The 72089-nt window shown below is 33.1% G+C and overlaps 7 protein-coding genes across 8 annotated transcripts in view; 3 read left to right on the forward strand and 4 right to left on the reverse strand.

Annotated features, from left to right (window-relative positions):
* Positions 1-6658: 6658 nt before the first annotated feature.
* LOC112793383 (protein NARROW LEAF 1) lies at positions 6659-11564 on the forward strand. 2 transcript variants are annotated; one of them, XM_025836227.3, is made up of 7 exons: positions 6690-6922; positions 8270-8312; positions 8857-9349; positions 9458-9601; positions 10021-10261; positions 10356-10856; positions 10973-11564. In XM_025836227.3, the coding sequence occupies exons 3-7, from the start codon at positions 8861-8863 to the stop codon at positions 11404-11406; spliced, it is 1809 nt and encodes a 602-aa protein (XP_025692012.1). In that variant the 5' UTR covers positions 6690-6922; positions 8270-8312; positions 8857-8860; the 3' UTR covers positions 11407-11564. The 2 variants fall into 2 exon arrangements, with proteins under 2 accessions (XP_025692013.1, XP_025692012.1); XM_025836228.3 differs by lacking the exon at positions 8270-8312 and having other exon boundaries at positions 6659-6922.
* A 1989-nt stretch (positions 11565-13553) lies between these two features.
* LOC112793426 (uncharacterized) lies at positions 13554-16054 on the forward strand. Its single transcript, XM_025836230.3, has 2 exons — positions 13554-13729; positions 15562-16054. The coding sequence occupies exon 2, from the start codon at positions 15602-15604 to the stop codon at positions 15887-15889; it is 288 nt and encodes a 95-aa protein (XP_025692015.1). The 5' UTR covers positions 13554-13729; positions 15562-15601; the 3' UTR covers positions 15890-16054.
* A 903-nt stretch (positions 16055-16957) lies between these two features.
* On the reverse strand, positions 16958-18851 carry LOC112793410 (tetrahydroanabasine acetyltransferase-like). The gene has a single exon (XM_025836229.2). The coding sequence runs from the start codon at positions 18679-18681 to the stop codon at positions 17257-17259; it is 1425 nt and encodes a 474-aa protein (XP_025692014.1). The 5' UTR covers positions 18682-18851; the 3' UTR covers positions 16958-17256.
* Positions 18852-34063: 15212 nt separating this feature from the next.
* On the reverse strand, positions 34064-36698 carry LOC112793442 (uncharacterized). Its single transcript, XM_025836231.3, has 7 exons — positions 36134-36698; positions 35895-36060; positions 35653-35809; positions 35302-35385; positions 35053-35160; positions 34636-34905; positions 34064-34364 (listed from the first exon to the last, which is right to left on the reverse strand). Exons 1-7 carry the CDS (start codon positions 36429-36431, stop codon positions 34266-34268), a joined length of 1182 nt encoding a protein of 393 aa, XP_025692016.1. The 5' UTR covers positions 36432-36698; the 3' UTR covers positions 34064-34265.
* Positions 36699-45908: 9210 nt separating this feature from the next.
* On the forward strand, positions 45909-47651 carry LOC112796252 (uncharacterized). Its single transcript, XM_025838664.3, has one exon. The coding sequence runs from the start codon at positions 45909-45911 to the stop codon at positions 47649-47651; it is 1743 nt and encodes a 580-aa protein (XP_025694449.3).
* Positions 47652-48851: 1200 nt separating this feature from the next.
* Positions 48852-50393, reverse strand: LOC112695118 (tetrahydroanabasine acetyltransferase-like). The gene has a single exon (XM_025747714.3). It carries the CDS (start codon positions 50348-50350, stop codon positions 48935-48937), a length of 1416 nt encoding a protein of 471 aa, XP_025603499.1. The 5' UTR covers positions 50351-50393; the 3' UTR covers positions 48852-48934.
* Positions 50394-71998: 21605 nt separating this feature from the next.
* LOC112796337 (tetrahydroanabasine acetyltransferase-like) overlaps positions 71999-72089 on the reverse strand; it is a 1646-nt gene continuing 1555 nt past the window's right edge. The window contains exon 1 of the mRNA XM_025838762.3: positions 71999-72089. This exon is cut by the window's right edge and continues 1555 nt beyond it. The gene's annotated coding sequence lies outside the window, so the exon portion shown is untranslated.

Genomic DNA, 72089 nt, shown 5'->3' on the forward strand with positions numbered 1-72089 from the left:
AATGTGGCATTAGATATCATACATGAAAGTAAGGATCTTGAGCCAAGATCAGTTGAAGAATGTCGACAAAGAAATGATTGGCCAAAATGGGAAGCAGCCATGAAGGCTGAATTAGACTCACTTGCAAAACGTGAAGTCTTTGGACCGGTAGTCCGTACACCTGAAGATGTAAAACCTGTTGGATATAAGTGGGTATTTGTGAGAAAACGAAATGAGAAAAATAAAGTTGTGCGCTATAAAGCCCGACTTGTGGCACAAGGTTTTTCACAAAGGTCCGGTATAGATTATGAAGAAACGTATTCTCCTGTAGTGGATGCGATAACATTGCGTTATTTGGTCAGTTTATCTGCATATCATAAACTGCATATGCATTTAATGGATGTGGTAACAGCCTATTTGTACGGCTCATTAGATCGGGATATCTATATGAAAGTCCCTGAAGGACTAAAGATATCTAAACCATCCAATGAATATTCGCAAGGGTTATACTCAGTCAAATTGCAAAGATCTTTATATGGTCTAAAGCAATCTGGACGAATGTGGTATAATCGTCTTACTGAGTATCTGGCCAAAAACGGATTCAAGAATGATGATATCTGCCCATGTGTTTTCATAAAGAAATCTGCATCTGGATTCGTTATAATTGCTGTGTACGTTGATGATTTAAATATCATTGGGACTCTTGAAGAGATTCCAACAATTATAAAAACTCTAAAAGAAGAGTTTGAGATGAAAGATCTTGGAAAGACTAAGTTTTGTCTCGGCCTGCAGATCGAGCATATAAAAAGTGGGATCTTTATTCATCAAACAACATACACAGAAAAGATCTTGAAAAGATTTTATATGGATAAGTCACATCCATTAAGTACACCAATGATCGTAAGATCTTTGGATGTGAAAAAGGATCAATTCCGTCCTAAAGAAGAAAATGAAGATATCCTTGGTCCTGAAGTACCATATCTTAGTGCCATTGGAGCGCTAATGTATCTTGCTAATAATACGCGACCTGACATATCATTTGCTGTGAATTTACTAGCAAGATATAGTTCCTCTCCAACCAGAAGACATTGGAGTGGAATCAAACAAATTTTTCGATATCTTCATGGAACGGTTGATATGGGATTGTTTTATCCCTATGGATCCAAGTCACAACTAGTTGGCTATGCAGATGCCGGATACTTGTCTGATCCACATAAAGGGAGATCTCAAACAGGATACCTATTCACATATGGTGGTACAGCTATATCTTGGAGGTCCACGAAACAGACGATTGCTGCAACATCCTCTAATCATGCTGAAATACTGGCGATTCATGAAGCTAGTCGCGAGTGTTTTTGGCTGAGGAGTCTGATTCAATATATTCTATCATCACGTGGACTGATTGATCATAAGATAGCTCCAACTGTCCTGTTTGAAGATAATACAGCATGCATTGCTCAACTTAAGGGTGGATACATCAAAGGTGATAGAACAAAGCATATTTCTCCCAAATTCTTCTTCACTCATGACCTTCAAAATCAAGGGACAATTGATGTCCAACAGATCCGTTCAAGTGACAATCTGGCAGATTTATTTACAAAGTCACTCCCAAAATCCTCCTTTGAAAGATTGGTACATGAGATTGGAATGTGCCGATTTCGAGACATTAAATGATGTCGGCAAGAGGGGGAGACTGTACTCTTTTTCCCTTGGTCAGGTTTTTTTTCCCATTGGGTTTTTCTTGACAAGGTTTTTAATGAGGCAGTCCCCATCACTAAAGGATATTGTACTCTTTTTCCTTAACTAAGGTTTTTTTCCCACTGGGTTTTTCTTTAGTAAGGTTTTAACGAGGCAATAATCCTAAATGGACATCCAAGGGGGAGTGTTGAGATAAGATTTGTTACGTGGATGCCCATTTATGAAGGGCGGTGTAGTATTCTCAAGGAAGAATGCTTTTAATAAGCATTTGAAAATCTATCCTATGTACATTTATAAATAGAGGTCCAAGCCTCTGAAAGTTACATAACAACAGAACAAAATACTATTCTCCCTTCCTTTTCATACAAATAAATCAATCCTCTTTTATGCTGCAATCAAATACTCTTCTCCTTGTATTTCTACTACAATTCTTTCTCTTCTTTTATTTTATAAGTATTTTAAATTCTATTTTCTATTACTCTTTACATATAATATTAATAGCAATATTAATCATCTTTATTATATTGAGATTGTAACAATAAACAAATGCGACTCTCCCTCTCTTTATTTTTAATACTTCTTTCTATCTTTGTATATATATACACAATACAACATTTAATTTTATCATATATATATAAATTATTATTGAGCTAATTATTTTAATACTAGAGTCTTCTATTTATACAACTTTATATATATATATATATATATCTTTTATTTTATAACATAAGTCACTATTATTGACTACTTTAATATGTAGTCAAACTTTACAATTTATATTTGACTTTATATCTAAAACACGTTTAGCATGTTATAAATAATTTGTAGCATTCTTGAATCTTTTAGAGTTTTATAGAAAATATCATATGAGTTATAAATTCTCAAACCTTTGGTAATATGTGGAATCTTCTAGTTTCTTTTGTAATTTTATCCAATTTGACAATTTGCTTATCTAATGATCATTGATTCTAATACGGAGGTGGATACAAATTAATTTATTTTATACAACAATGGCTCCCTTAAATCAAATTTGTAGAATTTATTATTTCAAGCATCTTCTTCAACTTGTAAAATAACTCTGTGTTCAATGAATTTTTAAATATATCCACAACTTGTTCTTTAGTATCACAGAATTCGATCACAACTTCTTTCTTATTCACCAATCCTCCAATTTTATGAAACCGTATATCAATATGCTTTGATCTCTCTTCTATTGGACAATATCAGCTCCTTATTGCAAATCTGGTTCAATAAAATTTCACAGGTTTTGATCCTTCAAATGGGTAGACATCAAAGTCTTCCAGTAACTATAGTCGAATTTTCCATCTAATTTGGAACTGGATGACACAACATTGAAAGTGTTTGCCATACTAACTTTATGAACAAACAATTATGTGAGAACCCTCTCACACCTCACCAACTCTCATATACCAGGCGCTGGATTAACCAGTTTTGATACTAAATGTAAGTATAATACCTAATACACCATGGCTCTTGGATGCTGTTAACCAACTCCTCCAAATGGTTCCAAAGCCTCCTTCTATTAGCTAAGTGTGGACTTTCATATACAGTTATAAACTACCTCCTTCTTATTATCTGAATTTATAATTCTCATGTGTATAAGCTAATCTTGAATAGAAATAGGTTCAATATTCCAAAAATCTTTATTCCAAAGACACCAAATGCTGCCAGCAAACCGACTGACAGCTTCACTGATACACCAAAAGTCAAAGCCTAATCTTTTAATAATATTTTTAGCCTTGTTTCCTGATACATGAGATTTCAAAAGCATATAGAAATTAGCATTGTATCTATAAGCAATATATTTAATAATAATGGGGAACCCTCTAGAGAGAGTTCTTCTATAATTCCAAATAATAAAATTCATTAAAACAAACAAAGAAAAAGAGTTCAAAATTCTCTTGATGGTACAGGTAATCATGCTTCTATAGGCTTTGGACTTGAGGGAGATTCTTTCATATCCTCATACCGATATTTGATGACCATATCTTCCAACCCAGAACTCTGTTGTTTGTCTCCTGGATCGATTGGGTTATTAGCTGCATTGCTGCCTCTGTGTTCTGTATCTTGTTCTCCCATGAACCTTGATATGATTACACGGTGGCATAGTCCATGATACTAGAGAAAGAGATGCGTCTTCCATTGTTGTGTTCTTTGGCTAATTTCTTTTGGAGTAAACTAAAGCTTCTCCAGTAATCGTGGTGGCTATTTTTCTATTTCTCTTTATTATGTGTATACTCCATGATATTTACTTGGTTCTGATTATTTGGCTTCTCATGATTTTGAGTGATGCTTGATTTGTTTTGGTGTTAATTTTGGTTTGGAATTTTTTTTTCCTACGTCCAAGACTTTCTCCTTTAAGCTTTAGGTGGATGCCTTACTTTTTGGATGACTCATTTAGGCTTGCAGTTTATGATTATGCTTGTAAGCATTGTTGCCATATTTTCCTTGATCTTGCATTTTTGCCTTGATTGGATTCTGATTGTACCCATTTCTGCCCGTAATATTTTCTTACATGCTCTCATTATTGTCATCAAGAGTTTTCTCTGATAAGACTTGGAATTTGAAACCATAAATTTTTTTTTTGCTCTTGCAGATTCCTCCATTCTAATTTTACTCCTTCTAGGATTGTGTTTGACCAGCCTCCACGATTCAAGAGGATTCTCATTATTGGTGAGTTTATTATTTTTTTTCCTCCTCGTTAATAGTAGGATTATTCCTTTTCTCTATTGCTGACTCTTGTGTCTCAACCTATAATCCCTGATATTGCGCCATAATAACCTCACTCCCATTAGGGGTTTCCTTTTCTAGTGATCCCATCAAGTTACTGTTATTTTCGTCTTCTCTTTTCTGTTTCGGTGTTTGATCACCGTCTATGGCTGCCTAAAACACTTGTTTGAGCATTTCTCTCACAAATTTTGGGTAATTTTTCATCCTATGTTCGTATGGCCCACACTTAAAACATATTTAATGGAGCCCTTCGTTTTCGAGTTTGAATTCTTTTTCCAGAGCCGTGAAAAAGAGTACAATTTTCTTCCTTAAATCAATTTCCATACATATGCAAGCAAATTTTTTTTCTAGAATGTATCGATGTAAGCTCATCAATCTTTAGCATTGTTCTTAAGGTTTTTCCTACCCTCCAAAAAAAGTATTTATTGTAGAATTTTGCTGGAAGATTTGAAATTTTGATCCAGACAGCTACCTTGCGTATATCTATATTTTGTGGCATTAAGAGAGGTCTCCACATTATACTAGGAGGTAGTGATCCACTATCATCCAAAGTCCCTCAAAGAGGGCGTACGAGTAGTCTTCTTGATTAGAGAAACGAATCAAGAAGAAGTTCTCCTCAAGATCTATGACTCGAACTCTATCTTTTCTAGCCTATTTTTGAGAACCCATCTCTCCACAGCTTGGAGATTGAGGTTTTCACCAAGGGGTTTCACTATCAGTGATAGCTTCCATGGCTTGCACCAATCTTTATACTCCTTCAAAGTGACTTTAATGCTTAGTTTGGGATTGAAGAGAGTCTCCAAATCTTTTCTAGCCTCCAAAAATTTTTGATTCGACATGTATTCCTCTGCAACCAGTTCAGCTATTTTTTTTGGGTCGAGATTGTCAAAACCATTGCCAACCACCATATCCAAGTAGGGTATCTTCTGGTTCATGTTTTTTCTATCAATAATTCCTTCCTAAGCCTCCATCGGACTAGGGAGAGGATAAGTTGTGTCCATATTTCAATTCTTTATAGACTTATAAATTTAATATTTTAATTTTGGTTAAACTATTCTGTTAATTTTTATAATTTTACTAAATTTGTAATTAAATTTTTATATTTTAAAAAATTTTAATTGGGTCTTTACATTAGTTTTAAATTTATAATCACATCTCTACCCTTCAAAAAATATTTAACTTAGTAAAATATACTGATATATATTTATTAGTGGTATGAGATAAATAAAAATATTTTTGATTTAAAATTAATATAAAAGTTTAACAATTTTTTTTAAAATATAAAAAATTAATTATAAATTAAAAAAATATATAAATTAACAAATAATTTATAATGACTTATTTGATATTTTTTCATTTAGAAACTTATAAGTCAATCATAGAATTTTTTCAAAATTTTATTTGGTACTTTATTTTCCTCAAGTGTATAAGTTTATTATAAAATTTACTAAAATATTATTTGTACACTAAAATTAGTCACTAAAATTAGCTATCAATATATTTATGTAAATATATATGGTTTAGTTTATTTTTAATATATATTTATATTTTAATATATATTTTATATTAATAACTGATTTTAATAACTGATTTTAGTATATACGTAGCATTACTCTAAAAAATTATTAAGGACGGACTTCACTTATTCTTCTATTAAAATTTTAGTAAATTATTGTTTAATATATTTATCAAAAATTAATCTATTCTAAAATGGAGAAACGGGAGTGAATAAAGTCAATATACATTGGTATTTAGAGAATATCTTAAAAGTATAATAATGTGCATTAAATAAGGCTATTAATAAAAAGAGACAAGACATTAATAAATGAGAGAGAAAATGTTAAAATATAATTAGTGTGAATGATAGTAAACGACATATTTATCCTTAATTTTAAACTAACATTGAAAACTAAAAAGTGAAAGAGTTTATTAGGATATTATTATTTATAAAACTATTTAACTTTTTATTTTAACAAATGTATGATAAATATATTAATAATTAAATTTTGTATTTTACATTTTTAGTTCATAATTGTCAGTGTTATAAAGACACATGTTTAAGTTATTATCTTAAAAAAAATTTTAAAAATATTTTTAATAAAAAATAAGAATTGTTCTTTTTATAATAGAAAGAAAAAAGATACATAATCTACAATGCATATTTTTCTTAAAAATTTAATAAAATAGAAAATGATTTGTACTTTATTAGAAAAAAATTAAAATAATAATAATAAAAAAAAAGAAAAACAGAGCTTTTCCCCAAATAAAGAAGAGTCCACTCGAGTGAACCACCCCACGCGACTCAGCACTCAACACTCACAACACTCAGCACTCAGCAGTGTTGATGAGCAACAAAGTTCGTATCTTTCCTCAGCTTCATGCCCCGTGATCGCTTATGCACTTCTCTATTACCTCACCTACTCATCATGCAATTCAAGGTTTCAAGTATGATTTGAATATGCTCCAGACCGAGTTGTCTTTCACTCAATTCAAGGTTTGAACTTTGATACTTTTTTCATGCCCCAAAGATGTTTGTGTTAATGCTTTTGAGTGTAACAGTGTTTGGTTTGAGTTAACTGCTCTGCAATTCTTTTGATTAGTAAAGTGTGAATACGCGTTATTAATTTTAGAAGTACTGTTTCCGATTAAGTGGGGTGCTTGTGTATATGGCTGTTTAGTATTGATGTTACTGTATAATTGTATATATCTAGGCTTTGATTCATGAGTAGGTAGATTAGAAGAAGTTTGAGGTATGGAGATTTTGAACTTCTTTAGCCATATTTGGCGTTAGGCCTATAAATAATAGTATGCTTAGTTTATAGTAGTCCAATTAGTAGTATGAGGGCTAGTTATAATATGAATTACTATAACCACGAGGACCAGCACTAGTAGTAGTTGCTTGGTTTGTTTGAGTGTCATGCCCTTCGATTCGATCCTCAAGGACAGTGTATATGCATCAGGTATCGGGTCTCCCACCCAATTTAAGGTGAACTCTGAGGAGGCTAGGGATTAGTCGTTAGCTACCAACCGATAGATACCCGAGGATTAAAATCCATCAAAATAATAATATTAAAATCCATTAAGTGAAAAGTTAACCATTCTTTGAATTTCCTCGTTTGGAAATCGGAATATTCTCCATGTTTGGCCTTCTCAAAATTAGTTTTGGCTTCCAATTTTGTATCCATTTTTTCCCCTTCTAGTTATTTGGTTGTGCTTAAATCTTAAACAAAGATCAATTTCTGTGATTGAATGCCTGAAATCCTGACAAACCTGCTTTGATTGAGAGGATGGGTTGGATTAGGAGCGGTCCAAAATTTTATTTTTCACCTTCCTTACTGGTTTCTATGATGGTTTTGTGTGTCCCTAAATGGTAAACTCAAGAGTATAAGTTAAGATTTTAGAAAACCAAGTTATGAATACATAACGATAAGTTAGGTCCTTAACTTGGTCTACTGGACCTCTTTTTTTTCTTTTTTCTTTTTTTTTTTCTTTTTTCCCTTTGATTGAATGATTAAAATCCTCAACATGAATGATGTTTTGTGGATGTCTATTGCCTTACTATTGTTATTGGTTTATTGCTGAATTTGAAATATTGTATTTCCTTAAACTGAGTATTGCAAAGAATGGATTAATAGTTGTCAGGTTCTGTTCCTAATACCATTATATGAATGACTTCTATTGCCCTTATGCATGGGGCATTTTCATTAAACAAATATGTATTGTTTTCAGTTTTTCATGCCTCTGCTGGTTCTTAATGTGTTTTCATATATGTTGAGTGGAAAGAATCCTAATTATATTTATACTGTTCTTAATGTGATTTGTTCCTGTGCTGGTGTAATAGGTTGCTTCTGGAACGTCCTTGTATGCATTTGCTGTTCATTCATGTTAGTCTCTATCACTCTTCTATAGCAGTATGCTGTTTAGTTCTTACTTTTGCAGCTCTTTGAATTGCATACCCATTGAATATTAATGTCATGTATAATATATTGGAATAGCAGTTTGAATTGTAATAGTTTGTAGTTGTAGGAATGTAGGTGCTAGTTGTCCTCACTATCTTTTACAATATTTGTCTTCCCTTAATCTTCCTTATTGCTTGTTGCTTTCTTTGCTGCTCCATTTGATGTTTGTGAGTAATTTAGGGTTGATCTATTACTTTTATTTATTTTTTTTAATACTTTATGTTTTCTCATTTGCATTTAAAATTTATAGACAACAGTATAGGCATATGAGCTGAATTTACCAAGACGAACCCCCTAATGTTGGTAGTGAGTTTGATCTATAGCTCTGTTTAGTTTTGCTGTCCTACATTTAATCTAAAGTTGAACTAAGACAGTGATCCTATTTACTATGCTCTTGTTTGTCAGATTTAAGTTTAACATCTTATCAATCTGCATTTGTTTATATAAGAATACTGTTTTATGTTAATAGAAAGATGGAGCGCACCAGATTTAACATGAGGGGTCGTAACTCTGGTTCAACTCCGTCAGAAGAATCATCTTTGGACCTTGAAAGAAATTGTTGCAGTCATTCTAATCTGCCTTCACTGAGTCCACCAACACTACAACCCTTTGCCTCGGCTGGGCAGCACTGTGATGGCAATGCTGCCTACTTCTCATGGCCAAGCCGCTTGAATGATGCTGCGGAAGAGCGAGCAAACTATTTTTTAAATCTACAAAAGGGGGTACTACCTGAAACACTTGGTCGGTTGCCAAAGGGGCAGCAGGCAACCACATTGCTTGAACTCATGACAATTAGGGCATTTCACAGCAAGATACTGCGTTGTTACAGCCTTGGTACAGCAATTGGTTTTCGCATACGGCGAGGTGTATTAACAGATATTCCTGCAATTTTAGTATTTGTTTCGAGGAAAGTTCACAAACAATGGCTCAGCCCAATCCAATGTCTACCCACTGCACTTGAGGTTGTTGACAATATTTAATCTGAATCTACCCTAACTTTTTTAGATATTTAGTAATTATTTGTTCTCTAATGCCTAGTGCAGCACTTAAATGTTTAATATGTAAATCAGGGGCCTGGTGGAGTATGGTGTGATGTAGATGTGGTGGAATTCTCTTATTTTGGTGCCCCAGAGCCAGTTCCAAAGGAACAGCTGTATACAGAGATTGTAGATGACTTGCGTGGGGGTGACCCTTGCATTGGTTCAGGATCTCAGGTGTTTCTTTGTTCCAATTTAAAATAGAATACTTTTGATTCATTTTATATTGTGTAGATTTAATGACGAAAGAAGGCTTTTTGGTCTGATAATGATGTCATGATAAGGTAACCGTTGTTACTGTCCTTTTATCGGTTTGCCAATTATGATGTTAATTTTAATGTGGTTCTGTTGCCAAGAAAGCATTTTCTACATGATTCTAACTTTGTTGGTTGTATGTTGTGATTTCAACTAGTACTGTAATTGTTCTATATGGTCACCTCTGAAGTTTAATATCCTCATGTGTGGACCTTCTATAGTCCTCAGATTTCATTCTTCATCATTTTATTGTATCTATTACTTTTCTGGAACCATAATGGTGTCAAATTCCTGTATTCATGAATCAGTTGAATTTTTAATTGCTTACTTCCTTCGTACAGGTGGCAAGCCAGGAGACATATGGAACTTTGGGTGCCATTGTTAGGAGCCAAACAGGTAGTCGGCAGGTTGGTTTTCTCACAAATCGACATGTCGCAGTTGACCTGGATTATCCGAATCAAAAGATGTTTCATCCTCTTCCACCCACCTTGGGACCTGGGGTTTACCTTGGTGCAGTAGAGCGAGCAACTTCATTTATAACAGATGAACTTTGGTATGGCATATTTGCTGGAATAAACCCAGGTAACATAGTTTTATAGGCCTGATAAATTCTATTGCACCGACTCAGATTTCCTCATGCGTAGTCATCCTTCATCACGGTGTGTTTCTCTTGCAGAGACTTTTGTGAGAGCCGATGGCGCATTTATTCCTTTTGCCGATGACTTTGACATGTCCACTGTTACTACTGTAGTGAGAGGCGTTGGAGATATCGGTGATGTAAAAATTATTGACCTACAGGCACCAATTAGTAGCCTTATTGGAAAACAGGTGGTGAAGGTCGGAAGAAGTTCCGGCTTGACTACAGGCATTGTTTTGGCTTATGCCTTAGAGTATAATGATGAAAAAGGAATATGCTTTCTAACAGATTTTCTTGTGGTTGGCGAGAACCAGCAAACGTTTGACCTCGAAGGAGACAGTGGAAGTCTCATCATGTTAAAGGGTGACAATAGCGAGAAACCACGGCCAATTGGGATCATATGGGGAGGAACGGCTAATAGGGGCCGCCTTAAGTTGAAAATTGGACAACCTCCTGAGAATTGGACTAGTGGGGTTGATCTAGGCCGTCTTCTCAATCTACTTGAACTCGATTTGATAACAACAGATGAAGGACTAAGAGGTTTGTCAATTTTTTCTCAGAATGATCTGTTTTTTTTTTTTTTTTGTTACTCTTTTCCGTCATTCAGATCTTGTGTTATAAATCCTGATTCTGTTTTTTCTGCTGTCACATATTAGTGGCGGTGCAAGAACAAAGAGCTGCTTCTGCAACCGCGATTGGCTCTACCGTTGGCGACTCATCAACCCCTGATGCTATGCTTCTGAAAGATAAATCCGTAGATAAGTACGAGTCACTTGGTCTTCAGATTCAGTCCATTCCCTTAGGAGTTGAGACTAGCAACCAAGACATGAAACCGTCGAATATGGAGACTGAATTTCAGTTAGAAGATGGGATCAAGGTAGCTCCCAGTATCGAACACCAGTTCATCCCGAGTTTCATGAGCCGGTCTCCACTGCACAAGAACAGCATGCAGGAGCGGGCTGCGACCGAGAATTTGTCCTCGTTGAGGAGTGGCTGCGACGAAGATTTATGCGTTTCGCTGCATCTTGGTGATAACGAAGCAAAGAGAAGGCGTTCTGAAGCATCAACTAGCACTGAGGAAGCTCAGTGAAGTAGATTATTTACATGAGCTGGATGAACCTGCTTGTTAAAAGATTCAATCATTTTTAATTAGTCCCTTTTTTTCACCGGGTAACGTGTTGTTTGTAACATTTATGATACTGTATTTTATGCTTCGAAGCTGAGACAATGAGCAATGATCTTTGTGGAGTTCGCTGTCTATGAAAGTGAATCTGTGGTTAGAGACAGAGAAGAAAAGTTTGTCTTGGTGTCTAGTTGATAGCTTTACAACTCCTCCTTTTTCTAAAAGAAGAAAACAAAAAAATCTGAAGATCATAGTTCCATTCAAATTAGTCAAACATTTTACATTTCACGTATGATTAAATTCTGATCTAACAGAAAATCACAGTTAACCCTTGATGCCTACAATAAATAAAAAAATTCCAATTACAAACTACAAAAAAATATAATTAATATTAGAATTTAATTTGGATGGATCGGTCATTCAATCAAATTCATGTGTTTAAATTCATTTTTAGATAAAAAAATTTAAAAATTAATTATTTTTACTCACATAACAATACATAAATAATTGTTTTGTATACAAATTTTTTATACTAATAGTATATAAGAATTAAATTCTTAATATAAAAAAAGTAATTCAAATTATTTTTGCGTATTTGATTTAATATAGATTCATTGATATCTCATATCTATATAAATCCTTGTTTAAAAAATCAGGGAAAAAAATAGTAACACAACAAATTAGGGTATACCTAGTCCGGTCCGACTCGAAAGTTCGGCCCATATCCAAACACTTTTGAAGTTAATTTTGTGTAATTTTATCGGTCTAGGATTGAATAAGGGTCTCAAAAATAGATTCGGTCAATTATTTAAGGTCGGATTCGGGTCAAGACGAACTCGGCTTCACCCATTCTGTAGGAGATTAAAAAAAAGTATATATGTTTTAAATTAATTTTAATATTATGTTATATTAATTAAGCTTATTGTTTTATTTTTAATCACACTTAGTTGAATTAAAAAATAGATCAAAGAAGCACCAAATTAGAATTTATGGACAAATTCAAGTTCAAATATGAATATCAACTTCTTAGTAACAAGTAGGGGTGTGCATGGGCGGAGTGAAATTGGGTTTGATGTGACCTAAACCCGACCCGAAATATATACCGGGCCTATTTTAATAGACCCAAATCCGACCCTAGACCCAATGAAATCTATACACTTTCGGGTCACGATTATACCGGGTAAAAACCGGGCCGTTAACATTACATTACCTTGATACCTTTTTATAAGCTGCTAGCATGTGAAAATATTCAAATTTCCAAGACTCCAACCATTATTTGACATGGTAAAATTCATTTGGAAAAATATAACAAGAACCAACTCTTTTCTAAAATTAAAGCATAACCATAATCAATACTAATATTGTCTAATAACACCAAATATTTAAATCAATACAAATAACACAACATTATGCATTATATAGTCTAAAATCTTATGCATTTTAAACATAAAACATTAACTTATAGTCTTATAATAACTAATAACACAAAATATTAAGGTTTACAATACTTAAATTCCACATAAAAATAGCCATCATCTATCAGTAATAACACAAAATATTAATTGTGTATGATGATCGGGCCACCGGGCCGATTTCGGATGACCCGAGCCATGGCCCAGACTCGACCCGAAATAATGATCGGTCTATTTTTGAGATCCTTACATGACTCTAGATCCGGTGAAATCACATCAAATTAACCCCTAAAGTATTCGGGGCTGGACCGGGCCATACACATCCCTAGTAACAAATACAATTTTTTCTTCTTTACAAATAAATATATCATAATTTTTCGATATAAAATTTATCTAAACCTAAACTTCACTGATTTAGATGCGATTTTAGTGTGACCTAAAAGTAGTATGACTTCATTAAATTTAAAATCGAATAAAAATTTTTAAAAATAAACCCAATCATTATTTAGAGTCGAACACAAGACGGTCCGACTTCACCCTGTGCATATCCACCCCTACAACAAATAAAAACATAAATTCATGAAAAGAAAAACGCAATAACCATTAACTACCCTTATCTCGCCGGATAAGTGTACCCGCCCTGCGCCAAATGAAAAATTGAAAACTCTTGAATTGCTCTAAACCATTCCTTTTTGCCATTCTAGCCAACGCCACAAAAAGAGAGCGACAAAATTCACCTATCTCTGCCAGAATTCAAAGCAGGTCTTTGCATAACGGAATCACCAGCTGTCGCCATTGTTGAAAAGGAAGCATTGCTGTTGTCGCCACCGCCGAAGGAGATCCGCCGCTCCTTTTTGCTTGCTTCAACAAAATCGCAGGTTCTTAATCTCTTCCTTGGTTGTTTTTGCTGTTACTTGAATATGATAGTGAAGGAAAAGAGTCTTCTGTAAATTTGATTATATTATTAGACAACCAAAAAAGCACAAATTAGGATGACGAAATCGGAAACTAGGTTTAATTAATTATGTGATTTGGATTTTTCTTGTGAGTTTGGAAGTGCTTTTGTGGTTAAAATATGGGTAAATTGAGTCTCAGTCTTGCCTTACTAGCTGCATTTTTTTTAATTAGTTGTGGAAAATATTGCACGTCTAAATAGTTCTGAAGTTTGAGAATAGACTTCTCAAATGGATTAAGCTGATTCATTGTGGTTTGGAATTGGTTGTTGTTGGATCTGAATTGAGGTTAAGGGCACTCTTTTATATGTTATGATGAAAATAGCAAGTTGAGTTTGAGCGAGAATGGCAGAAGTTTGAGTCTGCTTCAAGTTTAAAGGCATTGCTTGGCGAATCAATCAACCATAGGTTAATCAACAATTTGATGAAATTGGAGAATCTGAGCAGATCGGAGTTTGTGATTGGTTAATCGTGTATTAGGATCGAAAAGGGTAGGTTGGATCCTTAATTTAGTTTTCCCAAAGGTCTGGAATCAACTTGAGTTAGTAGGTTGTTAAACAGTGTTGTTCAAGTTCTGATTTCTCCGCAGAATTAAGTGCAGGGACAGCAACTTATGGAACCTATATCTCGCTGCACAGACCACATTTTTGTGTGGGACCAAATTTGGGTGAAAGCTAGTTGTGTCTAGTGTATGGTCACCAAATTCGGGAGTATTTCAATCTCTGTAAGATTAGATTTGAGTTTTGGAAGAAGGACTGCCAGACTTGATTCTGAATTTCTTCAATAACGGGACAGCTAACTGCTAAAATTTATAATTAAGTCTATAAAGCTTGAAAACATATGAGATTAAAACAAGTGTGAATTTTAGTACCTCTAGTTGTCCCCACCAAATTTTAGCTCATCTAGAGGTCTTTAGAATTTATGGTGATTTTTGGAAGAAAGTGACAGTGCAGTTTTTCTGCTGCAGGGCAGTTTCAATAATTTCCCTTTATCTAAATATGTAGCACCCAAAAATTCATGATTCTTGAATCGTTGGCAAGCTTGTTTGAATACGGAGGTGTTGATATGAAAGTTTGCACATTCTCGTTGTCGTTTGCCCTGGTTTCAATAGCAAGTTTCTCGCACATTAGCGGTTAAATGCCCGTTTTTCCTCTATGATGTGTATAAGTTCGATTTGAGTTGGCCTTAGTAATTCTGATATTTTGATGTTACTTTGGCGATTAGAGGCTGTTAAGAGATTTGGGGATGAGTCTTAGGCCTAGTGACAAGAGTTTGCTGTTAAGAGGTTGTTCACTAAAAGTACCATTTGGTCAATGTCAGTTCCCTGGACTTTTCTTGTAATTTTGAAATGCTTTTGAAGCTGCTAGTTATTCCTGTTCTCACTTTCGATCTAGTTGTGCCCACCAAGCCCATCCAAATCTAACCCAAAATATCGCAAATACTGCACTGTCTTAACCTCAATTGACACCCTTCAATTTCAATTTCAATTTTTTTTTCTCTTCCTCTTGGAATCCTAATCAGTAGCCACAGTCCTATACTCACTAGTCGCTCCAATCGCATTTTACTTCTGCCATTGTTGCCGGTGCTCTCCACTGCGTTGCTGTCTGTTGGTGTTCATTTTTCGAACTCTCCGTAGTCCTATGCTCATTATCCACTCTTTGATGCAACATTGCCCACAAGGGTGGACCAACGAATGCCAGCTGTTGTTTCTTTACTGTTGATGCTGTGAACTAATAAGGATTGTTCTTTCTTGACAGAACTGAATTCAACAACTTAACTATTGTTAGACACGACAAGATGCGAGTTCAGAGACTTTCAGGAATGCAGAAGCAAGTACTCAGCTTATATAGAGGATTTCTTCGTGTCGCCCGATCCAAATCTGATAAAGAACGACACAAGATAGAGTCGATAATATCAGAAGAGTTCCGCCGAAATTCCACGGAAGTAGACCGGAAGAATTTTCAATACATTGAGTACTTACTCCGTCGTGGCAAGAAACAGCTTGATCAGCTTAGGAGCCCTGGCACCACTGGGTTAACTTCATTAGAAGTTGATTTGTCTAGAACCAACAAGACTAACTCTTAAAGTAAGGATTAGAATGCATGTCATTTGTTATTACCAAATAAATATATTTGTAATCATGTTTTAACATCATATACTAATTTTAACAAAATATTTAATTGTAATTTCATGCTATAGATTTGCACATATTGATTACCAAAATATTTAATGGTAATTTCATGCTATAAATTGTTTGCACATTAGACACTTTCCCAAACTTTAAAGACCCATGCAAATGCTTAGCTTTAAGCTAGACTAGGATACTTATATAATTAATTGTATATCAAATTTCATAATTAGAAATGTTACAAAGCCAATGATTTTTGGCCAGTAGTGAACTAATATACTAGATTTTTTTATATTTTATTAGTTTTTTACACACACGCATATACACATAATTTAATATCATTTGTACTCATATTATACGGTCTGTAGTCTGTGCACAGATTGATAGAGCATACATATTAAATCATTATATTTTGCAACACGAATTCCCCTTTTCCCTCTTCCGGTGCTGCCTCTTCCTCTTGTGGCATTGTCCCTCCCTCCAGTGATTACCTTTTCATAATCAAAGTGTTAAAGAAGTTAAAGGCTCTGAAATTCTGATCTGGTTGAAAACCTTTCTAAAAGCATTATTGTTGATATTGTTAATACCATGCAAGGTTATCCTCCTATGGATATTGGCTCTTTATATCTTAGGGAGGTTTGTGATATTCTCGCTCTTGGAATATTTTCTCTTGTTTTTAATTCTCTTTCGCTATTAGTGATATTCCAGCTTTAGATCTCCGGTTCCATAACCCAAGAAAGTGGTGTTGTGAGGAGAATTCATTTTCTCGGTTGTTATGGCTTGAGATTAATGGTGTTCAACCTTGAAGGCTATTAATGGAATTTGGTGTTCATGTGTTGATTTTGATGAAAAATAGCTTCTAGAAGGTTCCTCTGCTGTTAAAGCATGCTTTCTTTGAATATGGGTGAATTTTCTTATGTGGTTAGGGTTCTTGAAAGCTCAGTATGGCCTTCAGAGCCCTTATCTCTTTTAAGCCACAAGGTGTTTCAGCCGTGTCGTCTTGATGTATGCAAGCAATTCTAATGTAGCTCTTGATAAGATATTGAACTTTTATTTCAGACAAAAAGTATTACAAACGTTCAAGGCAACATTAGGAAGAAGAAAGACCCAGAATCACTAGCACGAATCAAACATGAAACACATTGGTTACCATAATTATATATGTACTTATTTTACATTATAGACATCACACCATCAATTTATTTATTATTATTTATCACTAGATGAGAGGTGATTGTAGACACCATAGTCTTTGCATGCATGATGAACACACCAAGCACCCTTTATTATTGTTGTTGTTGTTGTTGTTGTTGTTGCCCATCATCTATGGTTTAACAAGCATGAGAGCTTCCATCTCCTCCTTGAACATGGGCATAGCATCATTAGGTAGAGAAACAAAGATTCTAACACCTCCATTCATTGAAGGATCCAAGTCACTAGGAGGTGAAAAAATGCACACTCCAACTGTCCCAAACATGTTGCATGGTGCCGGTACCATGTTCACTGGCTTAGCCCACCCTTTGTTCATGTTTTCCAACATACCCAAGTGCATCCAACTAGACAAAACCATAGATGCACCGATACCTTGATAATCAAAGTGCTCTATTTTTGTTTCTTTTGTGTCAATAGCATTCCTAATATACTCCTTTGAGAAACCAAGCTTCTTAGTCTCTTTGATCATCTTCACCACATGTGAGAGTGGCTTTTCATTGAGTTCCTTTACTGTTAGCACAACTTTTGGGTCCACAAAAGCATTCCCATAGTACCCTTCAGGCAAAGGAGGAATCAAGGAGTAATTCCTTCTTAACCCTACAACAATAGCCAATGAAGTTTTTCCATCATAGTTGAGTTTCAAAGCTCTAGTTCTTGACCTCCAAACATAAGCACCAAGGGCTTCAAAACTTGTAAAGCTTTCACCCTCCAAAGAGTAATTAATATTATTGCTATAACTTATTTCCTTCATTAAACTCTTTTTGAGTCTTTTTATGCTCTCACTATCCACCTTAAAACATTCATGCACGAGAGTTTTGGTGGTCAAGTAAGGTGAAACTGCGGCCGAGGCCTCATCCATGGGACTTAGCAATGGATGTTCAGTAACTGACCCATTTAGCCTTTCCCTCTCCCACACAGGTTTCACAGATGGCTCGCTTTTTCCGCTCGCAAGTTCAGCCATGGCTTGAAAGAATTGAGATCCTCCAATTCCATCAAAAACAGCATGTGATGCGCCTATTCCAACTGTGAACCCGCCACAGAGAAACTTGGTCACCTTTATTCCCAAGGGATATTGGTAACCATTTTCATCATCATCATCTTCATGAAAAGGATTATCAAAAGCCAAGTGTTTTGCATTTTCAGTGTCACTGCCATCAAGGTAGTGAAGGCAAGAAAGCTTGCAGTTCGCAATGGCCTCCAGAAATGGAACTCCATATGCATTGCAATGGATTCTAAGTTTCCCATCAGCATGTTTTACAAGCCTTCCAGCAAGAGGGTAGTAATAGAACAAAGCCTTGGAGAGTGCTTCTTTGATCACAAGTGCAGGGTCATTTTGGGCATTTTGAGGATCATCAATAAGAATAGTGTTATTTGGTGGTTTAAATATGTGAATGGTTTGACATAGACTATTAAGTTCTGGTCTATTATCAATTGTGGATAGAGAGATTACAGATGAAGGAGTTGGTTTTGATGGCTTTACTAAGATAACATCTTCCGTGGTAAGCTTAAGGTCAAGGAATGGTTTTTTGTATGCCATAGAGAGAGAATATATTTAGTTGTTTTGTATGTGTTATACTATGTGTGAGTTTGAGATGGATAGGATAATATATGGCCATATGCTTCTTCATGTATTTATAGAATTTGCATTGTATGTGCATGTGTTTGTGAGAGAGAACTTACTAATAATTAACAAGATGGAAGATGTTGATAATCTTAAAACATGGTTATTTAAATTATTTGATCTTCTAAAGCTTTATTCTAATATACTAAACACATACATGAGAACACAATTGTTTTTTTTTTCTTTTTTCTTTCTTATCCTTCATTTTAAATGCTTTGTAACCTTTGGTAATAACAATGGTTTAACCCAACATATAGGACTGTAAGTAGACTAAGGTTCCATTTGGAAAACACCAAAAAGTTATTTTTTTTAACTTTTGACTTATAAAAAGTTGCATTAATAGTGTTTGGTACAATTTTTTAGATAAATTTTTAACTTTTCAAAAAGTTTTTTAAGAGCTTTTGAAGAAGTAAAAAAATGTGACTTCTCCTATTTTCAAAAGCTATTTTATCACTCCTATTTAATGCACAACTTTAAAACAAGAACTTTTATAATAACTTTCCAAACACAAAATAATTTATTTAAAAATTATTATTAATAAAAGTCCTTATATTTTAAGCTCATTTTTCAAAAGAACTTATTTAAGAAGTTTAGCCAAACTGGCCCTAAGTTAGATTATAATTTAGTTCAAGTTCGATTCCTTATCAGTTCGATAAACCGGTGAGTTCATGAATTTATGAGCCAAACTTGAGTATAAATTTGAATTTATATATTAAATGAATCGAATTTAAATTTGAATAAACTAAGTTCGTTAGCTAATGAGTCGGTTTGATTATATATATATATTATGTATTTTTATTTTAATTTGTAATAATAATTTTACACAAACACATAATTATAATATTCATATTTGTTAGTAAATTTTTTTTTATATCCAAATTGTAATATTTTTTATTTTATTATAGATTGAATAGATAATAAGTCTTGTTAAATTTTTTATAATAGAAGAGAGTAAAATATCTATATATTAATGATTTAGATAAAATATTATATTAATCTCTAACATTTAAAATAAGTTCTAATTTCATCTCTAATATTTGAAACGTTTTATTTTTATCCTTAACATTTATATCGTTATATTTTAATTTTCTTATCAAAATAAAAGATTCTTCCAAAAATACCCTTTCATCCATTATATTTTCCAAAAATCGTAAATATATCATTATTCATTACAATGGTTATTATAGTAATTTGAGAGTGAATGCAACAAAATAATAAGAGAAAAGCGATAAAGAGGGGAAAAAAAGTATTTTTGAAAGAAAAAATTTTAACGGACTAAAGAACAAAAATAAGATGAAATAAAATATTTGAGATGAAAATCAATCATTACTGCTCCAAAATCTAAGAAAAATTATTTATATTAGTAATTATTGAAAGATGATACTAAAATTGAATGTTATTGTATTTTTAATATGTTAATTGTTTATGTCAAATTTAATAATAGAATAATATTAATTTTGAAACTTTTTTAAACTAAAATAGATCGTTTAAAACATTAAGAATCAAAATATAATTTAGTCCAAACATTTAAAACTAAAATAATATTTTATTTTTATTTTTTAATTTTTAAAATAAAAAGTGTTGTTAAATAGGAAAAAAACTCAACCGACATGATCAGAAAAACCATATATAATCACCATAGTTTTAGCTAACATGTATTTTAATAGCACAAATTAAAATTATTATTAATAAAATATTTTAAATTTTTTATTTTAGTAAATACATAATAGTTACATTGAAAATTAAATTATATATATTTTTCTATAATAACTTTTTTAGTTAATAATTTTAATGACTTTAAGCATATCTTTAACTAAACTCCTTTATAAATAAAATCAATTTTTAATTAATCAAATCGGAAAGTGAACTTAATTTTCGTGAATCTTAGATCTAAGTCAATTCTATTCAACTCAATTTTAATCCTAGTTAGAGATGGCAAAATTCTCCGAGACATGGGGATTTCTACGGGGACTGTCCCCGAATGGGGATTCGACTATGGAGAATTTTTTTTGTGGGGATGGGGACGGGGGACAAAATTCCCCCGAGGTAGGTGCGGGGACCCGAGCGGGGATCTCTGCCTCATTCCCGCTAATCCCCGAAGTTCATAAATTTACTGAATTGTCCTAATCCTCATTTGCATAACTCTTCTTCAATTCAATTCAGAAATTTCTAACGCTGTCCATACTCCATCCAACCTCTCTGCAGCTGCCCTCTCGTCGCTCTCCCTTCTCACCGCATCGTCATACCTTACCGTGCCATGATCCTCACTGCGTCGTGCTCTCTATTTGTGGCGTTTCTTTCCGTAACTTTGTCGTCGTGTCCATTCTCCTCTCTGTTGCCGCGTCTCCAATCTTATCCACTTCTCTATCCTCTGGCTCGCCGTTGCGTTCTCCCACTGCATCATTTCGAAAGAAGTCACCATCTTGTCGTTTAGATTTTTTGTATAAAATCTTATTATTTTTGTATAGAATGGATACTTACATCTCTATTCATATGGAAATTAATAATTAGTTAGAACTATCAGATAGATGGGAAATGGGGTCCCCGCGGAGAATGGGATCCTGTGGAGAATGGGAATGGGGAGCAATATTTTCCCACGGCGGAAAACGGGGGTGGGGACGGGGAGTAAATCTGGGGGCGGGGATGGGGAGCAGGGAGGCATCCCCCGCCCCCGCCCTCGCCCTGCCCCATTGACATCCCTAATCCTAGTAACATGCAATTTTATAAGAGAAAAAGTTTAAGAGATCAGTACTTAATCAGCAAAAGAAAAGTAAATAATCTCACATCATTAAAAATACTAATAATAACTAATTAATAACTTTAAATCACAAATCTACTGTTTTCTAACACTCCTCTTTATTAGGGCTGGCAATTCATACTTTATCCGTGGGTACCCAACTCGGTCCAACCAGTTCGAGTAGGGTACGCTACCCGACCCGCTGCAGGTACGATAGGGTATGGTCCGGGTATGCCTGCGGGTAGGGTAGAGTACGGATTTAGGGTGTACCCTACTCTACCCTACCCGCACCTCATATATAACACATATTTTATAAAAATTAGGTATATAGTGAAGGAAGTGAGAGTTAAACCCACAATTTTCCTTATGTAATGACTTATAAAAAGTGAACAACTACTAAACTAGTTAGTTAATTTAGTAATTTAGAGCATTAGTTTTTTATTTTTTATGTTATTAATATGTATAAAATTCGAAATGATTGAATTTTATATTTACTTTGAAAAAATTTGATATTTTACGGATAAGGTAGGGTATGATAGGGTTTAGAACTTTAGGATGCGGGTAGAGTTAGAGTTGAGAGATTCTCAACCTCCAGATAGAGTATGGTAGAATTTTAATAAAATTTTTAACCCGTAAATAAGATTAGAATAGAATCCAAACCCTAATCTATCCTACCCATTACCAGTCCTACTCTTTATAAAATTAACGAGTGAATTATTGGTAAAAGTCTTTCTTTCTAATCAGCTTCACGTGATAAAGTCCTACTAACACATGAATATTATATTCTTATTATTTAGCTTGTAATTGCTCTATGACCAAGGCGTAGAACATGTATAGATCTTTTCATCATTGTTTATAACCCCCCCCCCCCCCCCTCCTTCTGATCTCTTTTAATGTCATAACAGTTCCTAAGGCTTACAATTAGGTAGGGTCTGTATCAAATTCAATACAGCATTCACCAATGATACACTTCCTTGGATTTAGAACATGTGATATATATGATAAGTGAACGCACATGATACACCTTGGATTTAGAACATGTGATATATAAGTGAATAATGATTATAATCACTACCTCTGTGTGTGTGTGTGGCGGAAATTTGATCCATTTGATAATGGTACCAAAAAGTTGATGGGATACAAACATATGATATATCCTCAATATAAGTTCAAGTCTGAAAAGTTCATAGTGGTGATATAGCTAGTGCTCCATTTTTTATCATCATTGGGTGCAAGCAACGGTTCATCGTATTATTGTAGAACAAATCTTGAAACTTGATATGGTTATGGAATTTCCCAACAAAATCAGAAAAAGACGAAAAAACCAATTAAATAAAGAAAGAAATTGAGAATTAAAATAAATTAGTTCAACAATACAATGACTAAATTCTGATAATGGTCTATGAGATTTAATGTATTTATTATTTTAGTCTCTTAAATTTAAAATTTATTATACTGAGATCTAGCTTCAAACATGCACTATATTAATTCCTGAACTCTTTGAACTCTTTTAGATATTGAGTCAACGAATAGAGTGTTGAACTAACTTTAAATTAGGGGTGCACAGATCCGGTCCGGTTCGAAGGTCCGGTCCGATTCCGAACACTTTAGGGACTAATTTGGTGTGATTTTATCGGGTTTAGAGTTGGGTAAGGACCTCAAAAATAGACCCGGTCATTATTTCGGGTCGGGTCCGGGCCATAGCTCGGGTCACCCGAAGTCGGCCCGGTGGCCCGGTCATCATGCACAATTAATATTTTGTGTTATTAGTGATGGATCATGACTATTTTTATGTGGAATTTAAGTATTATAAATCTTAATATTTTGTGTTATTAGTCATTATAAGACTATAAGTTAATGTTTTATGTTTAGAATGCATAAGACTTTAGACTAATGCATAATATTGTGTTATTTGTATTGATTTAAATATTTGGTATTATTAGACAATATTAGTATTGATTGTGGTTTTGCTTTAGTATTGATTGTGGTTATGCTTTAATTTTAAAGAAGGGTTGGTTCTTGTTATATTTTTCTAAGTGAATTTTACCATGTTAAATAATGGTTGGAGTCTTGGAAATTTGGATATTTTTACATGTTAGCTTACAAGAAGGTATCAACGTAATGTAATGTTAACGGCCCGGTTTCACTCGGTTTTCACCCGGTATAATTGTGGGCCAAAAGTGTATTGGTTTCATCGGGTTTAAGGTCGGGTTCGGGTCTAATAAATAGACCCGGTGTATATTTCGGGTCAGGTCTGGATCCCATCAAACCCGGCTTCACCCGACCCATGTGCACCCCTACTTTAAATGGTCATGTTAGACACCGGACTAAATAACGAAGTTTTATTTTAATGCTTAAACAAGACAAAAATAGAGTCATTTTAGAGAATGAGAGAAGATAATACAGTTTGCACATTATATAAATTCTTCTTCATCTTCTCGTTTTTTGCCTTATTTAAGTGACAAATGATATAATGTTGTTTAGTCCCGTGTTCCATTGTTATCAAAATCGGACCAGATTGGCCGATTTGGCCAAAAAACCGGTAAATCGAACCTTATATCGGTCCGATCCGAGACGTACAAGATAAAGAACCGGTACGAACTGGTCAAATTCAGAATGAACCGATAAAAACCAATCAAATTCGGTAAAGATCAGTCCAACCGAACCGTTTTAATTTCAAAATTTCTTCAAAATGAAACAGTTGGGTTCAACCCCCTCCCTCAAGGATATGAACGATAGTTTCAACCACCAAGCTAACTTACTTATTACTAGTATATATGTAAATTAAAATACATATTGATATCTTTTAGCAAATAATTTACTTCTATTTAATTTATTTTAATTTTAATTATAAATTCACTCATTCTTAAATTAATTATATTTTTATTTAACAGTAATTATAAACTCACTTATTATTTTCTTTTCATAATTATATAATATCTATTAATATTATTTTTCAATAAATACTTGTAGTATATAATAGTATAATAGATATAAACTAATTAATAAATTATTAAAATTCAAAAATAATAGTTATTTTAATATAAAAACAAAATAAAAATATTTATGATAGAATAAAATTAACAAAATACTTATTTTTTCTGTTCCATATTATTTAAAATAACAATAACTAGATATTTTTAAAATATTAGTAAAAATATGTATTTTAAATTTTTAATTCTAAATTTTTTACTATATTTTATTTTTTATTTATATAAGACCAGGTCAATTAGTTCAACCAGTGACCTACCAGTTAAACTAATGATCCAGTGACTCACTAACTTGATCGGTTTGACCACCAGTTCGATTCTGATAACTATACTGTGTTTAGTCTGACCAGTCAAAATCAATTCAGCATCGTCGATTCAGTACTAAAAAGAGTTTAGTGATTAATATAATGTCCAAAATTAGATCTTAGAAGTGTAAATTTTGATTTTGAAAAGCTAAAATGTAAAAATTATAAATCTAAAAAATTATTATAAAAATTTAATTACAATACATATATATAAATATATCATGACTAATTTTATAATTAATTTTTAGTATATATATATATATATATAATATTTTTAAATTAAAAATTTAGTAAAATTATAACGAATCAATTAAAGCTAACAAAAAATCATTCACCCAGTACAGCTTACATCTCTCTAGTCTTTAGTTGACCAAGATAGTGAAGATACACTCTTCCCATTTTATTGAGAGTAATACATTAAATTAGTTCTCAATAATTTTGATTTGGAATAAATCAGTTTTTAACAAAAAAAATTGATAAATTGATCTTGATTTTTTTAAATATTAGGCAAATTAATTTCTAATAAAATAAAATGATAAGTTAGTTATTTATCTTTTAAAAGATTTAAATAGCTTAACTAATTTTTCTATAAAAAATATTAGAGGCGCATTAAAAGTTATTATTTTTTATTATTATTTTTAGTTATTAATTAAATTTTTTTTAGTTTAATAATCTAACAATATACGACGTATACTTTTAAACATTGATACAAACGCTAAATACTAAACCCAAAATAATTATATTTTATAGTTATAAGTTACCTTAGAATCATCCTAGATTCCTAGTTATCAAAATTAGACCATATCTATAAAAAAATTCAGCAAATCGATACTCCAGCAGTTTAGTTAGCCATTTAGACCAAAGTTGCTGTTTTATATTTAGTGTTAATAATTATATATATTATTTTAAAGTTTTGACTAAATTATAATTTCTATATTTATTTAATTAAACTTAAGTGATGTAAATTACTTTTTTATCATTTAGTAAAAATATTCTATTTCTTTATTTTATTATTTTTTTTTACCAAAGATAGGAGACTCGAACTCGCAACCTCTTAATTGAATATGGAGAGACTATGTCATTTGAGCTATTACTCATTGGCTCTTTATTTTATTATTTGAGTTCTTATTTTTAATATAATTTTATATATTTATATATTGTTGGTACAGTTCTCATATCTATGATAGAACTCAGACACATTTGTCTTAGTTTTGTCCGTAAGTTTCTAACACTTAACCAAGCGACCAACCAAAGAGCAGAGAACAAAAGTGTATTTGATTTAGTGTTTGGAGTATTAAATACATGTTTAATTTTTTTTTAGTTTTATTATAATTTATTTTGATAATAAAAATAATTGTCAAATAGAAATTATATTAATATCGATTTATTTTTAATCAAAATCAATTTTATAAAATTAATTTTATATAAATTACCGTTTACAAACTTTAATTCAAACACATACTAAGTTGTGAACATGCACATATGACATATCTCTATGGCCATAGCTGATCCAAGCACTAGAAATGAGATGAAATATACCTTCATATAGTATTTATTAACTTCACAATAATATAAAACAAAAAATTACAAATAAAAACTACAAAAGGTAATTATATTTTATAGAATTGTGCATTTTAAAAAATATTTTAAAGGAAAAAAACAAATTAAACAAAGAGTACTCAATAGCTAATGGGAAATGTTAGAGAAACAATGATTATCTTGAATAACATGAACAATCATAAATCAAATACAAGTACATTACACCCTAATTTAATGTTACTCATTAAATTTACTCTTTTAACTCTATTAATTCATATTATTCATACATTGTTCACATATTATTTAAAAATGTTATTAATTACCTATACTTTTCTATAATTAGCTATGTTGAGTATAGCAGCATCAGCCCTCTCACTGCGAGTTCCTGTTTGGTCTTTTTTATTGCGTTTTATGTGGTTTTGCTTGTTCACATGGGCTGCTCACAAGGCTCATGAATACAAAAAATAGTGCGATAAATGATAATTAGGCAATGCAACTACCAGTTATGAGCATTTGCTAGGTCAAAAGTTTTGAAGGGGACCTAACCTGATGGTGCATTTGGGTATGTGGTGGGTATACCAGGTGTAAGAAGGATGCTAATAATGGAACCTTGTATTTGGCAACCAATATGTTAAAATATAATTAGAATCAATTAGTATTATTTAGTATATTTAAATATTTATTATTACGATTCTCTTAATATCTATTAATATTTTTTTATATTGTATTATTTTAAACAACTTAAATAAATAACTTAAACACACTTAGAAATAAACAAATCATTTTTCAGTTTAGTCTCTTATTTCTAACAAAAAAAAAACCTGTATTTAGTATTTGGCTATTTGCCTTTTTAGAAGATGCTAATTTAAATAAACTTGCTAAAATTATAAAGAGCTATAAAATAATTAAATTTTAGAAATTCTATTTGACAACTCAATTATCTATTTCAACCTTTTCATTGGTTGTCTGATATAATTTTAAATGCGTTGTGTAAAAGAAAATAAAAATTACTTTCAAATGGTCATAAAATTATTTAAAAAAATAAATTAATAAAAATATATATAAATAATTATATCTCTAATATATTTTTTTATACAAGAACCTGTTTTAAGTTTGCATAAATTTTTATATTAATAATACTAAAAGACTAATAATTTTATTATTTTTTATTATCAATTAGCTAGCATTATATTTTTGTACACAAATTCAATAAAAGTTTAAATACAACATAATATTAAAGACTTAATGTTGGCTAAATATTAGCTAAAATTTGTTCAAATTAATGGCCACGGAGACCTTTTTTTTTATATAGGACTTTTTTTTAAGAGTAAAATCTCTAAATAGATCCTAAAAATTTGGGTATAGGTCAAATTTATCCTTAACAAAGATTAATTAGGTTGGAGCTCTTCAACCTTTTATACCGTTAGTCAATTCTACTTGTTAAAGACGAATTTGTCTTATATCCAAAATCTTGAAAACTTGTTTCTGGTATTGATAATCTTTTTATTTGTTTTATGCTGTTTTTTTTTTTAAGTCAACAAAGATCGGCTATAATGTCAAATATTTAGAACTAATTAATCAAATTCTTATTAAGGTACACTTTTTTTTGTTTTTTGTCAAAGCTTCAACAACTTAAAATAACAAAAAAAAAAGTAACAGAAAATTTTAAGAAACTAAAGTAACAAAACAAAAAATTATAAATTAAACACTACAATTAAACAAAACTAAATTTAGGACTAGAGAAAAAAATTAATAAAACCCTTAAATTTTAGAAAAAAATTAGAACTTTTTTTATCTAAAATTTAATGTCTCAAAATCTTTAAAAAAAAAAAAAGAAAAAAATGAGTGTGTATAAATTGTGTCTCCCTCTCTTAATTTTGGCTTCTAAATTTAGAATTTTTGGAGCTGCTAATGCCTTTGAGAAGCCCAAAAATAAGTCTCAGTGTGCTTCATTAAACCTGATACATAGGTGCATCTCGCTATAGCGACGAAAGTTTGCTATAGTGAGAATCTCGCTCAAGCAAAAAGAAAGCTTGCTACAATAAGGATCTAGTCAGCCAAATTTTTGAATTATTTTTTGAATTTGTTTTTTTTGTTCAATTCTTTTCGATTTTTTGAGGTCATTAATGTGTCTTAATCTTAAAATACTTAAATAAATTTGATGACGGCATTGAATGGTATATAATAATTAGGAGCACAAAAAATATATTTTTCATGCACAACTTCATCAAAGGTAAAATCCGAAAAATTCAATTAATTGAACCAAAATTGAACAAGTTTATTATTGATAAACTCCATACTTTTTAACATAATTTTAAAACGATAAAATAGAGTGTATCACAGATAGAACTAAAGTAGCTTACTATGCTCATGGAGAGGCTACTTTAGTTGACCGTTCTTCTGCTTTACCGATTTTTATGACTTTTCTTGCTTGGTTCTAGGGATGGAAAAACTCCCCGAAACGCGGGGATCCCTGTAAGGACTGTCCCGAATGAAGATCCGATTGTGGAGAATTTTTTCCGCGGGAATGGGAGACAGGGGACAAAATTTCTCCGAAGTAGGCGCGAAGACCCGAGCGGGAATCTCTGTCCCGTCCCCGCCCATCTCCAAAATTCATAAATTTACTTAATTGTCCTTAATAGTTTATTTCTCATATATGTTTTTTACTCATTTCACATGCCATATATACATATATACAGGGAGAGAAACTCAAAATTCCTAATCCTCATTTGCATAACCTTTCTTTAATTCATAGATCCCTAACGTCATCCATACTCCATCCAACCTTTCTGCAGCCACTCCCTCGCCACTCTCTCATCTCACCGTTCTGTCACCCTCACCGCGTTGTTCTTTGTATTCGTGGCGTTCCTTTCTACAACTCTGTCGTCGTATCCATTCTCCTCTCTGCTGCCGCGTCCCCCACCTCGTCCATTGCTCTGTGTTTTGGCTCACCATGGCGTCACTCACAGCGTCATTTTAAAAGTCACCATCTTGTCGTTTAGATTTTTTATATAAAATTTTGTTGTTTTTATATAGGATGGATACTTTCAACTCTATTCCTATGTAAATTAATAATTAGTCAAAATTATAAAAAGATGGGGAATGGATCCCCGCGAAAAATGGGGCACTATGGGGAATGGAAACGGAGAGCGATATTCCCCCACGGCGGGGAATGGGGACGGAGACGGGGAGTAGGGCTGACAATGGGTAGGGTAGGGTAGGGTTTGGATCCTATTCTAACCCTAACCCTACCGTACCCTAAAGTTCTAAACCCTACCCTACCATATTCTACCCGCAGAAATATCAAATTTTTTCAAAGTAAATATAAAATTCGATCATTTCAAATTTTATACATATTAATAACATAAAAAATAAAAAACTAATGCTCTAAATTACTAAATTAACTAACTAGTTTAGTGGTTGTTTACTTATTGTAAGTTATTACTACATAAGGGAGGTTGTGGGTTCAACTTTCACTTCTTTCACTATATAGAGAGATTTTTATAAAATATGTGTTATATATGAGGTGCAGGCATACTCGGATATGAAATTTTTTGTAGGGGTGTTCATGGATCGGATCCAATTCGCATATTTGCGGTATTTATCCGAATCTGATCTGAAAATTGTGAATATGGATCCGATCCGCAATGCTATCGGATCGGATCCGCACACTAATCAGATCGGATTGCGAATTTTGTGTAGATATCCGTATATCCGCGTATTCGCAAAAATAAAGAAATAAATAAGTGAATATTCTTTTTGTGTTTTATTTCAACTAATAATTATCATATATGTTGTATTATTTTAATTTATTATTTAAAAAAGTATGTTTAATATTATTTTAAGAATAAACATATTTAAAAGAATAGAAAAAATGAATTTTATTGGTATTTTTTTAATAAAAATAAGCCTTTAAAAATATTTTTGTATTTTGCGGATATATCCGATATCCGATCCGATCCGCAAATGTTCGAATCGGATCAGATCGGATCCAAACTTAAAATCTGCGGATATTGGATCCGACCCGATTCGATAATTTTAGTGCGGATCGAATCGAAATTTTAACCATATCCGATCCGATCTGATCCGCATTCACCCTAATTTTTTGTACCTGCTGCAAATCTGAGGTGCTTTTCCTTTTTATGTATTCTATGCGTTGCCAAATACAGGCATTGTTTATATTTCCTTTTTTTTTTTTGGTTTCTAATTCTTAAAAACTTTCATGTGCAGGTCAGGGCCTCTCAGTTTGAAGCCCATGCTGGCTTGGCATCTGGACGCAAGCCGTGAGTCTCTACTATTTAGCCATATACGTTAAACAGCTCATCACAGTTTTACTCTGTTGTGAAACTATTTGTGTCACCTTAGAATGCAGTTGAAGGTATAATATTGCAATTGTTCTAAGATATATATATATATATAGTACTCCAATGAAGATTTAATGATTGAAGATATATTATTTTGACCATTGGATAATAGATTGTAGGGCTTAATTTTATTTGAAGTAAAAATGTTACCTTTATTTAAAGTGTTGTAAAATAAATAAGTTACACTTTTTAAATAAGGATCATCATGGAAAGATATTTTTGGTATTTTCATGGGAGTAACTGCCATATATATATATATATATATTATGAAACTTTTACATATCTCGTTCCAATCTTTTATGTTATACGATTGAGTCTTCTAACTTTTCCTTTCACAAAGTTGTGTGTGCCTCTTTGTTTGCTATGATTTAGTACGGGCTGACATTGTTCTTGAACTGGCTTGGATGCACAATATGATTGATGTTGCCTTCCCATATCTCTTGCAGGTATGTATTTTTTGTCCCGTTGAGTAGTATCACCTGTAATTAGATTCACATGTATTTTATTCTCTTACAATATGTAAATAAATAGGCTACAAAACTTTATAGACTAATTAGTGCTCCAAAACAAATTTATTTTTTAAAATTTGGTACATTGAACTTGTTTTGTAGTGATCACTGAGCAAGCACTGCAGCATGTAATGTAAGCATTGTTCTTGTTTGTAGTTAAATATTTTGGGATACTGATTGAATTAATAAAAGAATATTATTCTATTAAGTTTTTTAACACATTATGAGTATTCTTCAAATTCACCCTTCAAATTTAGATTGATACCATTCCGACTTCATAAATTTCAATTCAGGTTAGCTTCCTAAATTTATCTTTGTTAACGACAAACTGAGTTGACACATTAAGTTGCCGCACTGTACGAATAAAAATGACATAATTTTATTGAAGCGATGGAAATTTCTTAGAATTATATCATAGAAGAGAGGAAGAATAACGAAGGAGGGTTTTGTGTGAGAATGTTAATCTAATTATCTAAATATGATAGGATATTGCTTTCTTGTCTAATTTATAAAGCCACAAAATGACATTTTTTTCCATTTTTGTCATGTGGAAACTTAATGCGCCAACAGAGCAAGCTGTTAACGAAAACAAATATAAAGATTAACAGAGTTACGAATCAAATTTTAAAGATCTTTATTTGAGTAAATTTCAGGGATCATTTAAGATTGACGCAAATTTTAAGGGACATCTTAACACAGATGTTGAGTAAATTTTACTTTACATAAATTGGTGTTTACTTGTTCATCTTTTTGGACCTTTTGTTCATCACGTTGTTTACTTTCCTTTTTTCTTTCAAAGAAGTGACATACACGGATGACATTGATAGAAATAGCAAAAATTAAAGATGAATTCTACTCAACCCTCTCTAAAATAATATGTAAGTTACCTTTCATGATGTGTTACATTTTAATTGGTCATTATTTTAACTATAGTTGGGTTATTTTGTAATTTATGGTTTGAAATAAGTAATGATATAATTTCTTAAAATATTAAAACTTCACTCCCATTGATTGAAGCATATCTTCACTCCTCCATTCTTTTTTCTTCGTATAACTTCGGTCCTTCTAAGTCGCGGTGGTGACAAGAAGCAGCTTCGTCGTTGCGATCTACTGCCCTCTCACGTAATCTTTCTCTTCAATACATCATTCCTTAATGAATTTTCATTGCCTGTTATTCCACGTCACCGCTATCTCCTGTCGTCTCACTCTATCACTCTTTCTACTGTGGATTACTTCTTACCAACATAATTAATGGTTAGTTTAGTTATTAAATTTTTTTCATTAAAAAACATATTTTTATTTAATTACATGATAAAATATATATTCATAGATAAAATATAATATAATATAATATAATAAATCTATTTAAAATACTTAGAAGTATAATTAAAATCATGAACATATAAATATAATAATAAATTTGTACTCTAAACAAGTAAACATATTTTTTTTATCATACATAAATTATTTAAAAATAAATATATTATTAAAATTAATAATACAAATTTAAAATGATAAAATCCAATTTTAGGCATGTATTTTATATCTATCTATTAAATATTTATACAATTTATTTTTGTATTAAAAAATTTTAATATTAAATACTTTTTATTTAAAATATCATTTTTAGATTTTTTTAAACTGTTATATTGGTCTCTTCTTTAAGATAATACAAAAAATAATTTCTCATAAAAATAATTTTTTTAATCATTAATTAAATAATAAAGTACTGATAAATTAAAAATCAAAAGAATAAAAATACTATAAAAAATATTTGTAAGAAAGTCGAATTTATCATTTTAAACTTGTGTTATTAATTTTAATAATTTATTTATTTTTTTAAATAATTTATGTATGATAAAAGATATGTTTACTTGTTTAGATCTGAGTACAAATTTTATTATTATATTTGTATATTTCTGGTTTTAATTTTATTTTTAAGTACTCTGATTAGCTTTATTTTATATTATATTTTACATATAAATATATGTTCCATAATGTAATTAAATAAAGATATATTTTTTAATCACAAAATTTAATACCATCCTACACAGAAAGAGAGATTGAGTGAGAGGACCAGACGTCAGCGCTGTTGGGAAGGACGGCAAAGTTACGGACGAAAAAAATTCAACGACCTCGTTAAGGATGATGAAGAAAGAGAAATTGCGTGATAGAGCAGTAGACGACGACGGTCACTTCTTGTCACAAATGTCGACGACATGCATGGAAGGATTCGAAGCTACGTGATGAAGAAAGAATGGAGGAGTTGGAAAGGTGCTTCAACGGGAATGTAGTTTTTGATATTTTAAGAAATTATATTATTACCCATCTCAAATAGTAATTACAAAATAATCCAACTATGGTTAAGATAATGACCAATTAGAGTGTAACACATCATGAATGGTAACTTACATGTTATTTTAGAGAGGATAGGGTAGAATTCACCAAAATTAAAACATTTTACCTATAAAGAACTTTGCCGCATTTTGATGCTTATAAACACGAATTTAACTCTACAATTGACTACTTTTTAAACGCATAATCTAAAATTATTTAAACTCATAAATTTGATTGAATGTCTGTGTAAAACTTTTTAGGTATCAAAACTAACTAAATATTTATGTTTCTTATTAAATTTGAATTTAGGTTTCATCTCTAATCAGTAATATGCAAAGAAACCACACATTGTTTATAATATATAATTTATTAAGATTTAAACTTAATTGTCATTTATAAGTATCCCCATTTTTATAGAACTTGAGTTAAGGATTTGTTTGGCCCTCATTCTTTTATAGGCTTAGCTGACAACACATTATGCTAATAGAAAAATGAATTGCAGTGAAGAAGAGAATAATAATGTGCAATAAAACATAATTTAGATACCAAGTGCATACATTAACCCAACCCATCACTTCTCAAAACTGAACACTGAAGAAGGAAAATTATGCATAATAATGATTCTATCACCAAGAAACAGATCATCATGCAAGTATTAGTAGCTATGACCAAAATCAAAGGTTTAAGTAGGGATGGAGATGGAAGTTTGAAACAAGGCATCATCCTAGAAAGTCATCACAGTTTAAAAACTTATCCCATAACAGTTTTATGGTATCTTCAAGCATCTTTGAAATCAATGCTGTATCAACCTTTTGCACCTGTTGGAAACAGAGATGTATAGAATTGTAAATCAAATGAAGGATTCACATGTATCTTTCACTCAGGCACAAAGTAAATATTAGTAATGTCACTAATCATTCAGTGATTGTTCATGAGGCTCCTTTGTGAATTCTACAGTTGAAATAAGAGCCAAGTACAATAACATGTTAAAAAATATTAAACTATAGTCTAAACTTTATAACCTAACAAATTCTGCAAATACAAATCACTAGTCTTTTCTCCCCATTTTGCCACAAATATTAATAATACCTGTAATGCAGAGACAATTCCTTTCAGTTTCAGGGAAACTTCAGATGCAGATTCACCAGTTGATGTCAGAAAATCGAATCGATCAGCATGTCTCGCCTTCAGCCTCAAGGAAGGACCTACATAAGCTTTAGTTATAGTGTGCCAGACCCCAATAACAGAAAACCTGTCTCCAGAAGATGCTTTCCCTAGGGGCCATCTCAAACCACCTTTCACATTTTCATCTAGAACTGCAGAATCAATCAACTTTTGAATGCATTGAATTTCATCATCCTGCGATAGGAGCACATACAGTAAGTTCAATTGCATTGTCTATGTTCCTTTTTTCTATTTGAGAAATGGAAAACTATATAACCGAATTCTCTACCCGAAAACATTGGCACGATGTAATCTTTAGAAGTGAATAAAAACGACACTTACTTTTGGAGCTGCTATAATCCTTTTGGTGCATAGCATTAGTCTGAGATCAAGGTTCTTAGCAGGACAGGATACATCTGTGACCATGTGGCGAACATAATTTAGTTCAACCTACAATTACAAGTGATATTTAATTTCCAACATGAGGATGAAAAAGGGATCAAATATACTGAAAGATGGAAATGAAAAAAAGCAAGTGTAACATGTTTTGCTAACATTTTCTAATCAACTAATCAAATCATGACATTTTACCTTGTAGAGCTTAAGCTTGTTCTGCTCCTTTATTATGCTACACTTGCAAGAAATAGTTGATTCTGGTCGGTTGGCATCGGACAGCTAGATAATATAAGCAAGAAATTGGCAAGTCAATAGGAAACATGATCACAGCTTGAGCAGAAATTTGAAAAGAGAAAGTCTAGGGCATCAGCACTTTTATTAAAATCTTGCCAGCACTTAACCAGCAAAAAAAAAAAAGTGAGTAATCCTATTCCGTTAGATGTAATCTCACACTATTAAAAACACTAATGATGACTAATTAATAACTACAAATCACAAAACTTGCTGGTCGCATAGCACTCCTCTATATAGGGCATATATATATACCTTCACAAGATACAACTCTTTTTCTGTATGATCAGGTTCAAGTCCAAGTTCAAGTGGCAACGAAGTAGTCATTTTCTCCATATAGGAGGCAGGAACACTTGTGTAAAACGATCTACGAAGCTGTCGCATTGTGGGTCTTTCTTCTTGTGCAAAAGTACTGACAAATATTGTAACATTTACCACTCATATCAAGATATAAATAAAACTACTGTTAGCTTATGTGAACTTCATCTATTGCTTACCCGTGGAAGAGAATCTTGCCAAATCTTGCAACCAGTAAAGGCTTAATTTGTTCAGATTGGGGGTTTTGGGACTTCAATTCAGTCCTCACGTTTTCGAAAGAAGAAAGCAAGTAGTCAATGGCTTTAGCTGCCACAATTTCCCAGGGGTTTCTTGATGCATGTGTCCCTGTGATGTACATGAGTATTTATTAGTCTAAAAACACAATTCTCAGATGATAATGAAGATTGTGTAGTGTAACCTTGAGATTGATGCTGGTTGCTCTCAACTAAAATATGTGGCTTTTGTTTGAAGTTGCAGTCAGAAGATTCCAAAGAAACGGGACGAAGTTGTAAAGAAGGGTGAAGCTGATTATGATCACGATCATGATCATGTGAAGAAACCACGAACCAATTGGAAACAGCATCCTTGGAATAGATGCTTGACAAGTTCAATCTAGGGCTTTGGCTGAATTGTCTCCGGCGAGGAGGCAACTCGGGTGAAGGTGAGGGTCTTTGGTTGTCCTTGGAGTGCCTCATGTGCGGAGGAACATAAGCCATTATTAATCTCTCAAGCAAACTAACAAGAGAATTTGCTAAGGACTGAGGATTATAATCTTCACCTTCATAGAGAAAGCAAGCAAGTGTCAGCACTCAGAAAAATAGATTAGAACCGTCGCATGAGTGCCTTTACCTTCTTTACTCGTCCCAAGTCCCAGTCTTACACCTTACAAATACTTTACCTTCTCATTTTCCGCGCAAAATAACCGACTCATTTACTTTTTTTTTTAGGAGTGCTATATGTTTTAAGTTTTAACAATGAAATACATCATTAATAGTTACCAACTACGAATACTTAGCAGGGGAGCTAAATTTATCGGGTCCGCTCGTTAATTTGCATAAATGAACAGATTTTATTTCTAAAATTAACTCCGTTTAAATTGTGAGCTAAATGAGTTGAGTTCGATTAATCTAAAAAAAATAACGGGTTGAATAGGTTAGTCTAAACGGTTCATTTATTTTTTTTATATTTTTTTTAAAATAATATTTTTATCTAATATTTTTTTATCCGATTCATCAATTAAAAAAAATATTATTTTTTAAAGGTTTTTTATTTAAAAATTGTATTATTTGTCAAAATATTTTTCAAAAAATAAAATAAAATAATAAACGGACTGACTTGTTTAACTCATCGAACTAACTATAAACGATCCAGATTAAAAAATTTTGGCCCGCAAATAAAGTAAATTTAAACGAACCAATCCATTTAATCCATAAACTTAACGAATTAGGACTAAATGAATCGGATTAATCTATTTGACAGTCCTATACTTAGCATACCACGAATTCAATTTACCAAAACACCCTTAATCCGACAGGAGAAAGCACATGAATGTTATATTTTTTACAGTGATATTTAAATTTATGAGAGAACATAGCATAAAGTCTACATAAGAGACTATTTGTTAAAATAGTTAGCCGAACAAATTAAAATTGTTAAAACTACATAGTTTAAAATTTTAATTAATTAAAAATATTAAGTTATCAATATTTTTCTTCTATTTATTTTATATTTAAGTCCATACTAATTAATTCTCTAATTGTTTTCATTAAAAATGCTAAACCCCAACATTATTCTACGTTAAGGAAAATAGTAAAATACCAAACTTTTGTTTTTGGTCAAGATAAAATAACAAACCTTAAAAAACATTTTAGACGATGAGTTTCCACATACTTTGTAGCCCTGTGAATATGGGCCGAGGGCCTTAGTTGATTGAGTTGAAGAAGGAGATGGGGCTTTTTTTTGCCATCAAGGAGCGAGATGCAGCCTTGAACGATGAGCTTGACTATTATTGGTTCTGTCGTTTATTTGAGTGATGGTGGACGCGTGTTTGTTGGGGAACATTTTTTGGTCAAAGATAGTCAGGATCCCATTTATAAAGAAAGAAAATGCTGTAATTCATCACCACAGAAGAAGCGACTTCTCAATCAAACCCAAAAAAAACGATGAGTTGGGCTGAAGCTTTGATTTGTGTATTATGGAAATTTACTGAAGGAACATGAGTTGGGCTGAGACATAAAGTATTGGACTTGCACTACTAAATACCAAGGTTCTGAGAACCGGACCGGTCAATAAACTGGTAGAAGTACTAGTTCTGTAATACACGATCTAACCGAAATTAATTGAATAATAAGTTAAGTAGGAGCGAATATGGTTGAAAGATTTGGCAATTGGAATTTGATGATTTAAATATGATATTTGAATTCAGTGAATTTTTCCGAGTCGGAAGACATAGTTTTCTACGTAAAAATGCGCAGTGAAATTTTGACCGGAAGTACCGGCTGAAATCTGTCTGGTACTGCAGCAGAGAAAATTGATTATGAGTAAATAAGATTAAGAAATGAGGAATTATAATTAAGGGAGGTAGAAATATTTGAAGTGCGATTTAGAGTGCTAATCTTAAAGGTTTTGGTCCAAAATTGGGCCAACGGACAAAAATAAGTGAACCGGGTCTAAGTGGGCCCAAGACCCAACATATATAAACATTAGTTATGAGCATTTCAGCTCATTTTACCCTAAAAAGAAGGGTTGGGGCGCTGAAATTGAGAAGAGAGAAGAGAAGAGAGAAAACCTAACTCTCTTTGATCTTCAAACCACCATAACTTGAGCTATGGAGCTTCGATTGACGAGCCGTTTGCGGCCACGCGTCACTCTTCTCATCCTCTACAATTATATCTAAGTTTTTTGGTGAGTAATCCACTGTCCTCTGCCCAGATTTCATTTTCTTCTTCAAATTCGAATTTGGTTTGGGTTTTGAGGAAACCTTGTGATTTTGGTTGTTTAGGAGTGCTATAGTATGATCCATGGGTGATATTCATCACAAACTTCAGTGGGTTAAGGTAAGAAACCCTCCAACCCTTGTGATTTGTCACTTTTATGAGCCCTAGGTTGATGTATGTATGTGATATTGGTTATGTTAGTGTATTTGATGATTTTGGTGCACAATTGGGAGATTGATGTTGCTTGAGGAGCTTTGGTGAGGCTTGGAACTAGGGTTGGTGGAGACTTCCAAAGAAGAGGCTCAATTGGTTTGGCTACAAGAGGTATGGTTTAAGTTTCATTTAAGTACCGTGTGGTGTGATGAGAATTCCTAGGCTAGATGCCCCTAGGATTAAGTTTGGATTGTGTAAATGGTTGGTGCTAATATGCATAGTTGGTATGTAATGTGAATTGATGATTGGGTTGAGAATTGTGTGGCCTTGTATGCTTGGTGTATTGAAAATTTGATGTATTGGATAATGAGTATTAATTTGTGGTTTATGCATTTAAATTGTGAAATTGGGCCGGAGGCCAAAAAGAGGTAAGGAAGGTAAGTTGATGTGTACATTGTATGATGACACAAGTGATTGGATGAATTTCAGATAATGAATATATGAATGATTGGGTTGGTTATTGAACAATGAGGTTTGAGGAGTTGAAGTGTGGAAATTGGTAATTTTGGGTGAAATTGTATAGATGAGGTATGTTTGATTTTGGCTGAGATATATTATGTGGTCATATATGTGAGTATGATTATTGATGCCTTGATGGTATGATAATGCATGAGAGATATGTATGTTATGATATATGCTTGAGGAATGATTAAGGTTGATTTGGGGGTGAAACCACGTGATATTGAGTATGATATTCATTATGTATAATGATGGTTGATTGGAAATAGTATTGTTAGAAATTGGGATGAGGAAGGATGTATGAAATGTTGATATGTTTGTAATTTAGCCATTTGTTTGAAATGGGTAAAAATGGTTATATGGCGGTTTTGTGAATCGTGGTAAAGTGTTAATGTATGAGTTGAGGAGGCTTGATGTTGATTTTGGTATATTTTGATTGGTTTCAAAAAGGGTTGAAATTGGCATGTTTTGGTTGATTTTGAAAAGAGTTGAAAATGGCTTATTTTGAAAATGGCACTTTGTGGTTTTGTATGAAAAACATGATTTTTGGGCATACTTTGACGGGACATAACTTGAATTACGGATCTCTGTTTTGTGCCAAATCTGTTTAAAAATGAAATTGGATCCGGGATGTCCATGCCATTCGAAGAACGGGTGAACAACGATTTAAAATGAGAAAGTTATGTCCGTTGGAAGATTGGGGGTTGAATATGTGAATTCTGCAGCTTTTAACTTAGAAAATTTTTAGCAGAATGGCCCCTCGCGTATAGGCGCACTTGGCGCGTACGCACCGTTCTTTCAGAAAACGCCATCCACGCGTGTGCGTGGTGTGCGCGGGCGCGCCGATGTGCTACATCCAATGCCCAGCCATTTTCCAGAGGGTTGTGCCTGAACTGTGCCTGTTTTGTGCCTGGGGCACGAGAGCACCCACGCGTTCGCGTGGTGAACGCGTGCACGTCGCTTGGGTATTTTTCAATCCACGCGTTAGCGTGCATGACACATACGCACCGATGAGTTTTGTGGCCATCCACGCGTGCGCGTGGAGTACGCGTACGCGTGGCCCTGTTTTCATGCCAAAGTTGATATTTGAGTTTTAAAAGCTAAATCTCATACTTTTAAGCCTCCGATCTCACTCCTTATGTATTAAATCATTATGATATGCCTAGCAATGCGAAAGGAGCTAGGGGATGTGGTAACTTGCGAGTGAAGCAAGGGGAAAAGTTATGATCAATGATGATCAAAGATGATTATATGAGATATGGAGGATGACGGTGGAAGTACCGTGTATGCCATGAGCCGAAGGGCTATATTTATTGATAAATGGCTGGTTCTTGATAGAACTATGAGCCGAATGGCTGAGTTATTGCCGGGTTAAGGCAAAACCATTACTGATTATGGCTGAGTATAAATGCATATATGATTGATGAATGAATGTGTTAAATGGATAATAATGGAAAATATTGAAATGTGATGTGTAACCCCGGGTAGTAGGCGGTGGCGTTGTCCACTTGCTCCAGGTATGAGACAGAAAAGGATGTTTATGATAAATGAGTTTAATTATGGAGTTTTGAATGAATGTAGCTCTGATACCTGGGTAGTAGTAAGGGTTGGGGTTCGTCCCACTTGCTCCAGGTTAATGTTTGAGATTTGATAACAATGAGGATTGATAATATGAATTGAGATTGAATGAATATATGTTTGAGATACCTGGGCAGTAGCAAGGGTTGTGGTTCGTCCCGCTTGCTCTGGGTTAATGCTTAAGATACCTGGGCAGTAGCAAGGGTTGTGGTTCGTCCCACTTGCTCCAGGTCAGAGATTGTGACGCCTAGGTAGTAGCGGCAGTAGTGGTGAATCCACTCGCTCCAGGTTGAGCTTTTAAACACCCACCTGAGTAGTAGTCGCAGTAGTGGTTGTTCCACTGGCTCTGGGTTGAGCGGGTAGTAGCAAGGGGGTTGTAACTCAAACCTACTTGCTCCGCAAGGGGTGTTTCTGTCCGATGGTTAGCTACCAGGACATGTCGGGTTGGCTATATAACCGACAGATGATATCATCAGCCATAGGGCAGGCATACATCATTTGCATATGTTTGAATTGTTTGGGTTTGCCTATTTGTTTTGGATTTCTACATCATATATGCTATATTACCTGATTATGTGCTACTTATTCTACTTGTACCTTATTTGTGTATTACTTGTCTGTATTGCTTGTGTTTGTACAACTGAGAGATCCCTCATGTTGGTGTTGGTGGATGTTGAGGGCTGTTCTTGATGAGATGAATTGATGATGCGATTGCATGATGATGATGATTTTTGAATGAGATAATTTGAGCCCCTGGGTAGACGCAGTGATGTGATTTCACTAGCTCCAGGCGAGGGTATGATGTATTGATACAAATCGCTGAGGTAGAACCACTGGTGATGGTTTTGCTTATGATTCTGAGTCTGATTCGTGGAATAGTCAGCGAGTTGGGAAACATGTGTAACATGAACTAGATTTAGTATCCCCTTACTACAGTTGCCTATTCATGGATTAGTGAGAATCTAAGCTGGATATTTGGTTAAGAAGCTTAGGATGTTTAGTGAGTTTTTATTGCAGTGCATTGTATTTATTTGGCACTTTTACCGTACTGGGAACCCATGGGCCCGGGGGTTCTCATTCCGTATATATCTCTTGCTTTTCAGATACAGGTCCAGGTGTTCAGAAGTGAGCTATGGTTCGTCTGAGAGACGGCAAAGATCTTTATTTTCTCTACTTTATGCTTTGCTTAGAATCTCTCCACCTTTGTTTTGAAAAGATTATATTATGTATTGAACTCTTTTGGAACTTGCCTATAGAGGCTCTTATGTTTCTTTTGGGAGAGATTAGGATATACTGTTGTCAACTACTTTCATATTGTACCCTAGCCGGCCTAAACTTCGCGGGTCGCGACTAGTTGCTATTACTTATGTTATATATATCTATCTGTTATCTATCTCTCAATCTCCTTTATGCCTTGTCCGTATATCACTTTCGGCTTCACAGTTTAACTTTTCGTTGTCGAAACGTGAGTGATACGTCTTCGCGATTTTATTTCTACTCTTTTCAGGCTTCTCGATTAATACTCCTTTCGAAATTACCTATATTTATATATAAAAAATCCACCTGAGAGTCGTACCACCGTAATATCATTGACTTATGACTCGAGCATAAGAATTTGAATATTAGGGTGTTACAAGTTCAAAGGTTTAATGGTTAACCGTGGTTAAATTGTGGTTGAACCAGTTTAATTAAATATTAAAATAAATATATTAAAATTTTTAACTTGGTGATCACTATCTCATTATTCCATCTTCAAAATAAAAAATTTCTAAATAATTTTACTCAATAATAAGTCAATAACCAATAAATTAATTCAGAATCAGAACAAATACCAGAAGTCAGAACAATAATAGTCCAAAAATCAGAACAATAACACAAAAATAACTCAGAACATTATATATAATCAACAATAATAGTCCAAAAGTCAGAACAAATACCAACAATCCAGCTCTTTTCACAACAACAATGAACAATGAAAAAACTTAACTCGCATAACAAGCATATAACCCAGAAAACAACGATTCGCGATCAACATATCCAAAAAAATAGCAATCAACTCCCAGAAATCAAACTGAAGAAGCCCTGGAGGAGCTTACCGTTAACGACGTCGAAGAAGCAAGCAACAAAAAATGAAGAGGCAACGATGGACACAGAAACCCTAATCCCCAAATCAATTTGGTCACTCGACAGTGATCGAGGCGATCGTTCACCGCCGTTTATCGGATTTTTTTTCGCGACTGAGCGCCACCAATTCGAACCTTTCGTCTCGCCTGTAACTTAGTTCAGTTCGATCAATTCCCTTTCTTCTTCACTGTCCAGTCGCCACCTCCAGTCCGCCACACTCCCAGAAGGCTAACACCGTCCCGTTCTACAGAAGCCACCAGCGTCCAGTTCTTCTCTAGACTCCGCCGTCCTTTCTGCTCCGTCGTGATCGTCTCCCTCATCTCCGACAGTGCATGCGTTTCCTCTCCCAGAGATTGAAGCTGCAAGTTCCTCTGTCCCCCACTACGTGAGCTCTATCATCGTCTTCTCCCTCTCGCCGCCTTCTCCTTCAACGCGACTTTGGTGTGTGTTAGCAAGGTATCAGCTTTAGGGTTAGATTTTGGTGAGAGAGAGAGAGAAGGGAAAGAGGAGGGGTGTCTATCTCTCTGCCCGTTTGGGCTTTCTTTTCAGTTTTTCCCAATTTTTATTAATCAAAACGGTGCAGTTTTGATTTAGAAATAGCAAACCAGCACTCCAAAAAATTGGACTGGTTCACCCGGTTCACCGGTTAACCACCAATTTTTTGACCGATTTTTTGCAGATCGGTTTTTGCCATCAACCGAATCGGTAAGGGGACCGGTTTTTGGTTAATCCGGTCGAACCGGCCGATCCAGTCCGATTCTCAGAACATTGCTAAATACACATTAAACTACATTTGGACTTTTTAACTCAATAAATATTTGTCATCATATATACTTAAAATCACTTCTAACTCAACAAAAACTTATATTATACATATAAAAGACGAGTTCCGACAAAACTATACAAACACTAAAAAATTATCCAAAATTCTCAAACTATCTTTTTAACCTAACTTAACCCGAAATTTTGACCCAAATGTTTGTAGGAAAAATTATAGAGATTGAGCAACGTAATGAATTCTCTAGAGTGTTGTCTCAAAATGATTTGGTTGTTAAAGTTATTAAAAAAGAGTAATCGGATAGAATGCGTGACGTAAATTTTAGACTGACTCCGAGTCAATTCTTTGGTCCAAATTCACAACAACCAAGAGATGGAGCTCAAACAAAGAAAACTCAAAAGGTGCTGCTTGAACTATAGACATAGGTGGTAGTTAAAAAATTGAAAAGAAAGATTGTGGAGGATGAAGTGGCACCAGAGAAGATAAAGAGACAATAAAGAGTGCTCTAAGATATTTAATTCAACGATAAGGTGGGGAGTCGAACATCGCTACAAAGATGAATTTTTTGAAAGGACAAATAAATATTAAAAGATAGTTGTCCGAACTGTTGTTATTTTCCGCCTATAATTTAGTTTGCGACAAATTAAAACTACTACAATTTTTTAAAATAAACCGCTCCTAGGCAGGGACGGATGTATTCATTGGGGAGTGGGGGCAACTGCCCCCAGCGAAATTCCAAAAATGTCTTAATAGTTATTAGTGAAATGTCTAAATTGCCCCCAGTATATAATTAATTTTGACCCCAGGACCCAGACCCCGCTTCAAACTAAATCCCTAACCCTTCTTTTTCCCCAATCTTCTTCATCTGCTCCAGCCCTCCCTCCAAGCTTCAGCCACCCGTTGCCGTGTCGCATGCCACCAGCCACCAGGCACCAGCCCGCCACTCCGCGTTTCAGATGGTGTCACGGTTCTCTCTTCGCTGACGTCTCCGCCCTCGTGTCTCTAGAGTCTAAAGTCACTGGCTCACTGCTGCCGTGCCGCGTCTCCGAGCATCCCCTTCTGGCTTCTGCCTTGTGCCTTCTTCTTCTTCTTCATCAAATACTGCAAATCTGCGAATCTGAGTTCCTCTTCTCTCTTCGGTTTCACTCTTCATACTTCAGCAGAGAATGCCGACCTTTCGTCTTCGTCCTGCTGCCGCTGAACGCCGCACACCCGCATCACTACTGCCTATTGGGTTCTGCACTCTTGTTTCTTAGTTCCTACAGTTCAGTTTTTCAGTCGTTCAGATTCAGTCTTGAATTATTCTATTTCTTGGTACATTCATGAATAATGATTTAGCAATCTGCAATTCTGTTTATTCACTTATTTGCTAATTGGATTAATTTGTTTGATAATTGATTTAGTTGGTTTGTTAATTGTGAATTTGCGATTGAATTTGTTCTAATGTAATTGCAACTTTGCAAGTTTAGTTTGATTAATTTGTTTGTTAATTCACTTATTCACTTCTTGGATTAATTTGTTTGTTAATTTGTGAATTGGGATTGAATTTTATTCATTTACACTGTACCCCTTTTGTACTCCTTTTTTTCTTCTTCGATATATAAAGATTGTGTCTTTTGGTCTTTCCTACTTGCTTAAGATGGGGAAAAATGAAGACTAATATCTGATATGTAAAGACTCATTATATGGTATTGTTTATATGAGCTTTGAAATAAGTTTATATATATTATATGGTATTGTTTAAATTTCATTACAGCCTTACAGAGCCTTTGAAATAAGTTTATATGCTCAATTTCTGTTTCTGGAGTTTGGACTACTATTCTACTAATGTTGAACAATGACTCAATGAGTAATATTACCTCATTGACTTAGATGGCATTTATAGGCAGGCTTATAGCAATTTTGTCTCATCATCAGGTGTGCATCAGCACCGCAAGAACTTAGAATGGATTGGGATATTAGTTGTTGTTATTTTTGTTGGAACTTGGAAATTTATTTAAATGACATATGTATATCAATTTTGTATTTATAATTTTTAATTTGTGTAGAATTGTGAATTTTTTATTAATTAATTAACTTAGATTTATAATTTTATCTTATTAGTAATGGAGAAATATTTCAAAAGAACCTCATCATTGGAGATTGGATCTCAAAATAATTCATCGACCTCTTCTAATAAAAGGAGTTTTTTAGAATTCGAAGTAGAAAGTCTTATAGCAGATCCAGGACAACGACCAAAGATTTCAAGTTATCACCCAAATGATAGAGACAAAGTTAGATGTGCATATTTGCAAAAAGGTCCTTGTCAACCAAGGACTCATGATTTTCCACAAACTGCTTATGGTTCTTCTTTTCGAAGATTTAATCCTAATTGGTTTGATGACTATGGCAACTGGTTAGAGTATAGTATATCAAAAGATGCTGTTTTTTATCTTTGTTGTTATCTTATGAAACCCGAGACGGAAGGTGGTGATGCTTTTGTAACTAATGGCTTTTCAAATTGGAAAAAAAAGGAGAGACTACAAATTCATGTTGGGATTCATGATAGCGCTCATAATCAGGCTTGGAGAAAATGTGAAGCACTTATGAGACCAAAACAACACATCACTGCTGCTATTGAAAAACAATCTGAGCAAGCTAAAAAGAATTATCAAATTCACTTGACAGCAACAATTGATTGTATTAGATTTCTTTTGCGACAAGGATTGGCCTTTCATGGTAATGATGAGACGGATGATTCTGTTAACCAAGGAAATTTTTTGGAACTTCTAAACTTTCTTGCGCAACATAATGAAGAGATTGATCGTGCTTTCAAAAATGCTCATGGAAATCTTAAACTAATAGCACCCTCAATCCAAAAAGACATTGTAAGAGCTGCTGCAAAGGAAACGACAAAAGTCATTGTTGATGATCTTGGTGATGAATTATTTGCTGTATTGGTTGATGAAGCCCGCGACATTTCCATTAAGGAGCAAATGTCAGTTTGCTTAAGGTATGTGAACAAAGAAGGACAAGTTAGGGAGCATTTTCTTGGTCTTGTTCATGTTTCTAATACTAATGCTTTATCTCTAAAATTAGCATTGGAGTCATTATTAGAAACATATAATTTAAGTTTATCAAGAGTACGAGGACAAGGATATGATGGTGCAAGTAACATGCAAGGAGAATTTAATGGTTTGAAAACTTTGATATTGAAAGAAAATTCTTATGCTTTCTATGTACATTGCTTTGCCCACCAACTTCAATTAGCTCTTGTAACGGTTGCAAAAAAACAAGTTGAAATTGCTTTGCTTTTTAATTTGTTAACCAATTTGTGCAATGTTGTTGGAGCTTCGTGTAAACGAAGAGATATGCTTCGTGATAGTCAGATGACTAAGACAATTGAAGCATTAAAAAGTGGAGAAATTTCTAGTGGGCGTGGTTTGAATCAAGAAACAACTTTAAAAAGAGCTGGAGACACTAGATGGGGTTCACACTATGGAACTATACTTAGATTAATTTCTTTATTTTCTTCTGTGGTTAATGTTCTTGAATATGTTGAGGAAGATGGAAATAATTCAGAACAAAGAGCTGAAGCATGTCATTTATTGAATTTCATTCAATCCTTTGAATTCATTTTCAACTTGCACTTGATGAAAAATATCTTGGGAGTTACTAATGAATTATCTCAGGCGTTACAAAGGAATGATCAAGATATTGTAAATGCTATGGCATTAGTCAAAGTGTCTAAGCAACGATTGCAAAATATAAGAGATGATGGTTGGTCTCTTTTACTTGATGAAGTCTCACTGTTTTGTGACATACATGATATTATTGTTCCAATCATGGATGATATATTTGTGTCATAAGGAAGATCAAGACGCAAAGCTCAAAAGATATCAAATTTGCATCATTTTCAAGTTGAGATATTCTATCAAGTTGTTGATAGACAACTTCAAGAACTCAATAATCGTTTTACAGAGGTGAATACTGAATTGCTTCTTTGCATAGCTTGTTTGAATCCAAGACACTCATTTTTTGCATTTGATAAGGAGAAGTTGATTCAGTTAGCTCAATTTTATCCATTAGAATTTTCTTCCACTCAACTTTTGGCACTTGACAGTCAACTTGAGAACTTCATACTAGATGTGCGTTTTGATGATCATTTCTCGGACTTAAATGGAATTGGTGCTCTTTCGCAGAAGTTGGTTGAGACTCGAAAGAATATTGTTTATCCATTAGTGTTTCTTCTTTTAAAGTTGGCTTTAGTTTTGCCTGTAGCAATTGCATCAGTTGAAAGAACTTTTTTTGCTATGAACATCATAAAGAGTCGACTTCGTAATCGTATGAGAGATGAATTTTTAAATGATTGTTTAGTGACATACATAGAAAGAGAGACATTTGATTGTATTGACAATGAAAAGATTATTCAATCTTTTCAAAATATGAAACCTAGAAGAATGGAATTCTAAATTATTTGTTATTATTTTGAATTATTATTTTATTATCTTGCCCCACTGAAAAAATTTTCTAAATCTGTCACTACTTCTAGGTGTTGTAGCAATCCTAATTCCTAAATCACCTGTATGTAGAGAGAAGTAGAAACAAGCCGAGAGCCAAATATATACATGGATCAATTAACCACACAGAAAGTTATAAAAAAAAAAAGTAAAAGAAAGATGAAATAATTAACTAAAATACACCAAATAAAATAAATTATTCGTCAACCTGGAAAAAGGTCGTGGAAACAACAAATAAATTTTAAAATAAGTCTTGAAATCTTATTTTATTAGGCATCAAATAAACTAGAAGACTTACACGGTAAACTTGAAACAACGGGAGTTAAAAATATGAAAAAGATTCATAGATTAGATCATTTAGCACTAAGCGATAATTAATAAAACCCATGAAAATCGTATCCCTATTTTTATTCAATAACAAAACTCAACTATATATAAACCCTAACAAGTGTAATTTATTTAATTATGATTTACCTATATTTTAACTAATGATAAAAATTTACGTACATTTATTTTTGTGTAAAAATAACAGGTACATATTATTAAATGACAATTTAACTAAATATATTAAATTATTTAATAATTTTTAACTATTCTCTTCAGATAAAAATATTAGTACATGAATAATCACCTTAACTAATAGTAATTGCAAGTGTTTTCATCTCCTCCCTAAACTTGGGCATGGCATCAATGGGGAGTGAGACATAGATCTTAACACCTCCACTCATTGAAGTATCCATGTCACAAGGAGGAAAGAAGATGCAAATACTTACTTCCCCAAACATGTTACATGGGGCAGGTATCACATTCACAGGCTCCTTCCACCCAAAATCCATGTTTCTCAAGAATCCCAAATGCTTCCACTCAGCCAAAGCCATGCATGAACCATTCCCATCAAAATCAAACTCCTCAACTCTTGTCTCCAATGTATCAATTGAATTCTTAATGAATTCTTTTGTGAAAGCAACCTTCTTCAACTCTCTAATAGCCTTCACCACTTGTGAGAGTGGTCTTTCGTTGACTTCTTTGACCGCCAGCACAACATCTGCATCCACAATGGTATTACCATAATACCCTTCAGGCAAAGGAGGATCTATGTGCCTTCTTATACCTACCGCAAATTTCAGCATAGTTTTACCATCATACTTCAATTTCAATGCCCTAGTTCTTGCCCTCCAAACATAAGCAGCAAGGGACTCAAAATTTGTAAAGCTTAATTCTTCATTTGCAATTGGAACATTGTTATCAACAATTTCCTTTGCCAAATTCAATTTGAGTCTCTTTATGCTCTCACCATCCACCTTAAAACATTCATGAACTAGGGTTTTGGAAGGTAGATATGGCGAACCGGCGGCCGAAGCTCCATCCATGGGACTTAGCAATGGAGTTTTGGTTATTGACCCATTTAGCCTCTCCCTTTCCCACACAGGCTTCACCGAAGGCTCGCTTTTTCCGGTCGCGAATTCGGCTATGGCTTGAAAGATCTTGATGGAACCAGCCCCATCAGCAATGGTGTGTGGTTCCCCCAACCCTAATGTGAACCCTCCACATTGAAATTTAGTCACCTTCACCACCATAGGGTATATTAGTTGGTTACCATTTTCATCTTGATGAAAAGGTGGATCATACACAAAATTTTTGGCAATTCCAATGTCACTCAAATCAAGATAATTGAGTGAAGAAAGGTCACAATTTGCAATTGCTTCTACAAATGGAACACCATCTTCATTGCAATTGATTGTTACCTTCCCATTGTTGCTATGATGCTTCACTAGCTTGCCAGCAAGAGGGTAGTAATAAACCAAAGCCTTTGATAGTGCTTCTTTTATCACAATGGCAGGGTCATTTTTGGAATAATAATTTTTCTTTGTGGGGTTGTTGTTTTGTGATTGGTATACACGAATGACTTGACTTAGGGGAAGGAATTCAGGCCTATTATCAATTGTGGATAGAGAAAGTGTAGTGGAAGGAGTAGGTTTCGATGGTTTCACATATTCAACATCTTTGTTTTCAATTTTGAAGGATGCAATATTAATTTGATGTGCCATTGGAAAAGTAGTGTTCTTATTAGTGAGATTTTGAAATGTGAATATGGCTAATAATATTATTGTTTATGTGGTGATCATGCTACTTCAATTCATGTCTATTTATATGCATATAATTCACCTAATTACTTACATGTTTGGACATAGTGAGTGATTGTTAGGTGAAGATGATAATGTTTGGGAGGAAATTCTATATATATAGCATAATGACAATGTTTATTGCTTCATATAATCAACCTATATGATAGGACCATGTATATGTTAATGGAAAGAAGTAATTAGGTAGCTAGAGATGTCACATCAACAGCATAATCTATGTTGTGGGCAAAATATATTCATCTTTGTCATAGAAGCAAAAATGATTAACTGTTAATTTTATTAATGAAAATGATTTAATTTTACGAATAACTATGTTATTTCCACGTAAAAACACACACACACACACGCATACAACATGCCAGCGACATTATTTATATAGTTTAAAATTATTATTATTGAGTGCTAAATATAATTTAGATTAAAAAAATACAAAAAATTAATTGAATAAACAATTTAGTCGAATAATACTAGAATTGAAATTATTAGGGGGTGGAAGAAAAATCCAACCAAATCTATATTAGATATTCGTAGAAAAAATAATATTACATAACTAATAAAATTTATTATTTTTAGTCAATATTTTTAGTAGTATAAAAAATAATATTACATAACTGATAAAATTTGTTAGATTCTATAGAGATTTATACTACAATAAAAATTATTTTTAATAACAAATTTTTAGTGATAATAATATATTAATCATTATGTATCTTATTTAAGTTATATTTTTGTACCAATTATATATTTGTCATTATTAATATATGTTATAATAACGATTATATATTTTTTGTGTCTATTAAAAAAAGTTATTTTTACCTCAATTATGTAATTGCCATCAAAATTTTTCAATAACAAATATAAGAGGACTAATATTTAATTGTCAATAAATATATTTATGATTTTTTTAATTATTTCTAAAAGCAAATTAAATGCCACTAAAAATATATATTTTTTTAGTAGCGCTATATCTCTTTGTCATAATATGGACGGAGATAAAGGTGTTAAGAGTTAGTTTCGTATTTAATTTTGTTGATCTGGTTTTTCGTTGCTGTTTTAGCTTTGAGGCACTTTGCTCCACATGATTGTTTTACAACATCATCAACACATTTTGCCACCCGTAACTTTGGCATACACCATTATTTTGCAAATGGTCAAAATATCATACAAACAAAACTAATTTTAAATGGGAAATTAACTCAATGGCTCCTTTAACCAAGGTGGAATTTGGTCATATGCAATTGGCAGCTTCTTGATACTCGTTAGTTACGTTGCATCTCCAATATCATTCTGGTAATTATATATATACATGCTAGTATGACAATTTCACAGTCATTATAGTATTTTAAAATTTTTTTGTTAAGAATAAAATAATATTTTTTATTATTTAAGAATATTTTTTAAATTAAAAATATTATCAAAATATAGAAAATAATCAATAACACTTATATAATTATCATAGTTACCGAAACATCTTTATATTAGAAATATATGTGTTTGTATGTGTGTATAAAGTTTCTAGTATTTATAGTTGTGGTGGCCATGACGATTATATAAATATATTATTAAAATTAAAATTACACCATTTTTTACTTTTAAAATTAAAAAACATTATTGAATAGTAAAATTAGCGTTACTTTAATTTTAACAATATTTTTTAAATTACCATAACCACTATAATATAGACATCATAGACTCCATCAAATATATAATCTATGAAACTAAATTGCATTACTTGTACATGACCAGTTAGTATCCAACTATTTTTTTTATTTTATTAAAAAATTAATATATATGTATAATGTTTTAAAAGTTACTAATTTGTTAATTTTATTATCTTTGAGTCTAATCTGATCTATAATGCAAAATTTATCAATAACCAATTTAAATTTTATTTTTTAATTTATTTTTTTAAATCAATATTAGCAGAAGCTTCGAATTGGATAAAAATTAATATAATGGCTATTATATATCTTATTATCTTCACAAAAGTGTATTATTATCTATTATATATTATCTTTTATTGTAGATACTATCGGAATAATAGACTATATTATTAAATGTAATATATATAATTAAAAAATAATAATTTATTGCATTATAATTTTTTTATTTTCAAAATTACTATTGAAATCGTTTTTAAATTAAATCATTTATCTTAAAAGTTTAAACTAACAAGAAAAATAGTATTTTAATTCTTATATCTTATCTATATCTCGTGTCAAAGTCTCTTTTTAGATTTATATAAATTTTTTATAGGTTTTTTTTATCTTATGCTTAACTATTTTTTTTTTACTAACAAGTACTAAATTCTATATTTAGTATATTATTAATGAAGTTTTAATATTATGTTATAAAATAATATTATCTAAATATTCAAGTCGATAAATATATAGAGATACATCTTATTGAAATAAAAGAAATTGATCGAATGTTACATTATGACATTTTAACCCAAAAACCAAACAAACCCATAAGATGAAATAAATTTGGTTAATATAATTAATTAAGAAATTGGAGGTCAGTTACGTTGCTGACACATGTTTCTTAATTTGATGTTTTAAAATTTGGGATATATTATGTATATATAATTATATATATTTGGTTTGCTATTTACTTGTACGGTTGCAGTTGCAGTTGTACCTGTTAGTTTGTGACACGCCATATTTAAGGGAGCACGGCAACAGGGCAAAGTCGTCTATCCAAGAGGCTTTCAGTCGTCAACCTGGTTTGTTAAACAAATTGAAGGCGTTAAAAATTAATATTAGATTTAATTATTTTATTAATTTTTATAATTTTATTAAATTTATAATTAAATTTTTATATATTTTTTTAGTTAAATTTTTTTATGTTAAAAATATTAAAATTAATAAAATATTTTTTTAAATTATATAATTAAAAATATAATTAAATTTTTAATTATAAATATTTCTAATATATTTTATACTAATAAAATTTTAATTATAAAATTAAAAATAATATAAAAATTAATTAAAAATATAAAAAATTTAATTATATATTTAATAAAATTATAAGACTACTAAAATAGTTAAACTATAAAACTATAATTTTGAAGTTAAATATTAGGTTACTTTAGGTTATATGAACAAGCGAATTGGTTTCTGACATTGAAAGGGTTGACTTTGGACCTTATGGATCGGAGCTGTTACGTTGTGTCTGCTCCTAAGTAATAGATTTAATTTGAATATGAGATCCCGGCTGCTGAATAAAAATCAATTTAAATTGGTCGAGTGACCAATTTATTTATCTATTTAAATAAGTCTAAAATATTTGAATTTTATCTTGTATATACAATAATCCTGTTATGTAGGTAACTTAAGATAGATAGATTGAGTTTGATGGATTGACTTAAGCGTCAGAGGAAGGTGGTTTCCGACTTGCTCGTGATTGAAAGCCGCCATCCGAATTGTGTGTTTTGAAGAATGGAGGGTAGTACCTGCAAAGACTCTCTGATGCCTAAGTCAACAAGGGAGTAAGCAGGTTTAGAGTGTATTGGAACTTAGTTTTACCTGAGTATGTCAGAGTATTTATAGTAGTGATCCAATAACAACCGTTGGAGTAGTTCCACTTCTGAAAGTGGACAACCGTCCCTTTATCTTAGGGTTGTTGAGATATTGCTTCTAGAAGTTGATCAGATATTTTAGAGGGTTGTTACTTATTTGAATAAGTGTTATCTGTCAGCTTATCTCGAACCCGACCTCTTTGGGAAGGGGCTTGATGGTTTCAGTGGCTAAGAGAAGGGGGGTTGAATCTTAGCCCCCTTTTTGCTTGCTAACACTTGCTGGACTTAGAGGAGACTTTTCTGTTTTTAGCTCGTCCCTAACCACGAGACATTTTCATTTTGTCTCATCATTTGGCATGAGACATTTTTGGATTTTTCTCCTGAACAGTAGAAACAGAAGTGGAGTAGGAGAGAAAGAAGATTACACCCAGATATATCCTGGTTCAGCTGCTAAGTGCGGTGCAGCCTACATCCAGTCTCCATCACAACAATGATGGAATTTTACTATAATCAACTTGATTACAAACTGTAAAGTGCTAACCCAACTTACAAGGGGATTCCCACAGAATCATGAAACACAACATAGATGAACAAAGGAACTCTAAGACATCTATGACTTTTTCTTTTAATTTTGCACTCTCTGCCTTTTTCTGCTCTATGGCTTTTTCATACAAACCTCACTGTTTGCCTTTTTCCATGAGACTCAAGACATGACAAAATTAAACAGAAAAATACTAAACAGAATACATTGAAGGAGAAGAGAAATCTGTTAGCTTAGGTAGCTCTGAGAACACTGTGTCTCGCACTCTCACACTTTCTCCTTAATCTAACCGTGACTGTTCACCCCTTTTATAGAGGAGTGAAGCCTTCACAGTTGAAACACCAAAACCGAGCTTAGCATCCTTTCCTTCAAAACAAAACCGGTTCGGCCACAGAGAGAGAAGAGGTAACTCATGCAAAACTCAACATACAAATACCTCTAGTTCTTCCTTGGTCATCACTCTTCATCAATCCGAGCGCTCCATCCTTGGCTTCCTCTCCAAGATGGATTTCTGGCCCTTGATGCTTCATGATGATGATGACTTCATCTGCTCCAATCTCTGCCTCTTCCATCACTTCGCCACTCTAGCTACTTCCTGTGGTGGTTGAGCAGAGTCAGAGACAAGCCATGCCTCCAAGAATCTCTTCCTTGCTGGCCGAATCTTCTTCTTTCTTTTTGAGTATGAAGGATCCGAGATTACCTCACCAAATCTTACTACATTTGGTGATTATCTCAGACACAACATACTTTTGGTTTTCTTTTTCTTGCCATCATTAGCTTAATGGCCTTGATGCATGCAACTTCTTCTTTTCGGTGAGTGTTGCTTCTATGGCTTCCTGGTCAATAACCGAAGAAAAGAGAGAAAGAGATGAGAGAATGTGAAGTTAAAGTAAAAGCAATTAAATGAAATGAAACATATTGATGAATTGCTTTTACTTCCCTTGCTTTGAATAACGTATAGCATTAATCATAATGATTCCCATCAAATCAAAGTCAAGTTCTCTCTCATGTTTCCAATGCTAGCATATTAAGTTTTGAAATCCATCCTTAGCAAGCAATGGAATCCGTTGGAAAGCATGAAGCCTATATGCTTTCTCTTTAGCTTGGTTTCGGACCAAGCTTGGAAACATTCAAAAAAATTAATGTTGGGCTTGTTAGCAACAAAAATTTAATCTGGCCCAATTAGTAACATTTGCTTTCCTGATGAATTTTGGATCAAGCATTGGATCATTCATCAAAACTAAATTGGGCTTATGGCAATGTTTGATTTCTGGCCCAAATGATAAAATCTTTTCAGCCAACAATCACAAAACAAGAATTACATAGGGCTGAAATTTAATTTATTGGGCTTGGAATCTCTCCTTTTATTTTGGCCCAATTAAAAACCTGCATCACAAAATTATTAATTAACATATGTTAATTGAAGATTAAATTAATATTTTTGTAATTAAATATTTCAATAATGTTTGTTCATCACAAATATTAATTTGGAGTTTTCCAAACTCATCAATCTCCCCCTTGATGACAAACATTATTAAAATTGAAATGGAAAGAAATTTAAAGATTGAGTAAAGAATACTCCCTTTGTATTTGAATTTCTCTCCCTTTCTAAATGTCACATGGCTCCCCCTTAATGTATGCTATTTTACCAAGGGAGGCATAAACCTGTAACATTTTAATCAAGCCTCAAAATATCAATGTTATTTAGCATATTTATTCATGATGCTAAATGCTTGATTTATGAGCAGATTTGAATGATATACAAAACTCATTTGTTATCAGTAATCTGATTTTCTGCTCAATGTTTACACACATCAACTGAGCACAAAACAATGTTGTTCAAAAACATTTCAATTATTTTTCGGTCAAGATATTAGAGCCAAATTATTCAAGTAAGGAAAATATTTTTAAATCACACATGATCAAAACAAGGCAGCTGTTAGATATCACAATTTAAAGGAACTGCCAACAATAAGTTTTTCAAACCAACATGTTTATCATGATCAACCAGACATTCATATAATCAAACATCATCAATGCCAAATGCATTTTCAGCAGTAACCATAGTGAAACAAATGCAATAACAACATCATGCATTCCTTACACAAGGGTGATCATAAATTTTCAATTGAAAATTTCATCCCCTATTTCAGCAGATCTTCCCCTGTTTTATTAGTTTCAATTTCAATTTTGGAAACTAATTTTCCTCCCCCCTTTTGTCATCAAGGGGTACCTGCACAAAAGATGAAAGACACACCAAAATATCCATAATAAAGTAACAAGAGTGTATCAAAGTATCATAGAGCATTGAGTATCAAGTCATGCTTCTACAAAAAATAGATTGAGCCTAATGGAGCCAATATCAATTAAAAGTGAAGAAACAGTCATGAATCATCAGAAAGATTGAACTCTGAACCGGAATTATCTTCGTAATCCCCTGTTCCCATTTCATCATCAAAGCTCTTAATCATGAAGCCAACCCTTTCGTGACATTTCTTCCAAGCCCTTTCCTGTTCATATTCCAATTTTTGGGCAGTCTTGTGGGATTTGAACATCAACTTGGACATGTTGCGGAACTCATTGAGAACCTCCCGGATTGATGCAGTGACATTTGAGGGTTCAGGACGGCCTTCCAGATCGCTGAGAGATGATTCAGAGGGAACAGATCGCTTGCCTTTCTTGCCCGAAACTCCTCCTCCTTTGATCATTGAAACCTTGTTCTCAACAAATTCATTAGACAAATCAACCTTAAAATACTCAAATATACATGTGAGGAACATGCCATATGGAAGATTAGCCTTTTTAGTACTTTTCACTGCTTCCCACATATGACGTATCATAATGTAAGCAAATAAAATTTGGGAAGAAGTAATGAGAGCAAATTGGATAATAGAATCAGAAACTATTACTCTATGGTGAGAACCGCCTTGTGGAGTGAGGATGTGAGTGATGATACGGTGCAACAGAGAGTTCTCAGGGCCGAGTGCTCGATGAGTTGGGATTAGTCCATCCAAACCAGAGAAATTTGCACAGATGTGTTGCAAAACTGTTTGCTGTGCAACGCCAACTTGATCATCCCACTTATCAATCATGTAAACTTTTGGCCCTTCATCTTCATACCCAAGGGCAGCACCTATGGTTTGAGGATTGAAGGTCATGTAAACACGCTTGACGTAAGAGTGGATTGATCCATCAATCAAGCGCATGTTTGCATAGAACTCCCGGACCAGCCCCGGGTAAACAAATTTCTGAATGTGAATCAGTGGAGTCCATTTCAGAGCATCAAACAGGGAAGAAAAGTTGATTCCTTTGGTGGCCAGTTTTTCAAGATTTACCAAGTAAGAGAGGCAGAGAGGACGTTTCAGCAAAACATCTTTGTGAAATTCATAGAAAGCACATGAATAGAATCGAGAGGGATCAAAATGGGAGTGATTTTTGTGAAATTTGTTCTTGAACTCTAGTGACTCCAAATTTGCAGGTTCTCTTGTATCATGTAGTACAAAGCTTTTCTGCCTTTTCTGAGAGCTTTTTGTATGTGGAGTAGATTTTTTCGGCGGTGATGGAGGTGGTGAGGTATGTGATTCCTCTTCTTCTTCTTGAACACTGGATTGCTTGTTCTTTCCCGTCTTGCCTCTCCCTGAAGTTTCTGAGCAATAACCTTGCGGCGCATGGTTTCAGTCCTTTTGGAAGGAGGTGTATGAGTAGAGGAGGAAGTAGAATGAAGATGGATATGTGTATGAGTTTGAGGTGATGAAAAAGGTGGGTTTTTTGGAATGGGGGTTCGGCCACTTCTCTTATGTGCCATTTTCTTTTTCATGGTAGGATGAATGGAGAAGTTGAATATGAAAGGGTGGGAGTGCCGAAAGAGAGTAAGGAGGGAAGGAGGTTAGTGGTGCAATAAATGTGGATTGGAGAGAGATGATGGGGAAGTTAATGACCATAATGGCGCGGTTATTAACCAAAGGGTTTTGAAAAAGGTGGTTTCCTAGAATCAAGGGATTAGATGGAGAGAGGGATTTGATTTGACAATAGCCACTTCCAATAAGATTTGAAATGACACACAAAAAGATTTTGATCATCATAAAATGAGGGATCATTAAAAAATCAAGGTGGGGTCAAATAAGATTTTGTGGGGCCCATGAGGAGCAAAGTCTGCGCAACCTCCCCCTTAATCATAGCTCCTCCAGCATGCCTTATTTTTATCTCGTTCATTCCTACGAGATAAAACTGGACAGAATCAGAAATTCACAAATTTTCAACATGGCTTAAATCAAACATTCCCAAGCTTTTTCTTAACAAACAGAATCTATCTTCACAGAGGGGTTTTGTAAAAATATCAGCAAGTTATTCTTCAGATTTTACAAATTGAATATCAATAGTACCCTTTTGCACATGTTCTCTAATAAAATGATATTTGATTTCAATGTGCTTTGTTCTTGAGTGCAGAACAGGATTTTTTGAAATATTTATTGCACTCATGTTATCACAAAATAAGGGTATACTATTGATCTTTAATTTGTAGTCTTCTAATTGAGTTTTTAACCAAATTAATTGTGAACAACAAGCAGATGCGGATATATATTCAGCTTCAGCTGTGGATAGAGCCACTGTGCCTTGTTTCTTGCTTGGCCACATGTTGAGTGAGCTTCCAAGGAAGCAACACATGCCGGAGGTGCTCCTTCTATCCACTCTATCTCCCGCATAATTTGCATCACAAAACCTTACTGCACAAAAATCATCAGATTTTGGATACCATAAGCCATAATCACATGTTCCCTTAATATATCTAATGATGCGTTTAACAGCCGATAGATGGGATTCTTTTGGTTAAGATTGAAATCTTGAACATACACCCACACTTTGAACTATATCCGGTCTAGAGGAAGTAAGATACATTAATGAACCAATCATTCTCCTATACCATGTTTCATCCACATCTTTGCCATCATCATCTTTTTCAAGTTTATTGTTTGGATGCATTAGTGTTCCCATTGGTTTAGAATTTTCTAGGCCAAATTTTTTGATAAGTTCTTTTGCATACTTTCCTTGATGAATAAAGGTACCATTAAGAGTTTGTTTAATTTAGAGGCCAAGAAAGAAAGTGAGCTCTCCCAATAAACCCATCTCAAACTCACTAGTCATGAGTTTTCCAAACTCTTCACACAATGACTCATTGGCCGATCCAAACACAATGTCATCCACATAAACTTGAACTAGAAGAATATCATCATTAGATGCTTTAATAAATAAAGTTGTGTCCGTGGTACCCCTTTGAAATTGATTTTCCAATAGGAAGGTACTAAGCCTTTCATACCAAGCTCTTGGAGCTTGCCTAAGGCCATAAAGGGCCTTTGAGAGTTTAAAAACATGATTTGGAAAATCTTTATGTTCAAAACCGGGGAGTTGAGCCACATACACTTCTCTATCAATAAAGCCATTAAGGAAAGCACATTTGACATCCATTTGAAACATTTTGAAACCCTTATGGGCAGCATAGGCAAGAAGCAACCTAATTGCTTCCATTCTAGCTACCGGAGCAAAAGACTCATCAAAATCTATTCCCTCTTCTTGATCATAACCTTGAGCCACTAATCTAGCCTTGTTACGAATAACTTGTCCATCCTCACCAAGTTTATTTTTGAATACCCACTTAGTACTCGTTATCTTCTTACCATCCGGATGAGGTACTAGTGTCCAAACCTCATTCTTGTCAAATTGAGCAAGCTCCTCTTGCATGGCCTTGACCCATGATGGATCTTCAAGAGCTTGTTTGACATTGTTGGGATCCATTTGTGACAAGAGAGTAAAGTTGCTAGGTTCGGTTTGCCTTTTGGTGGAAGATCTTGTTGTTACACCTTGAGAGGGATCACCAATGATGAAGTCATGAAGATAACCCCTCATAGACTTCCATTCTCTAGGCTTTCGGACAGGTGTAGAGCTTTGATGAACTTCTGGTGGTCTCACTGTTTCAGTTACTCGTGCCTGCTCAGGAGACAAAATAGAAATGTCTCCTCCAATCTGACGAGACAAAACTGGACTGGCAGATTCTTCATTTTGTACAGATTTGGGATTTTCTTTGCTTGTTCCAGCTTCTTCACCATCTGAATCACTATCTATCACAGTACTGGGAATTAAGTTAGAATTACAAAAAGTAACATGTATGGATTCCTCTATGGTCCTATGTTCTTTGAGATAAATCCTATAGGCCTTACTAGTGGTGGAGTATCCAACAAACATTCCTTCATAAGATTTTGAATCAAACTTGCCAAGATTTTCTTTGTTGTTAAGCACAAAACATTTGCATCCAAAAACATGAAAATACTTAAGATTTGGAGGGGTTCCTTTCCATAGTTCATAAGGAGTTCTTTTCAACCCTTTTCTAATTATTGTTCTATTCAAAATATAGCATGCTGTATTTACAGCTTCAGCCCATAGAAATTTAGGAACCTCATTTTCACATAACATAGCTCTAGTCATCTCTTGAAGGCTTCTATTCCTTCTTTCAACAACCTCATTTTGTTGAGGTGTTCTAGGGCATGAAAAATTATGAGAAATTCCAAAGTCATCACAGAATTTTTCAAAGTCTTGGTTTTCATTCTCTTCCGTGATCACTTCTCAAATGAGCTACTTTTAAATCTTTTTCATTTTGAATTTTCTTGCAAAGGATTGAAAAAGTATGGAAAGCATCATTTTTTATGAGCAAGAAAAAGTACCCAACCAAATCTAGAGTAATCGTTTACCACCACAAGACCATAGTGTTTACCTCCTAAACTTTGAGTTCTAGTAGGGCCAAAAAGATCAATATGTAACATCTCCAATGGCCTTTTGGTTGAGATTTCATCTTTTGATTTAAAAGAAGATTTTACTTGTTTGCCCAATTGGCAAGCATCACAAGTAAGATCCTTATCAAACTTGATGTTTGGAATTCCTCTAACCAAATTCTTTTTGACTAGTTTAGAAATTTGGTACATGCTAGCATGACCCAACTTTCTATGCCAAAGCCATTTTTCAGATTCAAGAGATGTAAAGCATGTTACATTTTGTTCCTTTAAATCTCAAGAGTTAATCCATACACATTGTTGCATCTTTTAGCTTCAAATAGAACATTCCCAGTTTTCTCACAAACAACTAAACAAATAAACTTCTTAAAAATAACTTCAAAACCCAAATCACATAATTGACTAACACTAAGTAAATTATGTTTCAAGCCATTGACAAGAAGAACATCATTTATACAAGATGAAAAGTTTTTACCAACTTTTCCAACAGCCACTATCTTTCCTTTTCCATCATCACCAAAAGTGACAAGTCCTCCATCATATTCATCAAGTTTTATGAAGAAGGTTGTCTTTCCGGTCATATGCCTAGAGCATCCGCTGTCCATATACCACATATTTTCCTTCTTCTTGGATGCTAGGCATACCTGATCTACATGATTTGCCATGAGACAAGGCTGTGACTTAGTCTCAGATTCTTCATCACTGTCTGAGTCATTTTCTAAGTCTTTCCATGATGCCATCAGACCTTTCTTCTTTCCTCCTTTTTTCTTCTCCTCCCTTTTTAACTTGGGACAATCAGATTTGTAATGCCTCATTTCCTTGCAGTTGAAACAAGTCACTTTGCTAAGGTCTTTTTTCATTTTCCTTGAGCTGCCGCCTTTGCCTTTGAACTTCATCATTTTCCTGAATTTTTTGGCAAACAACACAAATTCATTTTCAGATGAGTTATCATTGGATTCATCATCCAGAGGGTTAGTAACAGAAGAAAATGCAATTCCTTTCTATTTTGACTCTTTTTTTAAATAAGTGTTTTCAAAAGCAAGAAGATTTTCTCTCAAATCATCAAGTGTCATGGTATCAAGATTACTGCTCTCAGAAATAATTAAAGCTTTTGTTTCCCACTCTTTAGTGAGACATCTCAGCACTCTTCTCACAAGCACAGAATCAGAATGTGTTACTCCCATAGCATCCAAGCCAACAGAGATAGTATTGAACCGTTCGAACAGTTCATCGATAGATTCTCCTTCCTTCATTGTAAACATTTCATATTCCCTGTTTAACATGTCTATCCGAGTCTTCTTAACAATGGTGGTTCCTTCATGAGTGATTTGTAATTTATCCCAGATTTCCTTTGCTGTTGTGCATCGTGATACCCGTCGGTACTCCTCGAAACTGATAGCACAGTTGAGTAGATTTATGGCCTTGGCATTTAGCTCCACTTTCTTCCTATCTTCCTCAGTCCAGCTTGCTTCTGGTTTAAGAGTGACTCTCCTTCAGCACTTGTGTTAGTAGGAAATTGTGGTCCTTCTAGGATGATCTTCCAAAGCCTGTAGTCTACTGCTTGCACAAAGATCTTCATTCTCTCCTTCTAATAGGTATAGTTTTTCTCATTGAAAAGAGGCAGTCTGTTGCTTGACTGTCCTTCTGTGAGATTGTACGACACCAGATTTGAGCCACTACTTTCTGCCATGAGGATCTTTTCTCCAATCTACAAAGCTTGCTCTCTTTGAGACCAAGCTCTGATACCAATTGATGGTTTCAGTGGCTAAGAGAAGGGGGGGTTGAATCTTAGCCCCCTTTTGCTTGCTAACACTTGCTGGACTTAGAAGAGACTTTTCTGTTTTTAGCTTGTCCCTAGCCACGAGACATTTTTATTTTGTCTCGTTACTTGGCACGAGACATTTTTGGATTTTGCTCCTGAATAGTAGAAACAGAAGTGGAGTAGGAGAGAAAGAAGATTACACCCAGATATATCCTGGTTCAGCTGCTAAGTACAGTGCAGCCTACATCCAGTCTCCATCACAATAATGATGGAATTTCACTATAATCAACTTGATTACAAACTGTAAAGTGCTAACCCAACTTACAAGGGGATTCCTACAGAATCATGAAACACAACATAGATGAACAAAGGAACTCTAAGACATCTATGGCTTTTTCTTTTAATTTTGCACTCTCTGCCTTTTTTCGCTCTATGGCTTTTTCATACAAACCTCACTGTTTGCCTTTTTCCATGAGACTCAAGACATGACAAAATTAAACAGAAAAATACTAAACAGAATACATTGAAGGAGAAGAGAAATCTGTTAGCTCAGGTAGCTCTGAGAACACTGTGCCTCGCACTCTTACACTTTCTCCTTAATCTAACCGTGACTGTTCACCCCTTTTATAGAGAAGTGAAGCCTTCACAGTTGAAACACCAAAATCGAGCTTAGCTTCCTTTCCTTCAAAACAAAACCGGTTCGGCCACAGAGAGAGAAGAGGTAACTCATGCAAAACTCAACATGCAAATACCTCTAGTTCTTCCTTGGTCATCACTCTTCATCAATCCGAGCGCTCCATCCTTGGCTTCCTCTCCAAGATGGATTTCTGGCCCTTGATGCTTCATGATGATGATGACTTCATCTGCTCCAATCTCTGCCTCTTCCATCACTTCGCCACTCTAGCTACTTCCTGTGGTGGTTGAGCAGAGTCAGAGACAAGCCATGCCTCCAAGAATCTCTTCCTTGCTGGCCGAATCTTCTTCTTTCTTTTTGAGTATGAAGGATCCGAGATTATCTCACCAAATCTTACTACATTTGGTGATTATCTCAGACACAGCATACTTTTGGTTTTCTTTTTCTTGCCATCATTAGCTTGATGGCCTTGATGCATGCAGCTTCTTCTTTTCGATGAGTGTTGCTTCCATGGCTTCCTGGTCAATAACCGAAGAGAAGAGAGAAAGAGATGAGAGAGAATGTGAAGTTAAAGTAAAAGCAATTAAATGAAATGAAACATATTGATGGATTGCTTTTACTTCCCTTGGTTTGAATAGCGTATAACATTAATCATAATGATTCCCATCAAATCAAAGTCAAGTTCTCTCTCATGTTTCCAATGCTAGCATATTAAATTTTGAAATCCATCCTTAGCAAGCAATGGAATCCGTTGGAAAGCATGAAGCCTATATGCTTTCTCTTTAGCTTGGTTTCGGACCAAGCTTGGAAATATTCAAAAAAATTAATGTTGGGCTTGTTAGCAACAAAAATTTAATCTGACCCAATTAGTAACATTTGCTTTCCTGATGAATTTTGGATCAAGCATTGGATCATTCATCAAAACTAAATTGGGCTTATGGCAATGTTTGATTTCTGGCCCAAATGATAAAATCTTTTCAGCCAACAATCACAAAACAAGAATGACATAGGGCTGAAATTTAATTTATTGGGCTTGGAATCTCTCCTTTTATTTCGGCCCAATTAAAAACATACATCACAAAATTATTAATTAACATATGTTAATTGAAGATTAAATTAATAATTTTGTAATTAAATATTTCAATAATGTTTGTTCATCACAAATATTAATTTGGAGTTTTCCAAACTCGTCAGGGCTCATGTCCAACCCGACTTTTTTTTTTATAGGAGGTCAGTTAGATGGTAAAGGCCAACTTTTGGATTGGACCTTTTTGACTTACTTGGGTCTAAACCATAGTATTGGACTAGGGTATGAACAAATCCATTAGTCAATTTTTTTAAATTTGATGATTTTAACTAAATGAATTTTTTACAATTATTTTTACATGAATTGCAAAATAAAATTTAAACAAATAAAAAAATTATCTAGAGATTAATTTTTTCCAATTTTTTATATATATATATTATTTATTATTTTTAAATATTCCAAAAAACAGTTAGACTAAATACATGAGCTATTAAGAGATATAAATGGTGTCATTTATTTGATCCTAAGTCTGCATAGATATTGCACAAGAAAAAAAAATATCAACACATCTTCAATGTAAAAAAATTATAATGTAGTCTAAAAATGTGAAAATATAACCAAAAAAAAAAGAAAAGAAAAAGAAAACAGCATTACCCAAATGAACACGAAAGGCACATGTCCTCCTAATCTTAAATAAATAGAGAAAGTTCACATTACTGTTGTTATTATAGTTGAAATGGGATATTAGTTGCATTGTCATTATCCTTTGTCTTAACTCGTTATTTCTCCTTAGTCCACGTAATTTGCTTGGGCTCATTAATTAACTGCAACCTGCAACCGTTGTATGCCAAATTTTTATCCCATTAATAATTCAAAGTTTATGGGGATGACGATTAGTCGAATACTTCTTCCAATCTTTAGTTAATTATCTAGGTTATGTTAAAGAGATTATGAAAGATTACGTGAAAATTAATTTAGTCCTTAAAAGATTAGACACGTCAAATTAATTCATAAAAATATAATTATAAATTAAATTAATTTTTTTGTTAATTATACAATAATATATCATCTTAAGTGTCAAGTAATATAATATAATAAATTAATTATATATATTATAAAATAATTGACATATATATTATATCAGTGACACATGACATATCACTGATCATTCGATATTTTATAAATTTATCTAAAGTCAAATTAATCTTTAAAAAAATATTTTCTGTATCATTTAATTTTAATGATGAGCTACTTCAAAGTCCAAATAGTGATTGAGATGCGAACCACATATCGGGTGGTGAATGATGAAGGAGGCAACGAGAGGGATTGAATGTGAGAGAAAGAATCCCTAACTATGTTTAAATGAGACTGGTAGATATAGAATTAAATTAAATGCATGAAATTCAAGAAAGGAATGAAGACATATAATTGATATTCCACTTTGATAGTATATGGAAGTTGAATTTTCAGTTACTAATATTAAATCTGTAAGAGTGAGGGACAAAGGTTGATATTGATAAATTAAATGGTAGATAGTTCAAAATACCACTTCTTCTCCAAAAAACATATATAAAAAATTTATCATTTCAACGTGTTATATCGAAAATAATATTTTCGACAAAGATGTTATTAAATTCTTTGATAAGTCAATGTTCGACAAGTTAGACTTCGATTATTGGTAAGTACCAAAATATTAGAATCGATGAACCTCCAAATATATGTTAGAATTAATTTTGGATTGGAGCCAATGAAGTACTCCTTTAGGTATTCTCTATTAATCAATTGACGCAAATGTGGAAATCGAAGAGGCAGACTCGACGGAGGTCAGATGATCGAAGAAGAGGTTACTGGTGTCGAACATGATAGACAGAAAATCGAATCGAAGACAAAAGTTTTAATCTCTAAAGCAATTTGTTAGTCGTAAAAAGAAGTAAAGATTAACTACATAGGATTCATCGAAGATGGTCAATCGATGAAGGAGAGGATTTTGATCGACTAGAACTCATCAAGAAAGAGTGAAGCAATCAAAGAAGTGAAAAAGTTAATAAATGAAGATGGTTAGTGGCAGTTACAGACGGCATTCAAGGAGAGCGGAAACAGTTATTCAAGGATTAATGCACGTGGAAGTTATATCTGAATTTGATTGAAAACTTCTATAGATACGTAAAAGATCGAAGGAACAAAAGTTGGAATCTTTTCAGAGAAAACACTCACACTCACACATATCCCCAGTGACTTTCTGAGTCAGTCAAGAGTCTTTTTCTTTGAAGGGTTCCTTCCATATCTTTACTTTTCATTTAAATTCCCTGCAACTTTCTTTTCATACAATTTATCTTCCTTACAATGTCTTTTCCTTTCCTTTAAATTCAGCAACTTTTACCCTTTTCAGTCTTTACCTTTTAATTTGTCATTTATTTTTTCAAACACTTTTCTTTTTTGTAATTTGATTTTCCTTTTATTCAAGCCATTTAAGTTTTATTGTTCATTTCGAATTTATGCAAAACTTGGTTCTTTCTTCTTCGTCATTGTCAAAGGTATAGATTTTGATGCAAATAAAACTGGTATCCGCAAAAGAGGAGCAGGTTTCGCTCCCAGACCATTAGAATCAAACCACCATCGATTTGCTAAAAATTGACAAAACAAATTAGCACGCCCGGTGGGACAGTTTTAAAATTTAATTGTGTCAAAATTTGTTGCTTTCAACTGTTGCATTGTGCATGCAGTGGTGCGTGCGATTAAGAAGTGGTAGAATTGTTACCATGTTTGACGAAGTTTCAAATGGCAATGCAGAAACAAGTAATAATGCTCCAATGACTGCTATACAAATTTCTGCAAATTTGATTTCACATACAGAGTATAATTCTGGGGAGACTATTGTAGTTATTGATGCAAGTGTTGGTGGTAGTGAGCGAAATTCACGTCCTATGATCACCCCAGTGCAGAATCAACCGCAAGTAACTAACTGTAAGTTGACTTCCATTTAGCCTTCCTGCTGGCTATACACCTCATATGGGTAGTTACACATTTCCAGTCAGATTTAGAAATGTGTCAGGTACAATTTCTAATCAAACCTTCTTTTTCATATCCCGACGTTAATCGAGATTATCAAGTGGACTCCTCGTCGAATAATTCAAGATCAATGGCTGAGTTTTGACAATATATTGTCGAAAGCCATCATGATTTAGTCAACCTGTTGACTCACCAGATGACTACTATTCTGAATTTTATCCTGGCTGACAATGAGTCAAAATATGATCGGCTGGTTAAATAAGTCGAGAGAATTGCTCGAATTGTCGATTATGATGAAGGGCACCTATTCCCCAAGATTTGGTAGTAGACTAGGAGAACGTAGGATATAATGAGGAGAATGTATTTAACAATCCTGAAAGGGAAGAAATATCCCTTATCTTGTTCGTCGAGATCAAAATACTGATGAAGTTTTGAATAGACTTCACACACAGCGTGGATATCATTACTAGGTGACAAGGGTTGTCGAGTATGTCCTCAATGAAATGGGTATCAACGTGGGTCTCATGCATCGATCATATTTTGTTTTTTATTTTCCTTCTGCAGTGCAAATGACAGAAGTACCAATGGGGGTAAAAAATCCCAAAATAATTACAAAATTTGTAGGAGAGGTTGGAGAGTCAACTGTCGAACATATAGCTCGCTATATGGTCAAATTAGGAAATTTGGCAGATAATGAAAACCTGAGAATGAAGTTTTTTTCTTGCTTCATTAACAAAAAATGCTTTCACTTGGTTTTCAAATCTGAGACCCAGTTCGATTTTAACGTGGGCACAATTGAAAAATGCTTTTCATACTCAATTTTATAGAGTAGAATTGAATGTCTCGTTGACAGATTTGCTTGCAATAGAACGAGATGATGGAGAATCGATAGATGACTATATAATTTGATTAAAAAATACTTGCAATCGATGTTATGTGTCAGTCCCTGAAAGCGAGATCGTCAAAATAGCCATCAAAGGTCTTGGCTTGTATATGTGTCGAAAATTATTCAATATGCATATTCCTGATTTAGCTTATTTGGCTGAGAGAGTTCGACAAGCTGAAAAAATAAAAGAAGAAAAGAAGAAAGAAAGAGAAATGGTTCAATATAAGTTTGTCGAAAACAATATTCAATGATGATAAGTATTTTTACTTTTGTCCATCTAGCAAAAAAAAAACATCAAACAATATTTTTGACAAAATATTATTGAATTCTTTGACAAGCCAATATTCGACAAATTCGAACTTTATCAAGTTACAGGTGCATATTGGAACACTTTGGAAGTAGTTGCGTACTCTATTAAGGTATGTACAAGTATGTCTGTAAAAAGAAGTTCTTGAAAAGCGGTTATTGACAGTTGTTAGATATAACTGTGAAAAAGAGAAAAATATTTATTCAACTTTAAAACTCTATAAAGTTGATCAAATTTCAGATAAGAAAAAACTTCTTTGTTCACTTTGGAAATTTGAAAAAAAATTGATTATGATATTTTCGAATCATCAAATATGACAACTCTCTGACCACAATGATCCGAGAAGGAAAAGGAAAATTACCATGATTTGAGTAATATGTTGTCATACAAAAATTCGATGAGGTATCGAAAATGAATACGGCTGAAAATATTCAACAAAATGTCGAATATCCAATAGTTTGACAAACAGCCACTTTGCCTCAAGAGGTTAAAAACAAATACTTGGGGGCATTTTTTATATCGAAGATAATTTTCCTTTGATAAATTGAAATTTTTTTTATTACTCTTAGCTCTTCAAGAATGGTATGATGCTTCACTAATATTTTGTCATGCACTAAGTAAAAATATTTGTGAAAATTTGTACAATATATGAAATTGATCAAATAATTATTTGGAGCCAGTTTCAAATTGATCAAGCCATTGAAGATCAGTTTTGATAAAGAATAGCTATTGGGGTTGGATAGATCAAGAATTGGCAAGAGTTTGCTGATGGAGAAAATGAGAGAATATCAACAGGCTCGATGCAGTTATTTTGGTCGAAGCCGAGATAGAAATACCATCTTTTCGAGATCAAATTGGTGATAACCAAAGTGGTCGACAGTTGTATAGTGTTCCTTCTACTTCGACTGATCGAGGTAAAACAATTGAAACTCCATTACTCAAAATGGATTAACTATGTCGAGAAAAATTTTGAGGAAGAAGATGAAAAAATGACTGGTACTGCTCTCGAAAATATTAAATAATAGTAAGTATTTATATTTTCTTCCTTCTAGTCGAAAAAATAAATACTTAGGGGGCATTTGTTATATCAAAAATAATATTTTGATAAAGATGTTATTGAAGTATTTGACAAGCCAATGTTCGACAAGTTAGACTTTGATCATTGCCAAGTGCCAAAATATTAGAATCGATGAACCTCCAAATACATGTTAGAATTAACTTTGGATTGGAGTCAACGAAGTACTCTGTTAGGTACTCTCTATTAATCGATTGACGCAAATGTGAAAATCGAAGAGGCATACTCGACGGAGGTCAGCTGATCCAAGAAGAGGTTACTGGTGTCGAACATGGTAGACAGAAAATTGAATCGAAGACAAAAATTTCAATCTCTAAAGCAATTTGTTAGTTGTAAAAAAAAAAGTAAAGATTAACTACATATGATTCATCGAAGATGGTCAATCGATGAAGGAGAGGATTTTGATCGACTATAACTCATCAAGAAAGAGTGAAGCAATCGAAGAAGTGAAAAAGTTAATAAGAGAAGATGGTTAGTGGCAGTTACAGACAGCACTCAAGGAGAGCGGAAACAATTATTTAAGGATTAACGCAAGTGGAAGTTATATCTGAATTTGATTGAAGACTTCTATAAATACGTGAAAGATCGAAAGAATAAAGGTTGGAATCTTTTTCGAGAAAACACCCACATTCACACACATTCCAGCGACTTTCTGAGTCAGTCAAGAGTCTTTTTCTTTGAAGAGTTCCTTCCATGTCTTTACTTTTCATTTAAATTCCCTAAAATTTTTTTTTTCATGCAATTTTTCTTCTTTGCAATGTGATTTCAATTCCTTTAAATTCAGCAACTTTTATCCTTTCCAGTTTTTACCTTTCAATTTGTCTTTTATTTTTTCAAACACTTTTTCTTTATTTAATTTGATTTTCTTTTTATTCAAAACATTTAAATTTTATTGTTCACTTTGAATTTCTACAAAGTTTGGTTCCTTCTACTTTGTCACTGTTAAAGGCATAAATTTTGATACAAAATAAAACTGATACTCACAAAAAAAATAGGTTTCGCTCACAAACCATTAAATATCGAACCATTATGGATTTGCTAAAAATCGACAAAACACAACAATTTTATATCAATAATGCAGAAAGTGGACAAGGCATAAAAAAGAAGGAGTATAATTACTAGAAGTGTTAAAAATCAATCCAAACCAAATAAAAATTGACGATTGCTGGTTTTTATCCTTTGTTCTGACTTCTGATTTTTTTAATTCTAGTTTAGGGTTGCTGGTTTGTACTACAATGATTTTGTAAGTTTTTTTTTTTTTACTTTTATAATAATATTATTAGACTGACATGAATGAATAGAATATAGTGGCCTTGCAAATGTAAGGAGTTATTCTAATATATCAATTCGAGTTTGTACTAACGATATAAAAAATATAACAATGTATGCATGATCATTGTGGTCATTCTTTTTAAACAATAAATGAATATTATAAAATTCTGTTTTTATTAAAAGAGTTACTTAGATAAAGACAACTAATTTTTTTTAAAAATATTTTTTAATAATTAAAATTTAAAATATATAATCAATTAAATTATATTATTTTTGTCAAAATTAGTTTAGACAAATTAATTTTACCAAAAAATTAGTGAAATAAAATTTTTACTGATCTAAATTAATATTATTTTTTTATAAAAAATAACTACAATATTTCTATTATAAAAATAAATAAAATACTCCTATTTTATATTAATTTTGAGAATCTTAAATCTTAACCCTTTTTCTTTTCTGCCATCGAAGGGTTGAAATTTAAAATTTTTAAAATTGATATATATATATATATATATATATATATATATATATATATATATGGGATATTTTAGTTATTTTTTATAAAAAAATATTAGTTTAGATTGATTCAAAATTTAATTTATTAGTTTTTCGGCTAAACTAATTTGTCTTGTCTAATTTTAATAAAAATAACACAATTTAATCGATTATATGTATTAAATTTTAATTATTAAAAATCAACTTTAAAAAAATATTTTTAACATCTTTATCTAAATGAATAAAAAAAAAATTACCATGGATAAAAATTATACACATCAACCACAAAACAACCAAATCTTACACAAAGAAAAAGACTTATAAAGAAACAAACAT

This window comes from Arachis hypogaea, chromosome 1 (genome assembly GCF_003086295.3).
Source record: "Arachis hypogaea cultivar Tifrunner chromosome 1, arahy.Tifrunner.gnm2.J5K5, whole genome shotgun sequence".
NCBI lineage: Eukaryota > Viridiplantae > Streptophyta > Magnoliopsida > Fabales > Fabaceae > Arachis > Arachis hypogaea.

Excerpts from the sequence above, each read along its gene's own strand:
- LOC112793383 (XM_025836228.3), top strand. The coding sequence starts at position 8,861 with ATGGAGCGCACCAGATTTAACATGAGGGGTCGTAACTCTGGTTCAACT. Across the intron at positions 9,602-10,020 it reads GCATTGGTTCAGGATCTCAG|GTGGCAAGCCAGGAGACATA; the intron begins GTGTTTCTTTGT and ends TCCTTCGTACAG. Across the intron at positions 10,262-10,355 it reads ATTTGCTGGAATAAACCCAG|AGACTTTTGTGAGAGCCGAT; the intron begins GTAACATAGTTT and ends TTTCTCTTGCAG.
- LOC112793426 (XM_025836230.3), top strand. The coding sequence starts at position 15,602 with ATGCGAGTTCAGAGACTTTCAGGAATGCAGAAGCAAGTACTCAGCTTA.
- LOC112793410 (XM_025836229.2), bottom strand. The coding sequence starts at position 18,681 with ATGGCATACAAAAAACCATTCCTTGACCTTAAGCTTACCACGGAAGAT.
- LOC112793442 (XM_025836231.3), bottom strand. The coding sequence starts at position 36,431 with ATGGCTTATGTTCCTCCGCACATGAGGCACTCCAAGGACAACCAAAGA. Across the intron at positions 34,906-35,052 it reads GGATTATAGCAGCTCCAAAA|GATGATGAAATTCAATGCAT; the intron begins GTAAGTGTCGTT and ends CTCCTATCGCAG. Across the intron at positions 34,365-34,635 it reads GAATTGTCTCTGCATTACAG|GTGCAAAAGGTTGATACAGC; the intron begins GTATTATTAATA and ends TGTTTCCAACAG.
- LOC112796252 (XM_025838664.3), top strand. The coding sequence starts at position 45,909 with ATGGAGAAATATTTCAAAAGAACCTCATCATTGGAGATTGGATCTCAA.
- LOC112695118 (XM_025747714.3), bottom strand. The coding sequence starts at position 50,350 with ATGGCACATCAAATTAATATTGCATCCTTCAAAATTGAAAACAAAGAT.